A 59,030-nucleotide genomic window follows, 5' to 3' on the forward strand; every position below is an offset into this window, starting at 1 on the left:
AAATTTTTAACTCTTTTCGACAGAACTTTGACAACGAAACTCAAGACGATTGGAAACGTATCGACTACTAACACTGAATGGTAATGGAGAATCTGTTTGGCGCTTGCTTCGGTCAAATTTCACTTACCTAATTTATTTCCACGTTTCATTATCGATCCATTCCGTTTTATTATTGTTTCAATTTGAATAGCTTATGTATCGAATTAACAACAAGAAATCAATTTGCAGAGAAATATAATTCTCTAAAATTGAAGCTTCAGACCAAGGATGAACATTTGACAAATTTTTGCAATAATTTCCACGATATTTGTTGATTCGCGAATTACATTCGGGCGTAGGAAGGACGCGACAGATACGGGAAAGCAATTTATTTCTTTCGTTGAAAAATAATTGCGCTCGTCGCAACGTGATACGGCTCCGTGAATTTGCAATGACGTGGACGATCTTCCATTTCGTTAACAGTATCCCGACGAGGGCGGCCGTAAAAAGTAAATTAAATAAGAATTAAATACAAATAAAACCGCTCAGCCAAGTAATTGGCTGGTTACGTCGCTCGTTACCCACGACGGTCTGAGATCGCTCCACCGTCGTTCCTAGCACTTTCCGTGCTCCCCGACTGGAAAAAAAAACGTATCCACGTCGATAGACGTTTGACGTGATCCAATTCACGAAAGAATTATTTCATTACCGTTATCAACCCTTATTTAATAATGGAGAACATTCGTTTCTCGTCCCCCGCAGCGTCGAACGAAACTTACAAGGATAACCTAGTGGCGACGCTTCCGGCACTCGCCAACAGAGGGCTACGCTCAACCTGTACCTCTCTCGCAAGTACTCGACCATTATACCAACATTATTAAATTTTCTTTCTGATTTTGGTTACTGATACAAGCTAATCAAGCTACTCACTGTCTGTACATCGGAACACACCATCGACAACATACTCGCTCAACGACAACGAAACGATAATCTGGCGAACCACCGGGTTACCAGTGGATATCTCCCTTCAATTCACCTTCCAATGTCGTTAAAAAGATAAGGGCGCTAGTAGTGAAAAAGGGTGAGCTGGCACGAGCCGAGGAGGAGTTTTCGTGACGAGGCGGTCGCCGCGGCAATCATGGCCGGATTAGGCGTATGTATAAGGATCGAGGTGCCTACCGAAAGAGGGTGCCAGGAGAGGGGTTGAACAGGTCAAACGGGGGCAAGATAGACGTCTGCACGGGGTGAAACATAAATGATATTCCATGAGGAGCATATGCGTACGGAGATGGCTCCACCTCTGCGACGTTATGCGGCGAGGGTGGTCGCCACCCCCGGTGGCAGCAGGGTGCTGGTTTATTACAAACAAGGATTACCCCGGGTAATGGGACATTCTGTCCCTTCGGCAATGAGAAACGTTCTGTGCACTGACTCACGCTCATCGCCTGCCTTCTCATCCGACCGTTGTCAGAAAGGGCGAATCTGAAGCTTGGAAGCGGTAGATCGCGGACCAAGATTCTTAAGGGACTGCATTATGATATCGCGATATCTATCGAACAAATTTGTCAACACGATCCGAGCAGATACGAGCGGGCTCGAAGGGCGTCACGCGTTTACGGGACGGTTAACCTTGTTTGCACGGGACGATAGACGCGTGAACTTTTTAATGTGCCGCCAAACGATTACTATCTTCTCTCGGGTTGTTCTGCAGTTTAGGGACTATCCTCGATTTTGGCTATTTGACTCTGAGACTTTCTTTGAATGCTTTACTTTGTTATTAAAATAAAAAGTCGGTTAGGCAGCTTGACAAAATACTACGTTTGGTAGCTTACGATTACATCTACCTTAGCAATTTTATTAATAATTGTTTATTATTTATTTTCGTTGGGTAGAGGTGCAATGATAAATATGGAGGAACTGTGACGTTCGAATAGAAGAATACAAGGCAACTGTTGACATTTTAATTGCATATTAAAATATTAGATAGTTCATTGCATCGTTGAAAGCTTCGATTTTTGTCTATTTCGTATTTCAATTAAAAGTGCAGTTTTAAAATGTAAATATAAAGTTAAAATTGCAATTGTAAATTATTAGCACTATCTACTTGCAGCTTAATAATATTTGTATACAATTAGCTAAAACTGTAAAAAACATATTAAAGCACGATGACCAAAGCGACACGTTAATAAACCGCGAAAGTACGGGATTCGTCGATTAAATTATCCGAAAATGAAATGTATTCCTAAACAGAATACATAGAAGCGACCGATGGTGCCAATGATAATTATAAAATCGTCGATTTAATTTCCTCAAATACGATTGTTAGCTCAGCTTCGGCTCGTGAGTTTTCATTTCAAACATCGTATAAATCCGTGTTTAAATACTGTAAAAAGTTCCGTCGATTTTGCGACTGTATCCGGGATTAGATTGAACCGAGTGTGGACCGGTGATATTCAATTTCACGTTACTCGGATGACCTCTTCTCTCTGCCACTGGGCCACGATAACAATGCGATCTCTCTAGTAACAATGACACGGGATCATCCTCGCCTTCTTCAAACACCTTTGGTCTTTTGTAAACCTTGGTAAACGAAAATCATATACAGCTCGATCTTATAATAATCAAATTACTTGATATACTATACGTTACTTCGATCTGATTTTTCAAAACGCGCCAAGTCTTTTGCCCTAATGCTTCCGGTTGCATAGTAACGTACACTTTGGGCACCAGTGTGTCTTTACTGTGAACGTACACGGTTGTCAGCGCCAAATCAAGTGCATCGTTCGGTTCCTAAAAATCATGGACTTAAATCAAACATGTTCTGTTTCGAAATAAACACAATTATGAAGCAAACTACTGTCGTTTACTATACAGGGTGTTCAACCACCTCTGGGAATAATTTGAGTGAGAGATTCTAGAGGCCAAAATGAGACGAAACTCAAGAATACCAATTCGTTGATTGAAACTTCGTTAAAAAGTTACAAAAAAAAAATTTCAAATCGGTCTGGAAAAAATATTTTTGGTTGCGGGGGTCAATTTCAATCATTTTTGATGAATAGACATACCCTCGAAATCCTACGTACTTACGAGAAAAAAATTCGTGTAGGTACAAATTTTATTAATTTTTAATTAATTAATTTTTAATTAATAAAATTTAATTTTAATTTATTAATAATTTTTAACAATAATTTTATTAATAACTTTTTAACGAAGCCTCAATCAACAAATTAGTATTCTTGATTTTCGTCTTATTTTGGTCTCTAGAATCTCTCATTCAAATTTTTCCTAGGAGTGACCGAACACTCTGTATAATACGTCTCATAATACAGTGAATGTTAAAAGTACTTGCTAATTAAACAAAAATTATAACTTGCATTACTGTTTTAAAAAATAAACTGCTCTTTTACTGTTAAATACGATTAACTAAATGAAAGAGAAAATTTGCAATTACGAAGGATCGTAGTAAAAAGATACTTAAGTAGCGACAAGAAATTTAGGTTAACGCACTATGTATTACCTGTAATCTCATAAGTCTAGCGTCTTTCCTTATACTATTCAGGGTATGATGAGCAAAGAGACGTTCGTAAGATTTTAAGTTGGCGCTCCAGCGTTTATCGTTCGGCGAAACTTTATTACCCAGTACAGGTCGTTGGATCCACGTTCCCTCGCGAACAACATCGGGCACGGGGTAAGGATTTCGAATATAACTCACTTCCGCCATTTTACCACGATCTGCAACCGTAGACGCCACCGATTTTGTATAAAAATTTTAGTAACTCACTGCCCCTTAAAATATCACATAATTATGACGCACGTGTAACGAAACGCGACGAGAAATAGGCTTACAAATACTTTCGATCGAACCTAATCGATTCAAAACAAACGATATTTTTACGATTGTTAACAAATATAAAATTTCAGAGTCCACGGCGCGTTCTCGATGCATTTCTATTATTACTTTCATACAATTTTTTACATTTGACACGAATACAGAAAACTATAAAAAATATTTGGAGAAATATGTCTGGTGTCACAAAAAGGGAAACATCAGAAATCGTTATTTCTTTACAACACTGCATTCACAACATTTATTAAAACTGCATTTTGACGAGCTCTGATAGCCAGCCAAGTTCGTATTTCCAATTTCGAAACACTTTGTGCGTCGATAGAAGTTTCTAAAAATATTTAGAGTCACTCGATCCCCTTCGTCCTCGGTTCACCAGGATCGATGGAATGGCTGAATTCGAGGATTAACATCCGGTCTTTGCTTCCCTTTTTCGGGAGATTAAGACGCGGCTTGGTGTCGAGCAAAGGGTCAGCCACACTCGAAACATTTCACTTCGAGGAATCTCGATTTCGATCCGCGGTCATTCATAAACAGACGCCTTTAATTCATGCAGACGGTCTGCATCCCATCATTCTCCGCGGGGTGTCCACTTATCGAGCCCGTTTCATTCTCTCCTTTCGTTCATTCTCGCCTTTACAGTCGCTCAGGCTACTTTCCAAGGGCGTCTCGTAAGACTCCCCCAAAGTCGCTTACAAGCGCTTCCACGTTCAGCAGCCGTGAAAGGGCTTATTGTAAAATTTAACCGAGACTTTCCCCGAATGCCGCCATTCATACACGGCTACCTCTACGTCTTCATTTACATCCAAGTAGTCAGCTGTTTGCACCGTGCTCGATGCCGGTGATTAAATTCTTCCTTCCGCTGGCGACGCCTCGCTGAAATACATTCTTTTTTAAGAGCTTCGTCTAGTCCAGTGTTTCTCAAACTTGTGAATCGGTAATTTTCCATATATTCACGATACTCGTTGTTAATCTGCTATTACAAGAACGGAAGAACCCTTCATGTCGAGGCGTATAACCACCCTGCTTAAAAAGATCGATCGTTTAAATATTTATAAAGACGACGATTCGAACCAAGCGGACTGTTATTTATTTCTTTATCGTTTCTTTAAATACGATCGATGCAACGCCATGTTGTTTTGTCGAGGCGTATCTCGAAATAACGAGAAAAAGAAAGGAAACCTTATCTGTGGGCGTAGTCTTAATTATCGATATTAAGCCTTGAACGAATCGACCAGGTTTACGATACAGATCGACGATCCAGTTATTTTCCAAAACTTCTGAAACTTTTCGTAATCAGTGCAATTAGCTAGAAACTCACAATCGTCCTCTTGAATTCGAAAAGAGAAAAAGCGAAATAATATTTCAGTAACGCATTCTCGAAAGATCAAAACTCTAGGAAAGTGTCTAAAGTGTAACGAATTTGTGTGTTGACTCGTCGAATAAGTAACCCCCTTGTTTGGGGGAACACCTGAAAGAAGAATCGAAGAAAGTAAGCAACGCAACCGAGTATGCCTGGTTCCCCGCATTTAACATGTTTTGCTCAGGAGGTGGTCGGCCATGGCCAACGTCGACGTCCAATATTAAACCCGCAGTAATTTATGTTAGCACGAGCGTGCATAATGCTGTTTGTATAAAGCGGTACAGCCACGTGTCGGCTCGTGCCGGTACTGCGTGTATCACTCCCGCCTCCCTTAATTCTTGCTGCCACTCGGTTCACAGGCGTCATACACGATCGTGCATCGATACGTTACTACCGATTTTAAACGTGCAATTGTGTTGGAAAACGTTGTGCACCGTCGCGTGTACGTGTACATTGCTAATCCTTTACGGTACGGTATTAAACGTAGACGTACATTTATTCTCCTTTTTTTTAATGTACAGATAGAAATCTTTTGACATCCAAATAAACTGTTCAAATCTTAAATCTTGAATCTCGTAACCTTGCGCGCGCATGTAGCAATGGACGGTGAATAATCTTCTGCGCATCTACCTTGCGCACATCAAGATCTCGCGTACTATCGAGTACGCGGAGTACTCTCGTCAGAAAAAGAAAAATTCTCGTCGTCGATTCGTTAAACGCGTATTTAAACGTGGAAGACGATAAAAAGACAAATTGGTAGGGTGAGAGCAAACTTGGAGATCGTTTTTCCTTCGACAGATGCGCCAGTTGTAGGATGGGACGAGGGTGTTTAAGGGCAAAGAATCTTCCGTGTCGTTGCACGGGCACGGTGTATCGTCCACGGACCTCTCCTTCGACGCCCTGGGTACGATACCAGGAGCCGACACGCGTAATCGCGTAATCGCATAATCGTGGCGCGTGCTAAAGTTCGGGTTGCGGGAGCTTTGCGTGCGTCTACATCGGTGCACGTGCGACGTTGCGCGGCACTGAATCAACACCAATCGCAAATCACGGACCGATTCGTGAATACCGAATACAGCTGGTAAAGCCTTGCCAAGCGTTTTACGAGATAATTGTTCCTACCACCTGATCTCCGGTAACGATGACCAGCGAGATAAGTAGCCGTTTACACGGAAGAATGCTGGATTACGCTTGCTATCGAACGATCGCGAACTTCGAGGGGTGAGAACAATTATGACGACAGTTACGAACGGTTAACTTTCATCAAAATTTGCACAGTTAACTTTCCAGCATTGTAATAATACGACCCCAATCGTATCAAACGATAGAATGCATCCGGTACTGGTTTTTGAATACTGATACTTTTAAGATGAATATTGATGGATTTTAATGTTGATTGAGATTTTGATACCAAACAGTAACGTATCATTTTATAACATTTAGATATCTACAATATTGTTTCTAAACTTAAAATTCAACAAACCGTTAAATGTTAACGTTTCAGCAACGACGAGATAATGGCCTGTCGTAAAATCGAAGAAAGCTTGGTCAAGAATAAGAAAGGAAGTCTTCTTTTGAATTTAGGTGTTGCTGCAACGTTGTCGATATGTACTCGCATAAATCCTGCCGCTAGTTTCGAGGATCGGTTAAATAATTCTACAAGCGTGCAAAACTGCAGCATCCGATCAACACCGCCGTTAAACCGGGCAAGTGTATTACATATACATCGGAGGATGGCCGAGTTGCAGGGTATTCTTTCAGATTTCCCTTGAAATCCTAATCCCGTAATATCCTCCGACCGATATATCGACATCGGTAATGGAATCGTGCATTCAAATGGACATCGTTTCCCAGCGAGTGTAGGAGGCAGGTCGCGGAGAGCAACGCCGGGGATGATATTGCCAATATTTGGTTGGATTCTGGTGCGAATGTGCAGGGTGTATGCCAAGGGTGTGCTCGCACCCCCTTAAGCGTGAGCACGGGGGTCGGAGGGTCGGTGTATGTTAGACGCGCGCCGATTACCATTTGAATGTACCTACCCCTGGTCAGCCTTTGTCAACCCTCCTGACAGTGACCGCACCTATCTATCTACAAGGGATCCATTCTCCCTCTTTCTTTTTTCTAACGCCGTATGTTCGCTGGTAGATCCTCGGAAGAACAGTCGACTTTAACCGCATACCTATCCAACTTTCCATTATTGTTGCTCTCCTATCGCTATTCCTACCCTAAGAAAGAACGCATTGTATCGATGGAACACAAAAAAAATTATAGTCGCGTATTTTCTTTTAACGATCGATATTTGTGTACTAACTGTGAAATGTAGAAATGGTTCTTGATGAGAAATCATAAGACGAGAATATAAATTTCAGCAAGTTATAGACGGTGGTATAATAGCCAAAATAGAATGGATCAGTTCGCGACAAATCCGATTAAACTCAATGGGGTATTGTATATATTGTTGCATATCGAAAACGAATTTTTATAGATGTTTGACATTTCCTTTTCATCTGCGTTAATTTTCAAAAAATTTGACTAAATTACCCATAACATCGAGGGTAGTTTTCATCTCTAATTTTCAGCCATCGATGAAATCTAATGTTTCTTAATGGATGTTCAAATTTAAAAAGAAACGATGACATAATAGTAAATAATAAAATGAAATATTCGTTAATGTACATAAAAAATTTCAACTGAAAGTCATTTATCGCTCGAAAATACGTCTCGTTCGAATGTCACGTTTCGAAAACTACGAAGAATGAAATAGATCGCGCCATATGACCACAGAAACGCAAGAAATATTGATATAGCTTTGTTCGAAAACGTCCAAACAGCAAAATATAAGCGACACGCCCCTGATTTTCGTTCCTTTGTGCACCCCGAAATGAGGAACGTTCTACGCAGATCCACCGAATAACAGGTAACGTCTATGCGATTCAAAAAACGTTATTCCGAGGAAACAGTTACATTTTATATGCAGTAATCAATTTCAATGCAAACTAAATAGTATACATTTGAAAAATTCTAATTAAATTATAGGTCAAGGGGTCAAGTATACTTTAAATTCCATTCTCGATCAAATATCAATTAACCAGTGATCTCGAAGTCTTTCTAACAATTCGATCGCTCGATATAAGTGGAATATCCGATTATTGGCGTCGCAAAATCACTTCCGTCGCGAGAAAATTTCACAGTCGATCGCACGATGTCAGAAGCCTTTGATAAAGAACTAATTCTCGATCAGAGTATATGGCCTGAAAAATACTTGTAACTTCATCGACCTCTCTAGAACCCCGGTTCCCGTAGAATAATGTCTTACACCCTGCGTGTCCAATTCGATGAAACCAATGGGGTGGGTACGACAGTAGTGCGACAGGTGGCCCGTGAAATCAGTGCACGAGTGCGCCGTTTCGTCGACCCTGGCGTTCGATACGGTTCATTAGGAAATTAAATGTATAATAATTAGAATTGGGGTGCTGATGGGACACGTTAAACGGAAGCCTTTTCCGCCAGCGACGGTCAGACAGAGAAGGCGGGAACCGAAACGAACTTTAGGGCAGATTTCACACGAGAACGTTTCGTCTCGAGATATAAATATCTTTTGTCGTGGGCGAAAAGAAACGCAGCACGCGAGCGTATAAATAAACTTAGGGCAACGTTTCTTCGCAAAATGACGAAGTAGTTTATTCTGTTTTAATTTAATAAAACCTTTTTCGTCTAAAATGTCTCAAACAAAAATGTCTTAAATAAAAAACAAATGCTCGTTATTAAAAATTTTAGCGTTATCGGACGTTTCGCTGTCCAAACACGGAAGTCAACGATCGCCGCGAAAGTTTCGGATCAACGGGGCAAAATTAATTCCAGTTTGGACAAAAAGGAATTATTAGAACAAATAATTTTTCGAAATCCCGATTCGCCGGGCGAGAAAAATTCCCTCGCGCGAGATAGTTTTCAGCCGAAAGGGGCGGAGGGGGTGGGAGTCGAACGAGTTCGCGCCACCCTTACACGCGCAACGCCATTTGCATACCGATGATCGAGGACTCGAGAGGCGGTTGCACATTTTCGCGCGCGTTGCAGTACCACGGCGGCGTGGGTTGGCCAGCGGGGGCGGGTGCGAGAAAGGGGGGGGAGGGGGAGTCGGTGTATTTTAGCATTTCACGTTTGTTTCCATTTAAATGGTAATCGAGTTCATAATGTAATTGTATTCACCGCGTAAGCCGAGTCTCACCGCAGCGCTTCGTCCCTGCCATTGTTTGCATTGTTCTCCGTCGCGGCGCGAACAATCCGCGCGGCAGCCTTTCAGCTTCGCATTTTGGCGAAATCTAAACCCCTCAGCCGCGTCCCGAGATGATATTTCGCCATGATACAACGCCCGTTTTACGCGTTACCGATGGATATCGCTGGAAAATCGACGCGACGGGTCAGGATTGGGGTTCGCGTACGCGTTTTTCGAAATATGGAAAATAAAAAAAAAATGTACACCGTCGTTCGAACGTTTTGAGCGCTCTGAAAGAATAAAAATTTTGTAGTACCGTATGTTTCTTTTACTGAAAATTTTAGAGGAAAATATGCTACCCTCAACTGGATAAATAAGTCTCCTTGATTAAATTTGATTAAAACGACAGTGTTGTACCTATACACCGAACGTGTTTCTGATTCGACGGTATATTTTAACGAAATTCCCCGTGCATCCCGAATTTGCAGGTCCGGACGTAAATCATAACAGATGGCGGAAGCAACGTCGCCCTGTAACGAAATTTTTGCCCGAAAACGCATTGTTATACAGCTCACGGAGGAGTCGCAGAATTCGTCGAGGTGAAGCATAGAGAGCAAACCGGGGTTGAAGCTAGGTACACGAAGGGGGTTGGACGTTATTGTAACGCAGGGGATGTTCCGTCGGGCTACGTGTGCGCGTGTGTAGCAGAGTCGGTTGCCTTTCTCTCATACATATTCATCAAACGCTAATTAATCATCGCCAGGCACACCCACTGCAAGCCACCCTCTTGGCAGCAAGCGAAGCTGAAAAAAAAAAAAAAATATACGCGGTCCGCCACGCAGACACCTCTATATATTACGAGGTACATCCAGATGTCGAAGCCGCGGCAGCCGCGCGGCGGAGATTTTTAAATGGAATTGACAACACTGAAAACGATCGCGGTGAGTAACAAAAATTTATGTCGCCGCAGCAATTGCACGTGGACGGATTACGCGCAAAAATTACAAACCGGGATCATCGGAGACAAAATTTCGACCGTTTCGTTCGATCCTGGACGATTACAAAATTATTCAATTACAAAATGGTCTGTCGTGTACGATGCTTCGACTTTCTACGAGAAATATTGCGTTCGTATCACTGCTATTATTTTGCTTGTTGTGATCAAACTTTGTTCGTACCGTTATAGTTTCTACGAGGGTCGTTCAATAAGTCCTTAGAAAAAGAAATTATTTTAGGTAGATTTTTTTTTATTTTTCAACATAATTTCCTTTTTTAAGCCAACTAAAAAGTAAGATGTCGGAAGGTCCTCAAAATGTAATAATGTTAATGTACAGATAGAAATCTTTTGACATACAAATAAACTGTTCAAATCTTAAATCTTGAATCTCGTAACCTTGCGCGCGCATGTAGTAATGGACGGCGAATAATCTTCTGCGCATCTACCTTACGCACATCAAGATCTCGCGTACTATCGAGTACGCGGAGTACTCTCGTCAGAGAAAGAGAAATTCTCGTCGTCGATTCGTTAAACGTGTATTTAAACGTGGAAGACGATAAAACGACAAATTGGTAGGGTGAGACCAAACTTGAAGATCGTTTTTCCCCGCGTGCAATGCTTTGACTTTCTACGAAAAATATTGCGTTCTTATTACTTCTAATACACCGCCATGAAGCAGTTATCACGAAATCTGAGGATGCAATGAGATTCTCGCGAATATAGTAGAACGTTCCAATTTTTCAAAAAAAAGAGAAGATTCCTCCGCTGAAATGCATCGAGAGACTTGCAGAAAGAGCGATCGTGCACGGACAATCAATCTAAATTGTAATTTCGTAATCCCATTAAACAGGAGGCCACCTTCGTTCGGCTTTCGCGCGGACGGGATGCGTGTAATTAGGTATCGTTTATTTTGCACCGAGGCGCCGCAGTTAGGGTGACACTTCCAGCTTATAATATATGTATACCCCGTGGGGTTCTGGGCGAGCATAGGCGCAGCCACACTGGTGGTAGTTGCTCATAGAACGGTTCGCTGCTAATGTGATACGATCATCGCCAGCCAGCCGTTCGTCCATTGATATTATACACCGCGGGGAATCACCCTCTCCTTAACCTTTCGGTATTTTCTACCGATCAAACTTCCATTCTCTGTCGTTATTCGAAACTTCCCCGTATAATCGCTTATGCCATTTTCGCGAAGGACGAACGAGGGGTTATAGAGTTGAAAAATATGGAATTACGATTGTACGCATTTTTTTTACGATTTAATTCCATTTATGGATCACTGGTTCGAGTCTGCATTTTACAGTTTAACCCTTCTCTATCCTACGTCGCGTAAGTTTTAGGATCCCTCGTATAATAAAATGAAGCTTTTTGAACAAAAATTGTGCAAGAAAAAATTCGCCAAACTGCAGAATTACTCAAAAATCGGATAGGTGTTTTGACTGCCTCGCATCAAATCGCGACAATAGCAGATTGCGTGCTGACAAATGAGCGTCCCGCTCCGGGACGCGATACACAAGAGACATATGGCCCTATAAAAAAAAAAAGCGCGAGAGATACAAGAGATGGCCTGCAGCAACCATCCAGTCGATCCGATATTAATGGAGACCAAACACCGCACATTCTGTGTCGCCGCCGTCCCCGTTGTGTGTACACATTGGTGCGCCATTATGTCCCTGTTATAATGTGCACACACACCCCCTTTTGCAACAATGGAATGATCTATGATCGTGCCAAACATAGATCGCCAAGTCAATTTTTCGCCCTTCTGCTGCCCTTTTTTTCCACGCTATTTACGTTCCTTTGCTTCTCTCTGGCCAGGAACGCCTCTTTTCCGTGCTGTTTACATTAATTTTCTATTAAAAGACACCCCCGAATATCGAATTCCAATTTTTACGAAACCGTAAATAGTCGCAAAGATATTAATAGTTTACTCGAAAAACAATGTGTACTTCTACTTTTCTCTCCCTTCGATGTTGATGTCCTCGCATAGAAATTTCGAAAATAACAAGAAAGAAAAAATAATGAGAGATTCTAGAGCCCAAATAGGACGAAAATCAAGAATACGAATTTATTGATGGAGCGTTCGTTAAAAAGTTATTAACGTTTAAAGTTCCACCCGTGCTGAATTTTTTTCTCGAAAATGCGCAAGATTTCGGTGGTATGTCTATTCACCAAAAATGATTGCAATTGATCCCCGGAACCGAAAATAATTTTTTTAGAATCAATTAAAAATTTTTTTTTTCGTCGAAAAATTTAGGCACCTACCCCGTCGATTTTTTTGAAAAATTACTTTTTCATTTTTAGTAATTTAGTTTGACGCCCTACAGAAAAGTTGTCTAATACTTTTTTGTAGGTACCCATGAGCTCTACTTCAGAAAAAAGTTTCATTGAAATATATTCACAATTGTAGGAGTTATGGCTGTTTGAAAATTGGACCATTTTTATGGGGTTTTTCTCATTTTGCGGGGACAAGGACCAACTTTTCGAGTATTTTTGCGATTTGTACATATTCTCCATCAAAATACGCGTAGTTTGCTTTTTTAAACATTAAAATCGTCCAATCCGTTCAGAAGTTATGACGTTTTAAAGATTCATATGAAAATTCGGGCAGACATTTCTAGCCAGAAATTATATTTTCGGTAAGGAATTTTTTTCTCGAAACTGAGTAGGATTTCGAGGGTATGTCTGTTGACCAAAAATGCTGGCAATTGACCCCTGCAACTAAAAATAATTTTTCCAAGACGATTCGAAAGTCTTTTTTTTCACCCAAAACTTTCAGCACTTACTGGAATTTTTTTCTCAAAATTGGGTAGGAATTCGAGAATATGTGTAATAACCAAAAATAATTGTAATCGACCCCTGCAATCGAAAATAATTTTTTTAGAACGATTTGTAATTTTTTAATTTAATTTTTTAATAACTTTTTAACGAAGCCTCAGTCAAGAAATTAATATTCTTGTTTTTCGTCTTATTTTGGCCTCTACAGGCTCTATATCTTGTTCAGTCGACATTACACCTATTTACAGAGTTATAATAATTGTGAGAAGAAGCAAAAATTAAAATAATAAAATTTTGAACAAAATATATCTGTTCAACGTTTCCAGCTTTTGGTTTTATTAACAATCCTACTTATCCAATATTCGACTGTTTAAATTTTCAGAACTCTGATCATCGAAATTCATATGTACTGCCCCATTCGAAGCCATATTCGAAGAAAAACTTGAAACAAAATTCATATACTACTATAAGTTGCCATCTTGTTTAAAGTTTAAGTTAGCCAAAAGTTACTCAGCGTTTTTCAAAAGTATACCACGATGGAAATTTATGTACACTCTTTCTATACGATATTAGCAACAATAGAATGTAATGTTAAATTGCGGTCCGCCGCCGTGGGCGTAGAATAAATTGATTAACCAGCCCCATGGGGCATTCAAAGTTTTTTAAAAATAATCTCGACTGGTTCGAAATCGAGGCCAACGATTTATGTTTCACGGCCAGAGTCGCGTAATTTCGGATTTCCTAAGCGTGCAAACAATAAAATTGGATTTAGCGACCCTCGCGCGTTTGTACGTGGCGTGCGACTCGAAGGGTGAGTTTTCGGAAGGTGGGCAAGCACGGTTCCGGGGGTTGCGAGATCAAAGACGCCCTCCAGGCAATTCCGTAGTTTCTACGTGACATATTAGGTAGAAATTGACGGCGACAGCCACGGACAACAACCCGGATAGTAAACTTTGATCATTTCACCTGTGGGAGTTGTTTCGACTCGTGAATATTATTATTGCGATAGGTCCGCGTACGCCACACCGTAATCACATCCCGACGACAGCCAGGGGAATCGAACACGCAAAGATATCGAGTGTCTTTATCGTTGATTAAGTGGTTTCGAAATTTTAATGGAAAGTTGCTTGAGCCAACCAGCGATTTATCCTATTCGTTACTGAATTTATTTTAGCATTCCAGATCGTACTATTCGATGAACACAATAGTTGCTAGAAATAATGTATGTCTCGAGGGTAGAAATCACGTTAAAATCAATAAATTTGTCATTTATCAGCTACTTGATATCCCGAAAAATACACAAAAACAGTGACATACTTCTGTCCGACGAGCCCTATCGAATAAAATATATTTTGTATGAAATTGAATTTTCTAAAATCAATAAATAACAAGCTATTGACAGTTGTTATTTACTCAAGTAGGGCAAGAGTAGCAAATGATAAAAAAAAGTTAATAAACAGTGAAAGTAAATTTTAAAAAATACTGACCTTTGTAATAAAAGAGACTGTTTCGACTTACAGCGAAGCGAAGGGGAACGATAAGAACTGAATAAATTTCTTAGCAACGCTTTGAAATACTAGTATATCCACACGAAGCTAAATTAAGTCAATACTGAATATTTTCCAAGGTAACAATGTCAATATATTCGGTAATACATGTCGTAATAAACTTAAACTTCTTTCTGTGATATTTGTTTTATCGACGAAAGATATAGTGAACCAATACTGACAAGCGGTAAATATATTAATACTCGCGAGGTATAGGATAGATGAACTGAAATACCGACTTAGTAAAAAATCAATGGTTATCGAGCGTTCTCTATGTTTAAAGAGCGGTGATCTTCGGAACTATAGCGAATTGAAGTAGCGATATCGGTAAAGTTAACAAACAACAAGGAGTATAGGATGGATAAACTGAAATACCGACTTAGTAAAAAAACCAATGGTTTTCAAGCGTTTTCTATGTTTAAAGAACGGTGATCTTCGGAGCTATAGCCAATTGAAGTACAGACACAGATCAGGTATACGAGTAGACCTTTCACTCAATGTATTTTTTCGGCCCATTTTTCTGGGACTCTAGAGCCCCATTACCATTTTCATGTCACTCGCAACGTTACCAACAGATTTAGAAATAAACACAAGAGGAAGTGAAATAGAAAAGGAAATTACATAAATTTTAGTATTTTTTAATGGAATGAAAGCTGTACGGTCCAGAATTGAGCATCAATCGATTAAAATTATTTCAAAATTTCAAGATTATTAAGATATCTAAGGATGTACCTCATTGACAAGTACACCGCAAATCTTCTATTTTTTATTCTAAATTATAATACATCAGGCTGTTCGTGATGCTGATGCACGTACTACCAGTGTTATACTTGAGGCATTCTATAGGTGGCAACTCTACAAACAAACGTGATCAGTGACAATACGCACCGCTACACCAAAAGTAAACGCGAGGAATATAACCGATTGCAAATCTAAAAGTAATCAAAATCGGTTCATTGTAATTACAACACTAAAAACAATCGCGATAAAATTCATGATATCATATTTACAACGCGAGTAATTTTTATATTTCGCAACGCTAATACAAACCGCAATTACTATTTATACGCAACTCTACCCTGGAAAAGCAAACGCGAAAAATTCTTATTGTTCGCAACACTAAATGGAACTTTACAATTAATGTAAATTATTTGCAACTGTAACTAGGCAAAGAAACGCGAATAATTCATACTACGCAACCCTGATAACAAACCGCTATCAAAATTCTTATTCGCAACACTACTCTGAAAGAAAAAGCGAAAAGTATTCATCGTTCGCAACTCTAACTGTTATCGTGATATACTGATCTTAGTCGCAACGTTATCCTGGAAGCAAATGCGATAATATTCATATACCTCGACACTAATAAAATCGCGTATTAAATAATGCGCAACACTAATTTTACTAATGCGTACAGCCGTTTCAGGCTGCTTCGTGATGCTGGAGAAGGTGCCATCTGAAAAACTACAAGTACTACAACTACAGGCGACAACAGTGACATAATAGGAACATGGAATGACCCTCCATCCTTATCCGAAGATGAAGATGAAGAACCATTTGATGCAGCCCACTTTTGCGACAGTTTGTCAGGGCCTCTTCGACTCCATCGAGTCTCTTCTTTCTTCGGCGGTCCTGCCAAAGCCTGAAACTTAAACCTACGCTCGAGATTCCGTGCAATACACAATCCTCCAACGATTCAGCGAATCGTTATCGGACCAGGTGTGGAAAAACTCGAGCGGGACGAGCGTTTCGGGGATCCTACTGCGAACGAACGCGACCGCGAAGAGCGACTGTAAAGCCGCGCGATTCCAAGAATCGAAAGTAAAACCAAAACAAACGGTACAATCCGTTTGGATCGGCTAACGTTTCGATTCTTCAAATCGAACTACAGGTACAGGACTTGTGGCAGTCCTGCCCTGACCCTACCTACTTACATCTAACACACATACCAGAAAGTAAGTTACCTACCTACCTAACCCTATATTTAAAAAATTGCAAAACTCATTCTCGCAAACATACGCTCCACGGTTCTCACACATAATGTCCGGGCGCAAAAGCCTACACTAGAGAGGACGCCCCGGGGTTCCTCCGACACCCGAACATTCCACACAACATTCACACTCTAATGTTTACGTACCAATACCTGAAATCAACCGACAAAGACTAGCGATCATTGCGTATTTCAAGTAACTTTCAAATAATAGAAGCTTTGATACAATGATTTTCTGCATTCTGCCGTTTAAAATCAAGAAATTAATTGTATCTACGTTTCATTAAATATTTTATGTTATTGTCTTTGAACATGCAAAATGTATGAGCAAGATGAAATAGAATTTTATTTGTAAATTATATTAAAGTTTTAAAACGACGCAATTCCACAGCCTAACCACACACACACACACACACACACACACATATGAAATTGCGTCGCGCACGATACACTAACTCAATGTCAGTCGCACATAGATATTATTAGGAATTTTTAGAAACTAAGTCATCGTGTTCGTAGCCTTCGCTCACGCAAGCAGCACCTGGGCACTTGGGTGAGTTTAGGCAATGAACACGGAAAGGTATCCTGAAAATCCTCAACTAGAAAAGATGGTTACTGTAAATACTAGCGTATAACGAAATAGTATTTATATATTCTTTCTTATTTTATTTCTTTTACTGGACTTTACATCTCTGATAAATAAAGGGCAAAATTTTAATATAGAATAATAATGAAAAATATTATTAGCAAAGGAAATTATTCTGTTTAAAATTGAATTTTCTAAGACGAATGGCTTTACAGTAAAATAGTTTACTTTGAAAATGTAAGGAAAAATTGTTGAAGCAAACTGATGAAAATATTTAACCCTTGAGCAATTCTATTGTCAAAGCGTATTTTTTAAAGATGAACGTAGTACATAATGCATGTTACTTTGACTCAAGAATTTACCCATCGCGAAACGTCTTTTTGTACATGAATTGTAACATCAAATTTTTGAAAAAGAAAAGACTTTAATGCCTTCGATAACAAAACAAAACAAAACAATCAATATTACAAGTCAAAGAATTTATTTTTTGTTCTGACAAATTTCACGTTATATAAAAAATCACCGAGCACAAAAAGACCCTAGCCTGATCTCTAAAATAAAACAATATACATATGTTCCTATTCACGGATATAAAAAATACCCGTGGTCACTACTCGCCAAAAATACTACGTATACAACCGGGCACCCGTGTTGTTTCGAACCTTTCGTCCTACAACATGATTGGGGACCAGAGGAACAAAAACACATGCGACTCACCAACCGTTGACTACGATGAACCTCTAGGTAGACCTCTGCGATGCTGCATCCCAGTGTAGTCATCAACGAAATCGTCTGCATGATCCTACTGGTTGCCAGGATGTAGGGATGAAATCTAGAAACTGTAAAGAATAAGGAAACAATTATAATCTACCGTAAAAATTAAAAACAATTCGTAATTTAATATAAAAGTATCTACATGCTTAAAACTGAGCAATACTTACATTTTTTACTCGTGGAGCATCGCCCAAAACTCCTCTTCAGTGATGCACTGACTCTAATACCGATAACGAGTTACTCTGCTTTTCAAAGAAATAATGGAAAAAAATATTAAAAAAGATGGTAAACTAATGCGACCGAAAATCAAAGTCGGCGAACAAGAGGTTCCACTGTCGCGAAAAAATACAAAAATGCGCAATATACACTGACTCGACCTTCGCGTGTGCCTAAAGTATAAACGAAACTCTACTCGAAGCAACTGTGCTTCGAGAAACAATAAACTAATCTACGCAACAAACACTGATTCTACCGACCGCATTGCGCGCGGTCACTAAAATTTTTGAAAAAATGCTGAAATAAGAAATAAGAAATAATTAAGTAATCTCTCAGACATGTCTATTTATAGATTTAATATTAAATTTGACCAATAAAAACACAAAAATATGTAAACATATATAAGTACAAACTCACTTGTTGTAATGAAGTTGATTTCCCCAATATTCCATTTTGAATTCCTTCCATTTGCCATTTTCAAACATGGCGTCGATTGCTTGCCGATAGCGTCCTTTCGAGTCGAACTCGACAATCAAAATCTGTAACAGCAATAAAATACATATTACGATTCAATGCGTTAAAATAAATGTACCTATAACTTAATTGAACATCGACTCAACCCGAAATATGGTCCGTGAATTGTTAATTATGTTTACAGACTTCATAATTGACGACGATTATGTATGGGAAGAGCACGTATGTACGAAACAGATCAAACATTTTTTGCGATTCCGATGGACTTGAACGTCAGAAACGTGTTAATATTAAACGAAAGCACTAACAAACAGTAAAGGAAAGTACTACGAGCGATTTGGAACATTAAGATGACGATAATTAAAAATTACGTACCTCATTAGACGCGAAGCCTGTCACTGCATCTTATCACACGAGTTTTCAGAGGACGAATGACGGACAGGAACGGTCGCGTCTCCCGCGGGGGGCAATGGTGGGGATAAGGTGGTCACGTAGTCTCGACTCTCGATCTGTATTTCCGAAGAAATGGTTAAACCTTATATCTCGAATAACTGAAAATAAACAAAGTAAATAAATATAATAAATACAGAAAGATATCAGACTAACAATTAATTAATGATTTATTGTCTTTATATCCTTGTGACGTCACAACGAGTAACAGCCAATCAGAGGCGCTGCTTGAACATCGAATATCGATCTGCTAATCGACACACAAGTAACTAGATCGATTGAAATATATTAATTATCACTATTTTAATCATTGCATTTTATACAAATTTTGTGAATGCAACAACAATAGACAAATAATATATATAGAATATAGAAAGACATTCATTTTTCACGATGTTTTCCCTTTACATCTTAGGACTCTGTCTTCCACTAAATACTGCCGTATTTTATTGCTTGTACGTATCTACTTATTTTGTATTCTCCATTATTTTGTAAAAGTAATTTTATTATTACCGTTGCTAGCATTCGTAAGCCAGGGTCAGTCATCTGATACGTTTGTTATTTTTTCAACGCTCGGTTAGATTCTGTTTATATTCGCGGCCGCCGGCCTCTCGACTTCACCTTGCAGCTGGGCTTACAAATTCCTTGCCCGTGCGACACAAAAAAAAAGTTGCTTTACACATCTCCACCATGCATTGTCTGTGCCCTTAATCCGTGTGTTACGAAAAAATGTTCGTCTGGGATATCTATTTCTCACTTCGTTTATGTCTGTACTACCAACTTCTTACCATAAATCAAGCCCAATGATATCGACACAAAATCAAGATAGATTTTTATGTAAATATAGTGAAAACTAAAATAAATAATTTTCGAAAATATACTATACGCAAAAGGAACATTTATATGAGAAACTGATTGCAATTTAGATTAAAAGTTAATATTTACACGTTATATGTTTCTATAGTTATAATTAATATATTTCAATCGATCTAGTTACTTCTGTGTCGATTAACAGATCGATATTACATCTTGAAACAGCGACTGTGATTGGCTGTTACTCATTGTGACGTCACAAGGATATAAAGACAATAAATCATTAATTAATTGTTAGTCTGATATCTATTTGTATTTATTTGAATTTATTTACTTTGTTTTCTTCAGTTTTTCAGTTCAGGTTTAACCTTTTCTTCCGAAATACGGATCGGGAGTCGAGACGGACTACGTGACCATCTCATCCTGCTCTCCACTCTTTGCCCCCCAGAGGGAGACGCGACCGTTCCTGTCCGTCATTCGTCCTCTGGAAACTCGTGTGATGAGATGCAGTGGCAGGCTTCGCGTCTAATGAGGTACGTAATTTTTAATTATTGTCATCTTAATGTTCCAAATCGCTCGTAGTACTTTCCTTTACTGTCTGTTAGTGCTTTCGTTTAATATTAACACGTTTCTGACGTTCAAGTCCATCGGAATCGCAAAAAATGTTTGATCTGTTTCGTACATACGTGCTCTTCCCATACATAATCGTCGTCAATTATGAAGTCTGTAAACATAATTAACAATTCACGGACCATATTTCGGGTTGAGTCGATGTTCAATTAAGTTATAGGTACATTTATTTTAACGCATTGAATCGTAATATGTATTTTATTGCTGTTACAGATTTTGATTGTCGAGTTCGACTCGAAAGGACGCTATCGGCAAGCAATCGACGCCATGTTTGAAAATGGCAAATGGAAGGAATTCAAAATGGAATATTGGGGAAATCAACTTCATTACAACAAGTGAGTTTGTACTTATATATGTTTACATATTTTTGTGTTTTTATTGGTCAAATTTAATATTAAATCTATAAATAGACATGTCTGAGAGATTACTTAATTATTTCTTATTTCTTATTTCAGCATTTTTTCAAAAATTTTAGTGACCGCGCGCAATGCGGTCGGTAGAATCAGTGTTTGTTGCGTAGATTAGTTTATTGTTTCTCGAAGCACAGTTGCTTCGAGTAGAGTTTCGTTTATACTTTAGGCACACGCGAAGGTCGAGTCAGTGTATATTGCGCATTTTTGTATTTTTTCGCGACAGTGGAACCTCTTGTTCGCCGACTTTGATTTTCGGTCGCATTAGTTTACCATCTTTTTTAATATTTTTTTCCATTATTTCTTTGAAAAGCAGAGTAACTCGTTATCGGTATTAGAGTCAGTGCATCACTGAAGAGGAGTTTTGGGCGATGCTCCACGAGTAAAAAATGTAAGTATTGCTCAGTTTTAAGCATGTAGATACTTTTATATTAAATTACGAATTGTTTTTAATTTTTACGGTAGATTATAATTGTTTCCTTATTCTTTACAGTTTCTAGATTTCATCCCTACATCCTGGCAACCAGTAGGATCATGCAGACGATTTCGTTGATGACTACACTGGGATGCAGCATCGCAGAGGTCTACCTAGAGGTTCATCGTAGTCAACGGTTGGTGAGTCGCATGTGTTTTTGTTCCTCTGGTCCCCAATCATGTTGTAGGACGAAAGGTTCGAAACAACACGGGTGCCCGGTTGTATACGTAGTATTTTTGGCGAGTAGTGACCACGGGTATTTTTTATATCCGTGAATAGGAACATATGTATATTGTTTTATTTTAGAGATCAGGCTAGGGTCTTTTTGTGCTCGGTGATTTTTTATATAACGTGAAATTTGTCAGAACAAAAAATAAATTCTTTGACTTGTAATATTGATTGTTTTGTTTTGTTTTGTTATCGAAGGCATTAAAGTCTTTTCTTTTTCAAAAATTTGATGTTACAATTCATGTACAAAAAGACGTTTCGCGATGGGTAAATTCTTGAGTCAAAGTAACATGCATTATGTACTACGTTCATCTTTAAAAAATACGCTTTGACAATAGAATTGCTCAAGGGTTAAATATTTTCATCAGTTTGCTTCAACAATTTTTCCTTACATTTTCAAAGTAAACTATTTTACTGTAAAGCCATTCGTCTTAGAAAATTCAATTTTAAACAGAATAATTTCCTTTGCTAATAATATTTTTCATTATTATTCTATATTAAAATTTTGCCCTTTATTTATCAGAGATGTAAAGTCCAGTAAAAGAAATAAAATAAGAAAGAATATATAAATACTATTTCGTTATACGCTAGTATTTACAGTAACCATCTTTTCTAGTTGAGGATTTTCAGGATACCTTTCCGTGTTCATTGCCTAAACTCACCCAAGTGCCCAGGTGCTGCTTGCGTGAGCGAAGGCTACGAACACGATGACTTAGTTTCTAAAAATTCCTAATAATATCTATGTGCGACTGACATTGAGTTAGTGTATCGTGCGCGACGCAATTTCATATGTGTGTGTGTGTGTGTGTGTGTGTGTGGTTAGGCTGTGGAATTGCGTCGTTTTAAAACTTTAATATAATTTACAAATAAAATTCTATTTCATCTTGCTCATACATTTTGCATGTTCAAAGACAATAACATAAAATATTTAATGAAACGTAGATACAATTAATTTCTTGATTTTAAACGGCAGAATGCAGAAAATCATTGTATCAAAGCTTCTATTATTTGAAAGTTACTTGAAATACGCAATGATCGCTAGTCTTTGTCGGTTGATTTCAGGTATTGGTACGTAAACATTAGAGTGTGAATGTTGTGTGGAATGTTCGGGTGTCGGAGGAACCCCGGGGCGTCCTCTCTAGTGTAGGCTTTTGCGCCCGGACATTATGTGTGAGAACCGTGGAGCGTATGTTTGCGAGAATGAGTTTTGCAATTTTTTAAATATAGGGTTAGGTAGGTAGGTAACTTACTTTCTGGTATGTGTGTTAGATGTAAGTAGGTAGGGTCAGGGCAGGACTGCCACAAGTCCTGTACCTGTAGTTCGATTTGAAGAATCGAAACGTTAGCCGATCCAAACGGATTGTACCGTTTGTTTTGGTTTTACTTTCGATTCTTGGAATCGCGCGGCTTTACAGTCGCTCTTCGCGGTCGCGTTCGTTCGCGGTAGGATCCCCGAAACGCTCGTCCCGCTCGAGTTTTTCCACACCTGGTCCGATAACGATTCGCTGAATCGTTGGAGGGCTGTGTATTGTACGGAATCTCGAGCGTAGATTTAAGTTTCAGGCTCTGGCAGGACCGCCGAAAAAAGAAGAGACTCGATGGAGTCGAAGAGGCCCTGACAAACTGTCGCAAGAGTGGGCTGCAACAAATGGTTCTTCATCTTCATCTTCGGATGAGGATGGAGAGCCATTCCATGTTCCTATTATGTCACTGTTGTCGCCTGTAGTTGTAGTACTTGTAGTTTTTCAGATGGTACCTTCTCCAGCATCACGAAGCAGCCTGGAACGGCTGTACGCATTAGTAAAATTAGTGTTGCGCATTATTCAATACGCGATTTTATTAGTGTCGCGGTATATGAATATTATCGCATTTGCTTCCAAGATAGCGTTGCGACTAAGATCATGTTATATCACGATAACAGTTAGAGTTGCGATCGATAAATATTTTTCGCGTTTTCTTTCAGAGTAGTGTTGCGAATAAGAATTTTGATAGCGGTTTGTTATCAGGGTTGCGTAGTATGAATTATTCGCGTTTCTTTGCCTAGTTACAGTTGCAAATAGTTTACATTAATTGTAAAGTTCCATTTAGTGTTGCGAACAATGAGAAGTTTTCGCGTTTGCTTTTCCAGGGTAGAGTTGCGTATAAATACAAATTGCGGTTTGTATTAGCGTTGCGAAATATAAAAATTACTCGCGTTGTAAATATAATATCATGAATTTTATCGCGATTGTTTTTAGTGTTGCAATTATTTTATCTCGTTTACTTTCCAGGGTAGCATCCAACAATTACAAAGCAGCTGATTTAGCTGCATCAGCTGAACTCCGGTGCCTGAGACGGCTGTTCCTAATTTTGGACCGCGACTTAATTCTGGTTGCTAAATTTTCAATCGCAATTGATGCCCGACCCTGGTCCCGTATGGCTTGAGTTTGTTGAAGAAGAAAAGAATTCCTCTAATTTCATTTCCTACCTTTTTAAGTGCTATGATCATCTTCTATAGCCCGTTGTTATGGTTGCGAGTGATACCGACATGGTAATGGGGTTCTGGAACCACAGACGAGGCATACGAGTAGACTTTACATCAGAATTTTTTTATCGAACATGAGTAGAATTTCGGGGGTATGTCTATTGACCAAAAATTATTGTAATTGACCCTTGCAACTGAAAATTTCTGCCCTGGACTGCCGTCTGATAATACTGGGTTGCCTTTTTTATTAATCCACACACTGCAGCTGTCTCCCCATCGGTACTAATTCAGTGAATGGTTTCCCAACTGACCGCTATCTATGAAAAGAGGACGCTAAAATCACCTCCGAATTTTCACGTCGGTATGGCAGTCAGATTGAGCCACGAAAGTCCATAAGGTGACAAATCTACCCGTATACCTCGTCTGTGGTACAGATATCAATAATGTTAACGAACAACAAGGAGCTCGTGAACCTTCTTACCAATTTATGCATTTCTTAAAATTATACTTTACTTATAAAAGTAAATGTTCAGTTTCATAATACAAAATGTTAACAACTAAATTGACCAACGAAGCAATACACAAAGTTTATCCAAATACTTCGTTTAAAATGTCGTCAGTATTTCTTATTTTAAACTCTTCTTATGTAGCACCGAGTTCTTCGAAAAATAATGTGTACTTCTACTGTTTTCTCCCTTCGATGTTGATGTACTCACACAGAAATTTCGAAAATAGCAAGAAAGAAAAAATAATTCACGATTAACACAATATTTCATTATATATCTTGTTCTTTCGACATTGCACCTATTTAAAGAGTTATAATAATTGTGGAAAAAAGCAAAAATTAAAATAGTAAAATTTTGAACAAAATATATTATTATGAATTCTCTTGGATTAATATAATATGTATTTAACTAGAAAGTATGAAAGGCATTCATATATTTGTGTAAAATAAAATATTGATATAAATAAACAATCGTATTTCATGTTAATACAGAAAATATGAAATTGAAAAAAAAAGTAATGTTTCCGCCCGGGATCGAACCGGGGACCTTCCGCGTGTTAGGCGGATGTGATAACCACTACACCACGGAAACACTTCGTATGGTTACGTGTTTTATAGAGTATTTAAATGTAATACTTTTCCAAATGAAAGCTCTAAATTACAAATTATAATGTATTTAAACTATAATGGGATTGAATTTTGTAATCATAATTCCTGAAGTAATACAATTGTAATTCTGCACAACTCTAAAAAATAATAAATTCAGATGAGGTATGTGATTGATTGAGCTAATAACTTATGGAGTTCTATATTCGCAACAAAACCATACTACCGATAACTATGTGATATCTTATGATACAAGAAAGAGAAAATTCGAATGATGTGTAATATAATACTATTTAACAAAATTTATCAAACTTCCATGTATCAAATAATATGAATTGGCAAGGACACGATTGAAAGTTTATAAAAATATAACGATTTCGGAATAGGGACTAACAAAGATGCCATGTTTTAAAGAATTATCCATTCGTTGCTTATCGCCGGAAATTCTATTATTTTCATTTGCAATTAATGAATAGCAACACTATCATGTTCATTAGAATCTGAAATAATGACAAAGGTATCGTGTCTAAAAAAATTATCTACTCGTTATTTATCATCAAAAAATTCTATTAATTCCGCTTTAAACAAATGAACAGTTGATTATCATTGAGTGGATAATTCATTAGAATATGACACTTTTGTCATTATTTTAGATTCGAATGAACATAATAACATTGTAGCTCATTTGTTTTAAACGAAGATAATTCAATTTTTGAAAGAAAAATGTGGCACTGTCGTAAAGAAAATTAAGTAATTTAATTTAAATTAATTTAAATAATAAATATCAATTTATATGAAAACGAAAATAAAAGCTCTAAAAACTAAGCTTATATCTTGATTAACTAATCGTTGCTGTGTTTTTTATTCGAACACCTGGAGTGAAGGAATTACGTGTCACTGATTATTTAATAATTCCATCTATTAAACTTCACTGATGACGTTAATGCGTTAAGAAAAATTGAAGATATGTTTTTTTATTTGATTCAAGTACTTTCAATAGATATTAATAATGACATTAATACCTCAAATAATACTTGAATTAAATAAAAATTTTCTTCAATTTATCTTTCAAATTACTAGTTAATTATAGAGATGAGTGCAGCATATTTCAAAATATTTACTTTCAAGAGTGTTTCTAACAAGAATTTATCACAGGAAGTTTTTCAAATCTTTCACGATAGTGATTCATTCAGAAAACATTTCTGTTCATCTCCTTTTTTTTCTACTAATTGCATGTAGATATATTTATAGTGATACAATGACCTTTAACTCTCTAATATAGGGTAACCTCGATTTTTTTATTTACAATTAAAATAATTCACTATGTCAAAAATTAAAATATACAAATTTATGTGACATAATGTATTTTGTTTCCTTGTGATACAAAATATTACGTTTGAAACCATCGTTAAAAATTTGGCTACTAAATAGTTCTTGTAAATTGCAAACTTTATAACACCGTTACGTGTTAAAAAAGAAGTATGTTGCTTAATTTTGGGTCGCAATTTAAAATTATACCCATGAATTTGTAAATTTCAAACGAACAATTAAATACACGAAAGATACTAATATTTACGATGTATTGTTGATAAAAAACATTACAATGTTTAATAATAAACCCGTACGCGATATTATAATATCAACAGAGATACATTACTTTCCAACTAAATAACTGTTGCAACGTCAAAATGTAAACGATAAAGCGAGCGTAAAGAATTTCATGTTTCCAGATATTTTATTTTTTGTATCGAATCTTATGAATTAAAGAAGACGTTTCTGTAAATGTTCAATTGTATCGCTCGCCTCGAATTCGCGGCTTACTAAAAAATGGTTAACAATATCAATATTGTAATTAATTACACAGTATGATGCGACATTATTTTAAATGACTTTTATTCGCATTTTGATCGGGTGACGTAAATTCGACGTTTTCAATGTGTGCCTGTTGGTATTGCACTAAATTAGAAGTATTTTGCATACAAAAACCCTATACGATAACCGATATCAAAACGACTACAATATATTACGTCTACGATGTCGAATCGTGCATATACTTATCAATATGTGAAATTTTACATGGATGTAACTTTAATTATAAAGGTTATTTAAAACAATAAGAAACTATAACACGAAATTGTGATTTTAACTATATTTACGTTCATGTTTAATTGTGATAAAGGAATATTAAAATATACATTCAATCAATCAAATGTTATTTTATCAAGATTTTGTTTATCTATTGTTGATATATTAGTGTCATACATAATTGCGCGTCGGTAATATTTTCCCCGCACTTTAGGAAATGATATTTTTATTGTTTCTCTGTCTCCCTCTCTCTTGTAATTGTGCATGATTAAGACAGAATAAGTCACAATCCGATGAATAATCAAAGACGTTTGGCTTGTATTTGCTTTTCTCACTTTTACGCCGACAGGGCACGCCACCGTCTGTTGTAATACAAATCAATCCAACAGAAATTAACTACAAAATATAATTAGTTTTATCGTACCTAGAAGAATTATGGCTATTCGTAATACCGTTTCTACTTCAGGGAAAATTAATGATGTCTCACATTTAAAAAATGTTACGCGCAGTGTAACACTATCAATTTTCTTGCATACACTGAGAAAGGAAAGAGATGCATATCACGTGTTGGAAATGCTAAATTCCTATTGGCTGTCGAAGAAATTAGAAAGAGAGCGAAAGAGAGAATGCATTGGTTAAAAAATGCGTACTTATAAGCGATCGGAACAGTCATTTGACAGTTGCGTCCAGTGAAGGACTGTTTGATAATTTGTCGGTATTCTGTTTTGCTACACTCATACGGAATCCATTACGAAAGTAGTTAGCACGTCATCGTTGAATAGCGTCGTGGATAATATAGTAACAAAGAAAGAACGTTGCTGAATCTTTATATTGCTGATTTGCACGTTTTCTCTAACAAAATTGGGAAGTAAAGCAGCGAAAATGAAGATTTTAATCGCGCTCAGCGCGATTCTAGCTGGTGAGTGTCTCGATTATTCAGCATTCAATGTTCTTTTCCTTTGTTCGTCACGTAGTTCTCTATGCAATACGCTGCTCTTATTAAACCGTAGTTTTGTCACCCTGTATTGGAAACGATGCGTTTTTTGCCACAGTTTCTTAAATATTATCGAATATATGCAGTATTGTTATTGAACATTGGAACCATAACGTTACTAAGACTATACCACTTAAAGTATATTATTATTTAGTAGAATGAGTTCTTCTGCGTTAATGCAGTTGATAATTATGCTGCTATTGTTTGTAAGAGATGATGGGACTTATTCATTCAGATGTATGAGTCAGTACTTTACCACTTACTGTGGAATAATTCGTGATTAATAAAAATATTACTAAGTAATTTGTATCTGTTAAAACTACATGAACGAATTATTAGCTGTGTATCCGTTTTTAAATAAAACCATTGCAATGAATATATTTATTACTGAATTAACGTAATTTCAAAGACAAATTCTTTGTATTTTTTTCATTTGGTCCATTTCTGAAAATATATATTATACCATTATGTACTCTTCTATTATGTAAATATATAACATCGTTTTTTAATGAATTATATATTTATATGTTTTAGTATGTAATGCTAGAGTGGTAATTAATGCTGTCGATCGAACTGATGCTCACCTTCTGGGTCAGGAGAAATGTACATGGGGACCTTCGTATTGGTGTGAAAATATCAAGTAAGATAGATAAAGTATCATATATTACCTTTTCTAAACAATCGTATGATTTGATTAGATAATTGCTTTTAATATTCCATTTAATTATTAATTCTTTGATACTTGCATTTGTTTGCATTTTTCTTGAATATATTATTTATAACACTTTCTTGATAATATACATAAAATGTTTTATTTTGTATAAATGTAGAACTGCGTCTGGATGTAATGCCACAAAACATTGTATTAAAACAACATGGACGGATATGAAAGTACCAGAAGATAATGATAATGTTTGTGGCATTTGCAAAGATATGGTTCAACAAGCTCGTGATCAACTAGAGAGCAATCAAACTCAAAATGATTTGAAAGATGTTTTTGAAGGAAGTTGTAAACTAATGCGCATTAAACCAATTGTAAACGAATGCATAAAAATTGTAGACCAATATATTCCGGATCTTGTGGAGACATTGGCATCGCAAATGAATCCATCGGTTGTTTGTTCCGTAGCTGGTCTTTGTAATTCTGCTCATATTGATAAATTACTGAAAGAATCTGCAATTAAGGTAGTATTTTATGTTTGTTTGATACTCTTATATATTCTCACGTGTTTTATAAATGTTCGTGAAACTTCTAATTACTTATTACATGTCACATAAGATCCATAACTACACATGTACATATTATTTCCTAAAATATATATATGTAAAATTTAAGTATTTGTTTCAGGTTAATAAAATAAAGACTTTGGATGATGATGAACTTGAGCCTGATGAATGTACCAAATGCCATACGGTTGCAGCACATATGGAATATAAACTAAATCACACTCCACGTGATAAAATGTTGCAGCAAATGCTTAATTTATGTGCACAATTTGATACTTTTACAGATGCTTGTTCAGCAACCATTTTGACTTACTTTAATACACTATATGATCATTTACAAAAAAATTTCAATACTCAAAATATATGTCATTTATCTGGACAATGCAGTGCTAACTTCCACAAACATGAAGATACAGATAAGGTAAATTTAAGGTAACTTTATATTAATGATGTAATATAAAATTAATTTAATTATATGAAACATATTCCAGACTCCGAAAGTAGAAATTAGACCACTATCAAGTGTTGGTATGGTCGATGTGAGCGATGATCTTCCATGTAAATTGTGCGAACAACTTGTCGGACATTTAAGAGATCTTTTAGTAGCTAATACTACAGAAGTGGAATTCCGCCTAGTTTTAGACGGATTGTGCAAACAAACAAAGTCGTTCAGAAGCGAAGTAAGCATCTTAGAATTTGTTGTGTAAGTATTTATTTGCAAAATAATTTAGTAATTATAAATATTTTATTTTAGTGTACGTCCATAGTTGATGAATATTATCCAGAAATTTATTCGTATCTTACAAAAAATCTAAATACTTATGCTGTTTGTCAAATGTCCGGAATATGTCCTGCTCCCGGTAAAATAATTCAGGTGCATATTTTTTGTATTAATAATGTATATTACATGGTAGTTATACATGATGGTACTAAAAACATAAATTGAACGGCTTAATATATAATTAGCATTAATTTCAAATTTAATATTATCTAGAATGAACCAATTTGGCCACTGATACCTAACAATGTAGCAGAAATTGGAGTACGTATTTTCCAAGATTCAGAGAAGAAATTAAAAAGTGAAAAACATGAGGAATTGACTAAAGCAGAAGTGGAAGCCATGCAATTGCCTATTGAAAGGATGCTGCCTTTCCCTATGTCCATGGGTCAACAGGATGTTAAAGGAAAAGAATCATGTGTAATTTGTGAATATGTGTTACATTCTATGCAAGAGTTCATAACGAATCCTGTTAATGAGGTAAATATTATGAAAATATTCTTATATTGTGTTTAATTCAACAAAGAAGAAAATAAAGAAGACAATATATAGTTATTCCATTGAAGTGAAAAAAAATTTATTTTATTGCATAGGAAAAATTAAAACAAAGACTAGAATACGTATGCAAGAAATTACCGGAAAGTGTAAGAGGTGAATGTTCCGAATTTGTAGATAATTATGGAGACGTTATTGTAGCTATACTAGCTCAAGAAATTGACCCATCCCAAGTTAGTATATATAATATAATATGTATTAATTTAAATACCGTGATGAAAGCAAAAATTACAGAAAATCTAATTATAGGTATGCCCAATGTTACGTCTCTGTCCTACTAATCAGTTAATGCAAATCTGGGACAGTATTCCAGCAAAGTATATGCTTGAAGAAACAAAACACAAACCTGGTTGTCCATTATGTTTGCTTGCTATAACACAAATTTATAATGTTATCAAAAATAACAAGACCGAGGTTATAGCATATGCTTTATTTATGTACTCAAATTAATAATAATATTTTTAAAATCTAGTAGCTTTAAAAACAGGTTACTCTTACTTACAGAGGAACATCGAATCTGCGCTGGACAAATTGTGCATTACTTTACCGCGAAGTTTGTCTGAAGAATGTCAAGATTTAGTGAAAGGTTACAGTAAAGAGATTGTAGAATTGTTCCTAGCAGACTTGACACCCCAAGAAATATGTGTTTATATTAAAATGTGCGATGGCACAAAGGACGTTGGCCCAAAAAACACGTTCATTACCGACGAAAATGGCGAAATTTGTATGTATAAAAATTACTAATTATTTATAATAAGTTGATAATTTTCAATTCAGGCGTAAAAATATAATACATATTTTAAGAATTTATACACTATTAAGAAACTCTTTCCATGCTATTTCAGTAACTAATGAAATACCAGATTCTTCAGCAAGCTCTGATATATGGCTGCAGAGAGCAAGTATTAATTGTGATATTTGTAAACAAGCTTTACGTTATATTGAAAAAGAAATTGGTAGTGAAAAAGAAAAGCATAAAATTGAAAATACAGTGCAGAATGTATGCAAGCATCTTTCAAAAAAACTAAGTCAATCATGTAGTAGTTTCGTTAACAAACATGGTGATGCTATAATCACTGCTATTATAAAAAATGTCAGCCCCAATCAAGTTTGTGGCATCCTAGGAATATGCACATCATTCATGGAAAACAAATTTCAAGGTATTTCAAAATACAGTTTCTTTATAATTTAATTAAATTTACATTTAGTACAAGAGTTTGAAATTTTATCCTTATTAATGTCTACTTCTCACGGAAGTGGTAAAATTATTATGTATTTAGATTGGCAAATGTTCGTAACAGTTTACTATTTTTGAATAGAATGAATGAATAGGGAATGACTATCGGGATCTAATAGAACATTTTACGACCTATGCAATTCTGTTGCAGGCACTGATGGAAAACCATTAAGTTCTGCAAGTTCTGAGACCAGACTAGAGGACACAGGGCCTGCTACTTTTATTGTTTGTGAAGCTGCTATGCACGTTATTGATCACGAACTTGGCAGCGACAGGGGAAAACAGAAAGTTGAGAATGTCGTGCATCGTGTATGTAACAAACTTTCGAAAAAGTTTTCCGGGTCGTGCAATAACTTTGTTAACAACCATGGCGATCAAATTATCGATGTTATTACAAAAGGTGTCAGTCCCAAACGAGTGTGCAGAATTATAGGATTAGCCTCATTACCAGTTGCAGAGGAATTCGAAGGTATTTTAAAATATGATTTCTTTATAATTTAATTCATTCTACATTTAATACAAGAGTTTGAAATTTTATCCTTTTTGTCAACGTTTGCTTCTAATGGAAGTGGTAAAATTATTATAAATTTAGATTCGCAAATTTTCATAACAATTTGTGTTTAATGAATAGAATGAATGAACAATGAATAACTATCGCGACCTAACAGAACATTTTACGACATATGCAATTCTGTTGCAGTCACTGAAGAAAAACCAATAAGTTCAGCGAGTTCTGAGACCGGGCTAGAAGACGCAGGAAGTGTTACTACTCTTGCTTGTAAAGCTGCAATGGAGATTATTGAGAATGAACTTGGTAGCGATAAGGGAAAGGAAAAAGTTGAAGATGTCGTGCAACATGCATGCAACAAAATTCCGAAATTACTTCGTCGGCCGTGCAACAAATTTGTTAACAACCATGGTGATCAAGTTATCGATGTTATAGTAAAAGATGTCAGTCCCAAAGACGTGTGCAGTGTTATAGGATTAGCCTCGTTACCAGTTGCAGAGGAATTCGAAGGTATTTTAAAATATGATTTTTTTATAATTTAATTAAATCTACATCTAGTCCAAGAGTTTCAAATTTTATCTTCCTTGTCAACGTTTGCTTCTGACGGAAGTGGTAAAATTATTATGTATTTAGATTGGCAAATGTTCATAACAGTTTACTATTTTTGAATAGAATGAATGATTAGGGAATGACTATCGGGATCTAATAGAACATTTTACGACCTATGCAATTCTGTTGCAGGCACTGATGGAAAACCATTAAGTTCTGCAAGTTCTGAGACCAGACTAGAGGACACAGGGCCTGCTACTTTTATTGTTTGTGAAGCTGCTATGCACGTTATTGATCACGAACTTGGCAGCGACAGGGGAAAACAGAAAGTTGAGAATGTCGTGCATCGTGTATGTAACAAACTTTCGAAAAAGTTTTCCGGGTCGTGCAATAACTTTGTTAACAACCATGGCGATCAAATTATCGATGTTATTACAAAAGGTGTCAGTCCCAAACGAGTGTGCAGAATTATAGGATTAGCCTCATTACCAGTTGCAGAGGAATTCGAAGGTATTTTAAAATATGATTTCTTTATAATTTAATTCATTCTACATTTAATACAAGAGTTTGAATTTTTATCCTTTTTGTCAACGTTTGCTTCTGACGGAAGTGATAAAATTGTTATGTTCTTTAGATTGACAAATGTTCATAACAGTTTGCGATTTTTGAATAGAAGGAATGAATATCGTGAGCTAATCGAACATTTTACGACCTATGCAATTCTGTTGCAGTCACTGAAGAAAAACCAATAAGTAATGCGAATTCTGAGACCGGGCTAGAAGACGCAGGAAGTGTTACTACTCTTGCTTGTAAAGCTGCAATGGAGATTATTGAGAATGAACTTGGTAGTGATAAGGGAAAGGAAAAAGTTGAAGATGTCGTGCAGCATGCATGCAACAAAATTCCGAAATTACTTCGTCGGCCGTGCAACAAATTTGTTAACAACCATGGCGATCAAGTTATCGATGTTATTGTGAAAGATGTCAGTCCCAAAGAAGTGTGCAGTGTTATAGGATTAGCCTCATTACCAGTTACAGAGGAATTCGAAGGTATTTTAAAATATGATTTCTTTATAATTTAATTCATTCTACATTTAATACAAGAGTTTGAAATTTTATCCTTTTTGTCAACGTTTGCTTCTAACGGAAGTGGTAAAATTATGGTGTATTTAGATTGGCAAATTTTCGTAACTGTTTACTATTTTTGAATAGAATGAGTGAATAGCGAATGATTATCGCGACCTAATAAAACATTTTACAACCTATGCAATCTTGTTTCAGTCACTGATGAAAAACCGATAAGTTCTGAGACTAGGTTAGAGGATGCAGGACCGGCTACTTTTATTGTTTGTGAAGCTGCTATGCACGTTATTGATCACGAACTTGGTAGCGACAGGGGAAAACAGAAAGTTGAGAATGTCGTGCATCGTGTATGTAACAAACTTTCGAAAAAGTTTTCTGGGTCGTGCAACAACTTTGTTAACAATCATGGCGATCAAATTATCGATGTTATTACAAAAGGTGTCAGTCCCAAACGAGTGTGCAGAATTATAGGATTGGCCTCATTACCAGTTGCAGAGGAATTCGAAGGTAATTTAAAATGTGATTTCTTTATAATTTAATTCATTCTACATTTAATACAAGAGTTTGAATTTTTATCCTTTTTGTCAACGTTTGCTTCTGACGGAAGTGGTAAAATTGTTATGTATTTAGATTCGCAAATGTTCATAACAGTTTGCGATTTTTGAATAGAATGAATGAATATCGTGAGCTAATAGAACATTTTACGACCTATGCAATTCTATTGCAGTCACTGATGAAAACCCAATAAGTTCTGCAAGTTCTGAGACCGAGCTAGAAGACGCAAAAAGTGTTACTACTCTTGCTTGTAAAGCTGCAATGGAGATTGTTGAGAAAGAAGTTGGTAGCGATAAGGGAAAGCAGAAAGTTGAGAATATCGTGCATCATGTATGTAACAAACTTCCGAAATTTCTTTCTCGGCCGTGCAACAAATTTGTTAACAACCATGGCGATCAAGTTATCGATGTTATTGTGAAAGATGTCAGTCCCAAAGAAGTGTGCAGTGTTATAGGATTAGCCTCATTACCAGTTACAGAGGAATTCGAAGGTATTTTAAAATATGATTTCTTTATAATTTAATTCATTCTACATTTAATACAAGAGTTTGAAATTTTATCCTTTTTGTCAACGTTTGCTTCTAACGGAAGTGGTAAAATTATGGTGTATTTAGATTGGCAAATTTTCGTAACTGTTTACTATTTTTGAATAGAATGAGTGAATAGCGAATGATTATCGCGACCTAATAAAACATTTTTCGACCTATATCCTGTTTCAGCCTCTGATGGAAAACCAGTAAGTTCCGCGAGTTCTGAGACCAGACTAGAGGACGCAGGACCTACTACTTTTATTGTTTGTGATGCTGCTATGCACATTATTGATAAAGAGCTTGGTAGCGACAAGGGAAAGCAGAAAGTTGAGAATGTCGTGCATCATGTATGTAACAAACTTCCGAAAGCACTTTCTCGGCCGTGCAACAAATTTGTTACCAATCATGGCGACCAAGTCATCGATTTTATTACAAAAGATATCAGTCCTACTAAAGTGTGTAGTTTGATGGGATTAGTACCAGCATCAATGGCAGAGCAACTGAAAGGTATATGGAATTGTAATTTCTGTAGAATTTAATTTAATCTGGATTTACGATGAAAGTTTGATATTGCTTTTGTTTACGTTCATTGCTAATAGAAATGTCGATATTTGTATATATTTATATTATTAAATATTCATAACAACTTTACAACTTTTGGCGTAGAGTTAGATTGTAATATTTTGAAATATAATTTATGTAAAATATAGTTTAATCATTTGGGATAAAAGTTTGATATTTTGTTTCCTTTATATTTAAAGCGTCTGTGGTAGAATGTGCTTTGTGCAAAGGAGTTATATCAGTAATAGATGAACTTTTGGGAAATTCAAACATTGATAATAATATTACAAATGTAGTGTCTAAAGCATGTAAATACTTACCAGCAAGTAAACAGAGCAAGGTAAGAATTTATCTGTAATTTTTTATTATTTATTCTTTATAATAATTACTATGAAGTAGTGTTATATTTTATTATTTTTAGTGCGTTGGAATGGTAAAGGTTTATGGTCCGAGTATAATTAATCTTGTAGAACGCAAAACCAAATCGAATGAAATATGTAGTAAAATAGGTATTTGCGCACCTGCTGATTATTCGACAGTATCTTTGGAAGGTTCAAGAATTAAACGATCCTACGAAAAATCCCGCATAAAGCACTGTACATGGGGACCTGCTTACTGGTGTTCCACAAATGAAACAGCTTTCGAATGTAAAGTAAGTAAACTTAATTTTAACCTACTATATACATATAAATAATCTAAAACATACATACATCACTTAATAACCTTCTTATTTTAAGGCTGTTGAGCATTGCAAGGAACATGTATGGAAAGCTGATTTTGCTCCACCAAAACAAGCTACATTGAGTGCAGCAGAACCTAATGCTTAACTTTATATTAATAAAATAAGTTGAACTATTTCTTCACACAAAGTTTTTGGATCATAGATTGTTTAGTCATAAGAATTTCTTGTATCTTGATAACATTACGCGAATGATATTAAGAATCTAATATTAATTTGTAATGTAACAATGCACTTTTCTTTTAAAATATAAAAATGTGATACCTTTGTTAAAATCTTCCAATATAATATTTAACAGAAAATTATATACATTATATTATATATATATATATATATATAGATAGATTAGCAATAAAGATAAACTTAAGCTTTTTACACTATTGCACCAATATTGCCATTCATCGATTTAAATTAAGTTCATATTCTGTAATAATTATTATATGTACAAATATATATGTATGTATAAATTGGTTGTTTCAAAACTATAGAACAAGCCGAAACATGTCAATTTTCTATACGAAAAGAAATCGAAAAGTCCTACAGCATTTTGCGATCTGAGGCTTTGTTTTTGAAATATAAAGAGTTCAAATTTTTACGGGTAAGAACATGTGGGCACGTATTTCTATACTTCACGTGTAAGTACGTGCATGTGCAGCCGTGCGATCAGCTGACTTGCGATATAAATAGCACACTACACACGTACGCACACATGAGAGATATGTTCTCGTCTCATTCTCACCTAAAAACTTTAACTACTTATGTCTCATTGTCAGAAACAAAGCGTGAAATTACAAAATAATACAGGACTTTTATATTTTTCTTTGCACGAGGAATTTGCTTATTTCAACTTATCTCATCGTTTTGAAACCCGTAATAAAATATATGTACATATATTATAAATATACAGGGTATTCCGTGGTTTTTTGCTAAACTACGAGAACTTAATCTGGAGGTCAAAGGGAAAAAAGATATGTTATACAAAAAATTTCTGAATAAACGCTTTGTTTTAGGGTTAGAAACAACATTGCATCATTAGGTATTTACGTGTAGGGCATTTTAAAACCAAAAGTTTACTCGATAGACGACACGAAGAACATAGGAAAAAAATAAAAACGAAATTATTGAAATTCAATTAAATACTGAAGAACTTCGTAATAAATTCAATTGTTTATCAATGCTAAGTTTGTATACAAACAGAAAAACATCATTTTGAAATGAGATTTAAAAAATGATACATGAAATATAATTTTTCAATTTTCTCAGATAAAAAGCAATTACGCAGATCAGATAAACACAATTTATTTTCTATATGCCGTGAAGAAAATTTTGAAAACTGCTACTTTCTAGAACAATATATTGTTGTTAATATTATTATTCGACTAATGTGTATATTGTTTTGTTAGAACGTTGTTCATCACAATCAAGGCCGTCCTAACGTGGAAGTAGGCGAAGCACTGTATTGGAATGCTTCCATACAAAACAGGAGAAAAATAAAACAAATAAATGAAGGGAACACGATTATCATATCTGAGCGTAGCTTTCCACACAACTGATGAAATTATTCGCAAACTTTTTAGTTGAATAACTTACGGACTGGTTCCGGCGGTCAAAGATAATCGATGAAACCTTTCTAATTTGTAGAATATGATAAATTCCATGAATGCGAAGATTAATAAATAAATCGCTACGACTAGATTGTGTTGACGAGTATAAAAAAATGGAAAGAATATTCTCGTATTAAGGGATATGTTGCTGGCAACTTGCTGCTTTTTTTCTCATCTTTTCATTGCCTTGAAGAAATGGTAGAGCAGTGTAGCCAGATTTGGTATAATTGAGTTTATTGAGTGCATCGACGGCAACACTAGCAATGACGAACTTCTTTACCTATCCTACCGCACAAACCACATTTTACGTTAGGTCAGTACTTCACGTACCTTTGGGAAATCGATAAAGAAGGCGAATGCGAGCCTCTCCTTTTTGATCTTGAACAGCTAAAATCCATTCTCGTGTCAATGGCACGCAATTTCGAATTTCGACTGCCCAGGCATTTTTACGTTTCAACCTATACGGGTATAGGCACATGCATATGATATGTATCATAATGAAACAAAAATGTTGAAAAATTTTGTTTATGGAAATACACGTTTTAAGACCCCCCTCCCCCCCATTCATGGGAGATTCGAGGGTCAATTACAGTCATTTTTGATCAATAGACATACCCCCGAAATCCTACGCATCTTCGAGAAAAAAATTCTTTTCTCATGATACATGGAAGAAAACGATATTTCACATGGAAGAAAAAGAATCATAGATAAAGAATTAATTAACATTTAGAAATCAAATAAAATGTGCCACTCAATTACATCAAATCTGGCCACACTGTGGCAAGTACTTATGTACATAAAGATAAGAAATAAAATTAAGATAATGTAACACATGGATATTCTTGTAAACTGAAGGCATCCACTAAATGTATATATGTCGGTTATAATATATACGTAGCGTATAGTTGGATAATATAAAGAAAGGATAAAAAAAATAATATGTATACTGTAAACTTAATAATTTTATATTTTGTAATTCAAAGTTTCTTCTACGGTTTATAAACTGTACTTCGCCTAATGCACATAGAAATATGCCTGCGGAGTATATGCACGTGGTGGTAAAAAGTGAGGAAGAATTTTAGCGGGAAAGTTGTTGATCGGCAAATGTTTGAAAAATGTTTATTTAACAAATTTGAAAATAGTTTGTAGTTTTGTTTTATTTCACTTTCATTAAATTAATTGTTAAACGGTAGTCGCAAATATTCCTTTTTGTTTATTTACGATGATAACCAGCAGCTCACGTCAAGTATCAGTTACTAGTAACTCTAGAGAGGTTAATGCATACAACATTTATTGTGTTTGTTGCTGGTTTAGTGATATTACATAACTTTAATATTTTTAGCATACATTAGAGGTTAAGGAATTTTCTGTTCGACGATCACCTAGGAATTTTCCAGCACATTTAAAGGCATGTTAATATAATAATATTTTGATTACAGGCAACCTCTTGAAAGATGACACCACTTTTGTGTTTCTAATAAGCAGACTTCCAATATTATGTATTTAATAAATTGTTAATTTTGAGTTATATATTCATATCTTGCCAAAAATAGAATGTGAAAGATACTGGATGTTTCAGAAGTACATATAAATACTTAAGGAACATTTAAAACAGCTTAAGAATATCTTATGAATAAATGTCCTATAGACATACTTTATTTTTTTAGTTATTAATAATCAAAGAAAATATTTGAAATGTCTCTCATGTGTACAAGTATTTTGTTTAAACTATAGTGAAACTTAAATGGTTTTAATCCTTTAAGCTTGTTTATTGTTAATTATAAATATTTTAATAGGAAAACTGTGAAAAGAAAACTACTGTAGAGAGAGACCCTGATATTAGTCTTTTACCATCAATTGTGTTTAAGGGACATATTACTTATACCAGAGATTTTAATGTGTGTGCTAGCATTTGTGACGATATTATGTAAGATTTACATTATTATAATTAATGATGAATGTGATATGAAATTATAAATATTTTTTTATATTTTTGTCTATTTTTTCTTTGTCTTTTTAGAAAAGATGTGGAGAGATGTAATAATGAAATAGTACCAATAGGATTTGATTTAGAGTGGCCTTTTAATTTTCAGACAGGCAGTGGAAAAACTGCTTTAGCACAAATTTGTTTAAATGAAACAGTCTGTCATTTATTGCATATATATTCATTAAACAAATTACCTGCTGCATTTGTAATTCTTTTAAGTCATCCAAAGGTAAAACTTGTTGGGGTCAATATAAAAAAGTAAGTAAAATATGATGTTAATGTGACACTGATGCATTGTATATTACATTTTTTTATATTATGTCATATAAATTCTTAATTTGTAGCGATGTTTGGAAACTTGGTAGAGATTTTAAAGAATTCCCAGCTCAGAAAGTTGTAGAAAATAATTGCATGGATAGTGGCACATTTGCAAATAAAGTATTAAATCGATCTTGTCGTTGGAGTTTAGAAAAGTTAACAGCATATGTGGTTAGTTTCTTCTGTCTAATTTACATTTAAATTTAATATTGTAAAACAGTATATAATTGAATATTAAAATGGTATTAGCACCATTGTTTTTGCGATATGTATAATTTTTTTCGTTTTTTAATATAGTTGAAAAAAAGGATTGATAAAAACTCAAAAGTTAGAATGAGTAAGTGGCACATACATCCTTTAAGTCAAGAGCAAAAAAATTATGCTGCAACAGATGCCTATGTATGTTTACTATTTTTAATTAAGATATCATTAGTATTATTCTATCAGATTATTACTAATTTAATTATGTTAAATCTATATAATTCCTTCTCCCTTTTGGCAGGTCTCATGGCTTTTACATACTATTATACAAAAGAAAGCTGATGAAAAAAGTACTGAAGAGAAAATGAATTCTCAGAACATTTAAGTTATTTAAATGTTTATATATACATATATTCGAAATCAGATCTGATAGAAAGAATATTTAATCATTGTTTCATTATGACATCAAAAATAGTGAAGGTTTTATGGGCAGGTCGGTTAAGTTATAATGCTGGTCTCAGATTGCAAAAAATATTGTTTGATCAACATTATCAAAAGTTAGAAAAAGATACTTCTAATACATTAGTATTACTTGAACATAATCCAGTATATACAGTTGGTATTAGAGATAAGAGTTATACTATGCAAGATGAAGAGAAGTTAAAGAGTTTGGGTGCAGAATTTTATAGGACAAATCGGGGTGGTCTAATAACATTTCATGGACCTGGACAGTTAGTGGCATATCCTATACTAAACTTGAAACAATTTAAAAGTAGCATTAAATGGTATGTGTGTCAAATAGAAAAAATGATTATACGTTTGTGTGCGGAATATGGCCTTAATGGTAAAACATCACCAGATACTGGTGTGTGGGTGAATGATAAAAAAATCTGTGCAATTGGCATTCATGGAAGTCGGTATATTACAACACATGGTTTAGCTCTAAATTGTAATACAGATTTGAGTTGGTTTGATCACATTGTGCCTTGTGGTATTGAAGGAAAGGGTGTAACTAGTATTACCAAGGAACTTAATACAAATGTTACTACTCAAGATGTTTTACCGTTATTTCAAAATGCTTTCCAAGATCAGTTTGAATGTACATTAATTGAATGCACCTTGGAGGAGTCTTCAGAATTACTTGGGAGTGTTATAAACGTGTTGAATCAAAATGTAGTATCCTGATTTTAATAAATTGATGAATTTTATACCTGACAATAGTTCTTAAAATAAATTGTTTAATTAAAACAAGACTTATGTCTATATATACTGTCGTCGTTTCAAACTGTTGATCACCTTGTTTAACTAATCTAATAAAAAATTACAGTTAATTACAGTGATATCAGGAGTACTCACAGTGGCTGCATATCTGGAACAGGTTTTTATGTATTTTAGATGATAAATAAATTCTGAACTGTAATTATTAATAATACGATACATTTTTGAAAGTTTTTGTAATATGTAAATGGGCACCTGTAAATATTTAAAATAACGTTATTCTTTTATCACTTCTATGTTTAAGATCTATTTTTCGAAGATAAAAAATTCGTGCACACTACCCCTATTTAAAAAGTTAAACTTATTTTATTACCAAGCACTGAAATCGAATTCATTGTAGAGTTTTCGACATTACGAGAAATATCTTACTATCGTTTCGATAACTCGATCGTTAGTTCAACGTATTTCGATAAATTTACGATTATTTGTGTACACCAGCTTTTTCGTATAATGTTAAAACAACTTTCCTAAATTGTAATCTGTTACATTGTTATCTTTTTACAATATGCATAAACACGATTTGTGTTTTCAATTGACTACAGTTAATGTAAAATATTTTCATGAACTTTTTAAGAAGTCTATGACGACGCAGAGAATCAACAGCGATATGATACATCGAAAGGATGTATTCTGTATAGCTTCCTGTGGGTGAGTCACATTTTTTATTCTTTTGAATCTTAATTGTGCCATAGGATGAAGTGTGAAGACCGATATAGATAACAATTAGGGTTATCGATAAGTATTATCGTTCGAATTATTTTTCAGTTTCCTGTGAAATTAATTAATGTGGTTATCGTTCCTTAAATAATTGGGTATAAGTGAGATGAAAATATTTGTTTCTTCATTCTTATCCATTTTTCGGTAATAGTAATTACATCTTGTGGGTATTCACTATCGAATGTAAGTCTTTCTTTCTTGCTTTCGAAACAGCTGAAATCCGATTTGTGTCAATCTGCATACGATTTTGAAAATTACTAGCTTACGGTCACTAGTGGTCAACAGTGAGGTTGACATCAAGGTCAGCGGTCCAGTGAAGATCCAGAAATGGTCAAGAGGTGGGACCAATCGAAATAGTTGTTTTCTAGACCAAGCGGTTCTTAACTCTTCACGTTGACACTGTCTCCCCACTCTTCGACTTCCCCGCTCGAAGACTACCGCTGGACAAATTCTTCAGTACCCCTGGAGCATCCAGGGGGAACGGGTCTCGCGGGCCTATGTCAGGCCATTCGAGGAGCGCTGACCATTGGGGACCAGGACTGACCAGGACTGACCAGGAGTGACCAGAACTGACCACTACTGACCACTACTGACCAGTGCAGATCCGACTACTGACCACTGCTGACCACTACTGACCAGTGCCGGACCGTGATGACCACTGGTAAGAACTATTTAAAATTGCTCTCCCCACTTCTATTTTGTTGTTTGATACCAATTGAACGTTATGGAACTGTCCAACGCTTTTGCTAAATTACGAATCGTTTCTTATGTTACAGCTGGACCTTTGGTGCTTCCTTGGTAATGGTAACTAATGCTCAACAAGTAGTAAGCCCACTTTACTTATTTATATTATTATCACAAAATTGACCAGTTTATTTTATTTGTTTGGTCGTAATTCAATGTTATTTGACTGTCCGGTTTTATCTAATTATTATGTTTTCTTCCTTTATTTCTACTTCTGCCTTATTTTTTGAATTTGCATAATTGTGTCGAATCATGTACCATTTTTGATTGCATATTATTTTATTAATTTTGATGTCAATAATTAGAATAAGATTTATATTCTTGTTCTATTTTGTTTAATTCTTGGATACTTTCACTCTCTGATTTCATCGTTGGATTTTCAATTCTGCTCCATCTTTGTTTCTGTTTGTCTTCGTTGGTATGGTTCTTCAGATAATTTTTGTAATCGTTGGCTATTTTACTTCGACATTATCTCTCCTTCTATTTATCTCTCGTTACGAAGTATAGGTAGAATACTTTGTTTGTATCATGTGTAAATTTTGTACATTTCCTTAGGTAGGTTTAACATCGACAATCTTATAGATTTTCACTCTTCGATACATCAATACGACAAATTATTCCATCGTTTTGTCTAGTTTGCATGGTGTTTATTAAATTTCCTTTCGTATGTCACTAATATGGGTATCAATTTTAGTTTCAGATTATTCACAGGGACATCGATGGAAAACACCACAACCGTCGAGGGATATTTAATTCTAAGTCGATTAGATTTAAGCTTCGTCGCGAATCTTAAAATTAACGTCGATGATTTCTTTATTGTACATATTTTCGCGTCTTACCAAGCAATTATTAAACAAGTAGCTTCTTCTCTCGTTCCCTCGTTCCTAGCTTCGGTCACCACTGTTTCATCGATTGAAACACGTGATCGGCCATGTATCTGGTCCGAAAGATCTAATCGCCTTCCCTTGGTAAGCTTGATTGAGGGAAAACGGCACTTCGCTGGAAGGTGTGGAGTTTCCGTATTCTGCGGAAACGCATACCTTCCAGCGGAAGTCGACTCTGTCTCAGGTACTCTCTCTTTGTCAGACAGCCTAAGTCGGGTCCTTCGGGCTCCCGGCGGGTTGCGTTGGAGAAATGGAGACCTCGATTCGGAGTTGCAGTTCTCTGTTTTCTTGTTGAGATCGAGTTAGCAAGGGCAGTAGGTTCGATCCTCGGATCCGCTGCACGGTTCAGCGTCGCGTCGCGTCGCGTATCCCACGATTTAGCTTCATCCCTCTTTTTAACCACATAATTGCTTGGTACAACTAACATCCAAGGAACTTTGTTTCCTTCTATCGTCCGAATTTTAGCTTCAATTTGACTAGACTTGTGCTTCGACGTTAATTTTAAGTCCCTATTGTATGCATCCCCCAATATTGCTAAGTAATTATTTAACAAGTAGCTTTTCTCGACTCGTTCTCTCGTTTCTTGCTTCGGTCACCACTGTTTCGTCGAACGAAACATGTGATCGGCCGTCCAATTTGTCTGAAAGATCTAGGCGCCTGCCAATGATAGATCGATTTTTAGAAATAGAAATCAATCTACCAAGGGTAGTGTCGGTTCGATCCGAAGATCTGCTGCACGGTTCAGCATCGCGTCGCGTCGCGTCTCCCATAATTTAGCTTCATCCCTTTTTAAACGAAATAATTACTTGGCACAACTAAACTAGAAGATCGAAGGAATATTGCTTCCTTCTATCTCTCTAGTTTAGTAATCTAGTTTCTAGGACTGTAAAAGGGAGATCGATGGAACTTTGATTCCATCTATCTCCCTTCGGGTCTCCACTAGCAGCAACCTCCTCGTGGTGAGACCTGGTAATCGGTGTCACCCACGATAGAAAAGTTATTCTTCGTGGGTGACACCGAGCTAATGGCTGCGAATTTAGAATTGCTTCTTGATATAATAAACAAATTTAGATTTATAGTTAGGTAAGTGTTTGGTTAACCATTATGTTAGGCAGGTTATTTTTATTTGAATACAAATTCTTTTGAAAATTCTTTCAACTCTCTTCGTTGGTTGTGCATCTTTCATTGATTGCACTTTCGTTTGTTGCTTTCTCGGCCAACGATCGTTGGTCACACAAGATCTTTATTAATGGAGGGTGGTTGGAAATCGGTTAGGGCGGGTCTCCATTCGCAGCAACCTCCACGTGGTGAGACCTGGGTAATATTATTTATCGTTTAATTAATAATCGTGTCGCTCTTAGCTGGGTAATGCAATTATTAATTAAAAACTAAATAATATTAGCAAATTAGCTGCGATCCGCTTTGCATAGGTCATCATAAATATAGAGTTTTTTCGCTAGATTAGTTTTGATTCTCATTGATTCATTAAAGATTCTAGAGTATTCTCAGAGACGAGGTATACGAGTAGATCTTTCACCCAGGTGTATTTTTTCGGCCCATTTTTGTGGGGTCTCGAAACCCCATTACCATTTTCGTGTCATTCGCAACGTTACCAACAGATTCAGAAATGAATTTTAATTCCTTTCGTAGTCAACTCACATGTATTTACGCAAACACTACAGATGTTTGCCTATCAATACTAATTCAGTGAATAGTTTTTCAACTGACTGCGATTCATGAGAAGAGGACGCTAAAACACCTCCAAATTTTCAGGTCGGTATGGCAGTCAGATTGGGCCACGGAAGTTCATAAGGTGAAAGGTCTAATTGTATACCTTGTCTGTGGTGAAAGGTTTATTCGTATACCACTTCTGTGGTTTAATTTCTGTTATGATAATTAATTACATACACATATCTATGCAATCATATGCTGGTAATTTTATTTCCTTGCACATGAAGTGCATTAATACATCTGTAGACGGCAGCACATGGTTTTTATACATTTCAATGTCTCCCAGTACTAAATTATATTTAAAATATAATATGCTTAGAGACATATATAGAGATATTAACTATATTATTCGTATTTTATTTTCAATTATAAAATTAGATTGTTATTTCTGAAAAATAACACGTTTGTCTAGCACTGTAAAACATAGCAGTAAAAATGTTTCTTCATTAAACAGACAGCATTTTGTTTATCTTTACTATAGTAATTTCTTTTTTTAAGCGTCAATTTTTATAGCGGATTCAAGTAATGGAACAAACTCCTTCCGTCTATGTTTACGTAGTGCGAATGATATTTCAACTTTAGTGACTCTTATCGTAACGATCCCTATTGATCGCAGTTCGAGATTAAAATCACTTCTGCTCCGATTTCAAGCGAATTGGCGGCCCCGATTAGGTTACTCGAGAATTGGAGTTATTCTAGTTCGATGACTCTAACGAATCATTTAGAAGTATAGAGTGTTTCATAACGCGTGGTCTCGCTCTCGATCTTGAAGCTGTGGCGTCGCCTCCCATGCTTGCCACCAGAGGGGTCACTCTCTCACAAGCGCTTGACCGACCCCTCGTTTGCTATATACAACAATCCTCGACAGACTTCTCAATATCCCAGTCGTCTAAAGCAGGGCCTGATAGGAAGCCTTTACTCGTGAATCCACTAGCAGCAAAGCAGTGCCCGCAAAGGAAATTAAAAATATTTGAAAAACTTTCTTAATGACACCCAATAACTTCGCCGAAAGGTTTGTTTAAAAAAACGAGTGTCTCTTAAGAAGAGCAGAATATGATACCAAAGTTTGGTTAATATTCAATTTACGCTTTTTCGAATCGATGGAAATGCGTTCAATTATTATCCGCCATGACAGTCGATATTTATCGGGTAATTTCTATTGAATTCACGGTATATATGGAGATCCATAAACTGTTGAAATTCGTCTCGGCCCATTCTTCTCTTCTTCCAGTAAAAATTGGTAGAATGAGACGGAAGAGAAGTAAGAGAAAAGAGAAAGGGGGGTCGGTCGGGGTTGTCTTGTTCAGTACGTAGAGGCGTGACGAGCGAAGACAATAAACCTGTCGGTCATGAAGGAAGGAATGACGACTGGTTGTTATTCGCATACGTATGTCCTGAAGAACATACGATGGTTGCGCCTTATTCGATGATTGCTGAGTATTTACGAGTTCATTATCACTCGAAGAACAATGGTAGTACCGAGTAGAAAATATCAGAAATACGGAGCGATGGTTTATTCGAATATTCGATACATCGCGGCGTTTAGCGTTACTCTATTCAGCTTTTACACGAATTGTTTTCGTTGCAACGCGTACAAATTTAACGATAAATCGTCCATACCTCTGAATAAAAAAGGAGTCACGGGTTCCACGAGGAATTGAATTGGGAAATTATGGAACATCGTCAGATTATCGCCTCTTCGGGCGAGTTAAAAAATTATCTGGAACGTAAAAAGCTTTGGAAACTTCACTTACGAAGAAGTTAAGAACCGCCCTTCGAGAGACCTTCTCGCGAAGGCCAGAACAATTTTACGAAGATGGTATTAAAAAGCTCGTGAAACGGTGGGGGAAAAGTAAGAGAGACTAATGGAAATTATGTAATCGATCAACATTATACGATCGATTCGATGAGTTTTAGATTCCGGACTTAACGTTACAGAACTCACAAATAGAATTAATCAAATGGGAACTTCGTAGAGGGTTGTGCCCTAAATGTAATAATTCGTATCTCAAGTATTTCTTATATTTTTTTATATCAAGTGCATTCTCTAGTTTTTTGAAAATCAAAATTTCCCATAAATGGGAATTTATCCTGCTCGTAAATATTATTTGCTAGCAATTTTTGTTGAATTTAATAAATTCCATTTAAAAATATGCGCGACGAGTGTACGTGAATCTACCGTTAAATTGAATACAGTCGAATTTATTTATCGTAAAATTAAAAACTTTTAATTTCGACATTTAATTTCGTCGAATTTTTAATTCTACGATAAATAAATTTGACCAAATGAATAGAAATTATCTAAATATCGAGGCGTGGTATCTTTTAGTCCCGTATCGTATACGTGTCTGGAGGCTCAGAAATGCGGTCGTCTGTTTCAAGTAGGAGTGACGAGCGCGTCTCGTAAGTTTCTTTCGAGGTTCCCGCGTCGCTTTCAATGGCAGATAAATATCGGGAGGTCCTTGCACCTCCTCTAGCCGCGTTGGAGGAACGTTCGAGTTTTCTTCGGAGTTGCGTGTGCTGCAACGTGCGGGTGTTTTGCCCACGCACGTGCGGGGCCCACGCGATTCTTAATACGAGGCGCGTCAGCTGCGTAAAGAGCCGTAGGCTAGCCTCCGCTCGCACATACGTGTGGGATATCCTGCATACACCCCCGTACGCCTTTGTCCAGCAGGATAATTGTCCACGCGCCCGAGTATCGGCGTGATATTGGTGTCGGATTCTGCCACACCTTCGGCCATTGTAAATCAATCGGTGGTCCTCGATGTGGAAGGGTCGAGCTTTCTGCGATACGCGCCTTTTGTGCGTGCTTTCACGAGGCCCACCGTCTGTCTTCGATTCGAAACGCCGACTTATCTGCTATCTATATTAACCTTCGTTAATTTTTATCAACTTGACGCGAAATAATGAGCACGAAAAATCAATCGAATCTTTAACATTTACTCTTCTAGAATCACATCAGTCTGGTATTTCTAATTTAATAACAGAACAACAGTCACTAAATTAGGAGATTAGGTAGAGTATCGAATATAGTTAATGACCCCCCCCCCCCCCATTCAGTGATTGATCCTTTTTCTAAATGAGTAATAAATATTAAGGAATAGATGCTTTTTTTATTACAATATCTATGGCTTATTTAGGGAAAGGATCAGCAGCTACTACTAGCCGAAGCTACTAGTGTTTTATTAATAATTGAACCACTGTTAGAAGCGGCAAAGTCTCCCCTTTAAAATGGTTTTTGGTTTATGTTGATCCGACTTTGAATTTTGGAGATATCGTAATTTATGTAAAGGTATAATTTTTTTAATTTGATTATCTCTGTCTCCGTCTGACGCGTCTGACAGACCTCTCTCTACGCACTGTTTACTATTTATGCGTGCGAGGTCAATGAACTCGCTACGTTAACAATGAAATGTAAACAAACCCCGAAACTAGCAATCCGATCGACTTGAAACTGAAATCGCTATATCTCCGGAACTAATTACGCTATCGACTTGTACGAACGTTCATATTAAAGGACATTTCATCCTCTATCTAATGAATATATCAACTATTATAATTTATGCTATTTTCTATGTTTGTTTTGAAATTTACTTTGACTCTATGCACCCAAAGAAGTTTCAACAATTCCTATTGATTATACGACTGCTGCGCGATAAAACTGGATTATAAGTTGTTTATTTAATTGAAAAACAATTTAAATTTATATACAGGACCTTTGCATAATTAATAGCCAGCATTTTTTCGTAAAGAATTGTGTTCTCCGGAATGAGCTAGTGAATTCTAAATAACGTAATAGTATACGGTGAATGTTTATCATCAGACGCATTAAATTGCAAGTAAATTAAAGTAAACAATTACTCGTATCGCGTTTGACACATCTACCGTCCACCTCCCCTTACTTGGAAGGTTCAGAAACGTTCAACCAACGAATTACGGTGGTTCATTTAAAGAATCATCGCCGTGGTCCCCCGGACGATCGACGTCGTCCGTGTCACCGAATGTGGCCTAAATTCCAACGGTTCTACGACGTACGACGAGCAAAGTAAACACCGTCGTGCCGGGAACTTCGACCAAACTTCGATAAAACTTCTCCACGGGGCCGTGCATATCGGAATCCACCAATTTACGAGCGTCCCCATGCGTGCTGGGGAAGTTTCGCGAGATTTTATCTGGAATTTTTGTCGCGGCGTCCATACGTCACGCCGAAACGTTCAGCCCCCCTTCCCGGATACGGCCGGGTGTTTCCCTGTATCCCGACCGTTGTAATCCGTACGTTAATCCCGACCAGGGGGTGGATCGTTTTCCCTTACGGCGGGCGCGTGGCCCGAAACCGCGTCAGGGTGCATACGTAATTAATTTTTCGCGTTAAGCTAGCCGCGGACCGTACACCGACGCGCGCCACGACACGTTCGCGGGGATCTTCGCCGGGCGACCATTTCATCGTATCGAGGGTCGTGTTTCGCGTTCACCGGAGAAACTCGAAATTGGAAAACGGCCGGTCCAGAACCAGCGAAATTAATTGAAGTCTGAGTGGCGAGCGATGAAGGGGCTGGAGGCGGCGGCCGTTCGCACAGAAAGAGGTAAACCCGGAAGCCCCGGGTAGAAACAGAGGGAGCAACGGAGAACGGGAAAGAACGGGGGTTAGAGGAAGGGAGGGGGAGTTGAAAACGAGGGGGAAAAAGAGCACTCCGGTCAGGAACAGAACATCCGTGTCGCGAGAGAGACGGAAAAAGGGAGGACCGATTGCAGAACTTGGCGCAGACAGGCTGGACACGGTGCTCCGGTGGAACCGGGTCGTCTAATAACCGATAGCCCTTTTCTAACTGGACATGGTCTTGCTTCTTCGACGGAACCAGCTGCGACGTCATATCGAAGAAAATTCAAATTGTCGGGGAAGATTAAAATTTGGGCTTTTTTAGGTAGTTGCACGTTCGTCTCAAGGGGCTCATCTACTGTAAAACGCGTTTTTGTTATGTTGTAAAAAGGAAATTAAAAGGGAACTATCAAAACAGCCGAAATTACCTATTCATAGTTTCTAATACAACTTGTAAAAAATTTACTCGATTGATTTTTAAAAATTTACCGTAATAATGAGAGATTCTAAAGGGCAAAATAATATGAAAATCAAGAATATCAATTTCTTGATTGAGGCTTCATTAAAAAGTTATTAAAAAATTAAATTAAAAAATTTCAAATCATTCTGGAAAAATTATTTTCGGATGCGGGGGTCAGTTACAAGTATTTTTGGTGAATAGACATACCCCTGAAATCCTATCCACTTTCTAGAAAAAAATTCGAGAAGGTGTGAAATTTTTCGACAAAATTAAAAAGTTTCAAACGTTCTAAAAAAATTATTTTCGGTTGCGGGGGTCAATTACAATCATTTTTGGTGAATAGACATACCCCCGAAATCCTGTGCATTTTCGAGAAAAAAATTCAGTACAGGCGGAGCTTTAGAGGTTAATAACTTTTTAACGAAGCCTCCATCAACCAATTGATATTCTTGATTTTCGTCTTATTTTGGCCTTTAGAATCTCCCATTAAAATTTTTCCCATCTCCCCTCTTCACCTTGTGTTTACCACGGTCTCAATGATGTTTGAAAGATTCAAGTAGTCGACAATTCGTAGGCTCCAAAAACGCCAATGTCTTATTTACTGTAATCAGTATTCATGAAGCGTTATCGTATTCACGGAGATTGGATCAACGACCCTGGAATAAGCATTTCTATTAGTTCCCTGTTTGACTTTTACGTATTTACAACCACTCAAAGGAGACCAATACAGTAATAGTGTTTGACCTAGCATTTTGTTTAGGTTTTGTAGATTCGTGGAACGTTGCTATCCATCGACGAAGCATCTACGCTTGAAAGTCAGTCTCCGAACAGCTCGCGTCACGTCAAGTACGGAATTCGAATTATTTTAAAGTGGTTCAACGTTTGTGCTGCGAGTATTTTCAGCTCCACATTCCCGGGTAAATAAAGTCTTACGTAGATTACACACGATAAATCGAATCTATATAAATAAAATCGTAACTTTGCAATGTAATTTATAGGGTTTTCGAACCAAATTACAAATTTTTAGAATTTTTATTGTTTGTTTCGAATCAACTCAAACTTCACCGAATCGAATTTTATTGAACACTATTCTGGTCTCTATACGTATTATATCAGAGATAGGTTATTTTATTTCTACTATTTTTTTTTAAATTGTCAACAGAAACGACTTCAGCGTGGGCGATATCGCGGATGACAGCCAGTACTGCACATAATAATATGGTCCAAACAGAATATGTCGCCTCAACAAACAATATCTACGGAGGATGGGACGTATCCACAAACAGAACCATCGGGTATCGTAAATCCTATCAATTTTCTATTTAGAAATAGTAAATCTCTCACAAAATTGTAGGCGTTTCGTACGTCGATGCTCGCGATAGGACAGTCTCCACTATCCAGTTGTGCATCGACCTCGAGAAATAGTTTCTTACATAAATTTAGTATTTTACTAGAAGAGTAACTGTTACCAAATAGAGACCGTACGTTCAACGATCTCAATATACTAGGAGATATTTTAAACGAATAAAGAGGAAACCTCGGTCTCGTTTCGATTTTATATTCGAGTCATGTTCGGAATTGGAAAGTTAAAAAAGGAAAATATAAACAACGCCGTTTATACAAATAAATCAAATGAAACGTACGTTGAAAACAGTCGATTGGAAAGAAGAGGTATTCTCGTTATTCAAATAAAAGTCGTCTAAAAATTTTTTAATTACAGACGAGGTAACAGTTTCGTTTAAGCATATCTTGCTTTTGACGATCAGTTTTATTACATCTCTGTGCATAATGTGTACCGGAACGTGTCCGTTCGGTTCTGTTTGAAAGCGAAATTGATATTTAAAAGCCCCTTCGAGGCGAGGTACAGTTTTGGAACCACGGTTGTGACGGTTAGCAAACACCGATAGGCAATTCGCAAAGGATACGACAGAGGAAGTGGAAAATCGCGGAGATGTGTAGGTAGTCGGTCGTACATGTGCCAATGCACACCTCCCATTTGTGGAACTGCATTTCCTATAATCTGCGAGCAATCACTTGATAATTGGCTGGCTCCACTTCGCGTATGTATGCACACGTTCCTGTCCGCGTGCACGTCCTCAGATGGCCATTCGAAGGATGAAAATTACTCAGTCGTCGAAGTTCTCGTTATTTCCGTTTCATTTATTATATCATCGCGCGAGCACACACGTTCTCGCGAAAGAAATTTTGGCTTTTTACAGCGGTCCGTTTCGCAACCATTTAATCATCCATCATATTTTCTTCTTCGTTAGGACCTTGTCGCGAAAGACAATTTATTTCTATATTATTCGAAACGATCAGAGTTGATTTTAACACGAGCCCAATTTCCAAATTCATATTACTTTTCGAGTAATTTAATTTAACGCGTCTTACTTTTTAACTTGGATAAGTAATTTTGCTAATTTCTTTCGTAAATTTTTCACTCGTTTTTTGTTTTAATGATGTGTATAATTATAAAAATTTGTTAAAGAAATAATTCACTATGGTGGTAACATTATAAGAAGGTGTTTGCGATAGCACATGTAACGGATAGAAAAATTCCATTTGAATTTATATTTATTTCAAACGATCGATATTGAAGAGTGTACTGTGCAAAGTAAAAAAATATTGCAACTTTTCAAGCGTGTATAGTACTGTTGCTATTACCAGGCCTTTACAATTTCCATAGAAGTTTTACAAAAGGTTTATGGGATGCAGATATTCGTGACAGTATATTGTGTACTAGTATGTAGCTCGAAAAATTCTACGTTACATCCCTTTATATCACATCCACACGTTTTGACAATAGAGATACTTACTGAGAAAGACGTATCGATAAGCTTATAGCAGTAGAAATTTGGGAGAAGAGGCGAGGTTTTTTAAATCAAAATTAAACAATAGCAGCTGATTTAACGCATTTGATTTGATAGCAGTTCAAAGCGAACAACGGCCATTTTTAGCGAGCATGACTGGAATTCCATCGCGTAAAATTGACAAAAAATTAAAATCTAACATTTTTTGAATAGTTGAGAACGATGGTCAATACGTTAATGATTGAAAGTAAATGCAAATATTATTATTTGTAACGTCAGACATCAGTGAATCAGTTATCTTATTCAAACAGCGAAGTTTAGTTATGTGTACAGTAATTTAAGGTGTTATATCAAACAATGATGCAAGAAGAAAGCACTAATCTGTTAGAAAGTACGAATTTGTAAGTAATAATATCCGTAGCAGAACGAAAACCTCTTCTTGACGGAACAGTAATAAAAAAAAAACAGTCAACCAGCCGCAGAATTGATAATCAGAACACAATTTCCACTGAAACAAAATTTCGAAAATCCAAATATTAAAGTTAATTTTATAATTATTTCAAATAATTACAAATAATGTTATTTCGATTACAGGGATGAAAATAATTATAAAATAAAATAACTCGTTATTTGAAATAATATTTCGAATAGTGATATTTGGGAAGTGTCCAGGTCTGTTTCCAACGACAGTAGATACCGAGTTACATCGACTGGAACAGCACGAGTGCTAAACGCGAACGGAGCGCCAGGGTTAAGATCATATTTTAAGCGACGATGTTAAGCGAACCACTCGGTACGAGCAAACAGTTAATAATAATTAGCACTCGAGGGGCGCGAACACTTTGGCGCGAAACGTAACAATTCGAGGGAAGAGGGCGGCAGTTCCTTAGTTTTCGCGAGTAATCGGACGTATCTTTACAAGTTTGTTCCCGTCTATTTAGCGAAGTTGAATTACATCCCTCTCGTCTGGCGGCACAATAAAGAGGGAACCTTTCGAGGAACAATAAAACGGACGCTTGTTGCGCCCGTTCTTGCTCGCGAATATCTGCCTCTCTTCTCTTCGCGAAACGGGCGTCGACTGGTGGGTGCACCAGGTCGCGGTCGTCGGGAAGTTTTAGTCGTCGTATTATACGCCGAATTTATCGCACTTTCTTCCACTTCTGATGCCAACCGAAAGGGAATTCCCCGGGTGGCGGTGTCGGTCGGCGTAAATGCGGCGTAACTTGTACATACATTTACACGTAAATGCCTTTGCAAATAGAACTTTCGCGCGCGCCTACGCGAACCTGGTGGCCGGTAGCTCTCGGGTTCCCTCCGCCGCGTATGCTGGTAAATTGCTTCTGCGTCGGACAGAGTTTATTCTAGTAACACAGTTTCGGCTGTTCCAGAACGAGTTTGTTTGGGTCCATCTCGTTTAAGAGTAGGCGGCCCTGCTGAAGGATCCTAGGGGTGGTATTGCTAGAATTGCGGGGTTGGACGATACACTGGCGTAGGCAAAGTCATACTCTTTCCATATTTATGGGCATCCGTGCAGTTCTCGGTAGAGATTAATTATTCTGCTTAATATTAACACTACAGAAAGTGATCAAAATAATTGGTAATTTCTAATAAAAATTGTAAAAAATTTACTCGATTGGATTTTTGTATCGCTGTTTTCCATAAGAGAACGAATAAACGTTTATTTGCATTGCATTATACATTCCTCCAAGAATCCATCGTTTGTAATTTCTTTGGTATAAATAAGTACACTATAATTGTTTCATATTAATAATATGATTTTTTCATATTTTTCTAACATTAGAATGGCCCAATACTTAACACTAGAACTACAGGAAGTGGTCAGAATGATTGGTGATTTCTAATAAAAATTGTAAAAAATTTACTCGACTGGATTTTTGTAAATTTATCGCAATTTTCCATGAGAGAATAAATAAACATTTATTTCCATTCCATTATACATTTCGTCGAGTGTCTATCGTTTTAATTTCTTTAATAGAAATAAATACACCATAATTCTCGGTAGTTCTAGTATTAAGTACTTAAAAAGAGGAGAGCACTTTGTATAATGATGAGATTTCTCGACTTTCGAAACGATGTATTGAATTGCTTTTGACGTTTGCACTGTCTTATAATAGTAATAAATTATACAGGGTGTTCGGTCACCCCTGGGAAAAATTTTAATAGAGGATTCTAGAGGCCAAAATAAGACGAAAATCAAGATTACCAATTTGTTGATGGAGGCTTCGTTAAAAAGTTATTAACAATTAAATTTAAAAATTTCAAATCGTTCTGAAAAAATTATTTTCGGTTGCGGAGGTCAATTACAATCATTTTTGGTCAATAGACACACCTCCGAAATCCTACCCACTTTCGAGAAAAAAATTCAATACGTGCGGAACTTTAAACGTTAATAACTGTTTAACGAAGCCTTCATCAACAAATTAGTATTCTTGATTTTCGTCTTATTTTGGCCTCTAGAATCCCCCATTAGAATTTTTCCCAGGGGTGTCCGAACACCCTGTATAAGTATACAGTAGGATCTCAAATTAATCGGCTCAAACGGAGGACAAATACCTTGGATTATCGAAATCAGAAGGGGAAATAATTTAGAATTAATATTTTATGCTACATGAACCATTTATTGCCATAAAACACATCTTGCTCTATATATCCAGTTACATCAACTCGTAATTGTGCACTGTAATAGTTAGACTGCGGATGTTTATGCATTCATGGAAAATCTTAATTTCCAAAAAACTACTGGGTGCACTTAATATGCAAAAATATAGGAAATACTTGCAGCGAAATACGAATTATTATATTTAGAGATTGAGAGTTTCCCTTACGTTCATTGTTAACTATTCTTATTAATCATTATTAAATTAACCAATTAATTTTAACCATTACATTAACCCAGAAGTTTGATTTCTCAAATAATCTAATATAAACGTAGTAAACTATCGATAAAGATTCGTTGGAATTTATCTATACAATCGATGAGTTATTATATTACAAAGAAAAAGTAAATACTTTGACCGAGAACTTGAGAACGACATATCTCGTTTCCGGTTATAAACGCGTCGAGGAAATATCCACGTTTAATTACAAAATATAAAATTGCCCGATGAAAACTATAAATACTTTCATCCGTCCTAGTTAGCAGTTGTTACGAAATTAATTAGTTTTCCCTTTTTTTTCCATCATGATCCTCATTATTAATAATTACTCGCTGAGTAAAAATTTGTTGAAGGTGAGAGGAATAGCTTTAATGAAACGTTAAAAATGTGCATTCTCTGAAGTACAAATTACAGGAGGGTAACTTGACAGTGAAGAGGCGTCGTTGAAATTAAATGCATTTATTCGTAGTCGTGTTTGTGGTTTCGTGTTATTATGTTAGCAACAATTACGCTTTGTAACGTTACAGAGCTGTTACTTCACAGACACGAGGTGTATTACAAGATATACTGTTAACATTATCATAGACTTTTCCACAAAGTGCATAATTATATCGAGCCACTTTTAAATGCAATAATATAGGTTCAAGGTTGCGTGAGTTATCGACGAAATTCTTGTTAACATACACTGAGGAGCAAAACTGAACACACATGTTAACAAAAATAATTTCTTATTCGATATTTACATGTAGAATACAAGAGAAACAAAATACTCAGTATTAACTTTTTACTTTTTAAAACAATAATAACAATGATATCACAAATGTTACATTTGTTTTGAAAAGCCAAAAGACTGTGGATAATATTGAGTATTTTGTTCCTTTTATATCCTACATGCAAATATTGAATAAAAAATGATTTTTTATTAAAATGTAAAATGTTCAGTTTTGCTCCTTACTGTATTTTTAATTACTTGCTTACTATTGATTATTTTACTAAAAATAGAGTGGTCGAATAATTATATAAATATACATACAAACATATTACTCTATATATACAGTTACTCCCACTCGTATTTGTACACTGTAATGGTTAGACTAAAAAAACTACAGAATGCACTTAATATGCAAAGATATAAGAAATACTTAAAGCGAGATACGAATTATTATATTTAGGGGTTGAGGCATTGAGGGATTGTTTGGTATAAAAAAGTATACCATAATTATTGGTAGTTCTAGTGTTAATAATCTGCGATGTAGGTTATTGTTTCGTTGCTCTCCGCTTCTCAGACCCGAGGCAATCGCGATTGGACAACAGAACGCGCCAAAATCAAAATCAAATTCCTCGCGATTGAAGAAAAAAAAAGATGTAGAACAGAAATCTGGAAGAGGGTCGCGGCGAACCGGTAAGGAATTCCGACGCGATGTTTCGAGGGGAACGAGGAAAAATCCCTTATTGCTCTAATTCATCGCAATTCCCTTATCGGCGATTTCGCTCTGGGCGTAGGAAAAAGGATAGAGGAACGGGGTAGAGTTGGCCGGAAGGAAACGACGGCGATGGTAGAGTAAAAAAGGAGAAGTCGTCGAAAGACGAATTTACTTCTGGGCGTGAGTTACGTTTTCGTAGCCGAGCGTCGGTGATCCTACACCGTTGCTCGCCAAGGGGGTTGTTGGTACGTCGACGGCTAGGTTAAGGGTTGGAAACGGAAGTGCGGCAAGACGGTGCCGGCGGTGGAAGGCAACGGACGTTGTAGGGGCGCGGGTGGGCCGAACGGCTACGAAGGAAGGCAGAGGCAGGCTCGTCGAGGGGTTGAAACGTAGAGGAGCGGGCAGGAGGTGGCCGGGATGGAAGGGTGAGTCGGCGGAGAGGGTTGAAACCGGCGGTTGAGACGCGGGGGGATGAGAAGGCAAGCAAGACCACCACCGCCTCACCTCGCCTCTTTGCTACGCCACGCCTCGCCTCACAATGCACCGGATTAGCGATTGTATTGATCCGCCCTCGCGCTAGTCCCTAGAACCCCCCTCGTTGTCCTCGTCCTCGTCCTCGTCCTCGACGTCCTGC

General features: G+C 36.4%; 4 protein-coding genes and 1 non-coding gene across 9 annotated transcripts; 3 read left to right on the forward strand and 2 right to left on the reverse strand.

Annotated features, from left to right (window-relative positions):
- Nucleotides 1-2,355: 2,355 nt before the first annotated feature.
- On the reverse strand, nt 2,356-3,700 carry LOC143345740 (cilia- and flagella-associated protein 276). Its single transcript, XM_076773116.1, has 3 exons — nt 3,497-3,700; nt 2,629-2,769; nt 2,356-2,559 (listed from the first exon to the last, which is right to left on the reverse strand). Exons 1-3 carry the CDS (start codon nt 3,698-3,700, stop codon nt 2,356-2,358), a joined length of 549 nt encoding a protein of 182 aa, XP_076629231.1.
- A 21,558-nt stretch (nt 3,701-25,258) lies between these two features.
- Trnav-aac (transfer RNA valine (anticodon AAC)) lies at nt 25,259-25,331 on the reverse strand. The gene has a single exon. It is a non-coding gene; the product is annotated as a tRNA-Val (tRNA).
- A 2,767-nt stretch (nt 25,332-28,098) lies between these two features.
- On the forward strand, nt 28,099-37,119 carry Sap-r (prosaposin). 5 transcript variants are annotated; one of them, XM_076773600.1, is made up of 20 exons: nt 28,100-28,349; nt 28,959-29,064; nt 29,255-29,609; nt 29,773-30,072; nt 30,143-30,331; nt 30,406-30,525; nt 30,646-30,909; nt 31,023-31,157; nt 31,234-31,398; nt 31,489-31,708; nt 31,830-32,144; nt 32,922-33,239; nt 33,471-33,788; nt 34,010-34,327; nt 34,559-34,867; nt 35,088-35,405; nt 35,634-35,951; nt 36,206-36,345; nt 36,427-36,657; nt 36,743-37,119. In XM_076773600.1, exons 1-20 carry the CDS (start codon nt 28,313-28,315, stop codon nt 36,830-36,832), a joined length of 4,566 nt encoding a protein of 1,521 aa, XP_076629715.1. In that variant the 5' UTR covers nt 28,100-28,312; the 3' UTR covers nt 36,833-37,119. The 5 variants fall into 5 exon arrangements, with proteins under 5 accessions (XP_076629720.1, XP_076629715.1, XP_076629718.1 ...); XM_076773603.1 differs by lacking the exon at nt 35,088-35,405; XM_076773601.1 differs by lacking the exon at nt 34,559-34,867.
- A 2,163-nt stretch (nt 37,120-39,282) lies between these two features.
- Wrnexo (WRN RecQ like helicase) lies at nt 39,283-41,295 on the forward strand. Its single transcript, XM_076772191.1, has 7 exons — nt 39,283-39,621; nt 39,691-39,756; nt 40,145-40,275; nt 40,369-40,593; nt 40,680-40,824; nt 40,951-41,052; nt 41,156-41,295. The coding sequence occupies exons 1-7, from the start codon at nt 39,571-39,573 to the stop codon at nt 41,237-41,239; spliced, it is 804 nt and encodes a 267-aa protein (XP_076628306.1). The 5' UTR covers nt 39,283-39,570; the 3' UTR covers nt 41,240-41,295.
- Nucleotides 41,296-41,313: 18 nt separating this feature from the next.
- On the forward strand, nt 41,314-42,072 carry Lipt2 (Lipoyl(octanoyl) transferase 2). Its single transcript, XM_076772192.1, has one exon. It carries the CDS (start codon nt 41,314-41,316, stop codon nt 42,037-42,039), a length of 726 nt encoding a protein of 241 aa, XP_076628307.1. The 3' UTR covers nt 42,040-42,072.
- The last annotated feature ends 16,958 nt before the right edge of the window (nt 42,073-59,030 follow it).

The sequence above is a fragment of the Colletes latitarsis genome, chromosome 9 (assembly GCF_051014445.1).
Source record: "Colletes latitarsis isolate SP2378_abdomen chromosome 9, iyColLati1, whole genome shotgun sequence".
Taxonomy (NCBI): domain Eukaryota; kingdom Metazoa; phylum Arthropoda; class Insecta; order Hymenoptera; family Colletidae; genus Colletes; species Colletes latitarsis.

Excerpts from the sequence above, each read along its gene's own strand:
- LOC143345740 (XM_076773116.1), bottom strand. The coding sequence starts at position 3,700 with ATGGCGGAAGTGAGTTATATTCGAAATCCTTACCCCGTGCCCGATGTT. Across the intron at positions 2,770-3,496 it reads CTAGACTTATGAGATTACAG|GAACCGAACGATGCACTTGA; the intron begins GTAATACATAGT and ends CATGATTTTTAG. Across the intron at positions 2,560-2,628 it reads TTTTGAAAAATCAGATCGAA|GTTTACAAAAGACCAAAGGT; the intron begins GTAACGTATAGT and ends TCGTTTACCAAG.
- Sap-r (XM_076773600.1), top strand. The coding sequence starts at position 28,313 with ATGAAGATTTTAATCGCGCTCAGCGCGATTCTAGCTG. Across the intron at positions 30,526-30,645 it reads CTCCCGGTAAAATAATTCAG|AATGAACCAATTTGGCCACT; the intron begins GTGCATATTTTT and ends AATATTATCTAG. Across the intron at positions 31,399-31,488 it reads TCAAAAATAACAAGACCGAG|AGGAACATCGAATCTGCGCT; the intron begins GTTATAGCATAT and ends TCTTACTTACAG.
- Wrnexo (XM_076772191.1), top strand. The coding sequence starts at position 39,571 with ATGATAACCAGCAGCTCACGTCAAGTATCAGTTACTAGTAACTCTAGA. Across the intron at positions 40,276-40,368 it reads AGCATTTGTGACGATATTAT|AAAAGATGTGGAGAGATGTA; the intron begins GTAAGATTTACA and ends TTGTCTTTTTAG. Across the intron at positions 40,594-40,679 it reads GTTGGGGTCAATATAAAAAA|CGATGTTTGGAAACTTGGTA; the intron begins GTAAGTAAAATA and ends CTTAATTTGTAG.
- Lipt2 (XM_076772192.1), top strand. The coding sequence starts at position 41,314 with ATGACATCAAAAATAGTGAAGGTTTTATGGGCAGGTCGGTTAAGTTAT.